The sequence below is a fragment of the Psittacula echo genome (assembly GCF_963264785.1).
Source record: "Psittacula echo genome assembly, chromosome: 12".
Lineage (NCBI taxonomy): Eukaryota > Metazoa > Chordata > Aves > Psittaciformes > Psittacidae > Psittacula > Psittacula echo.
The window spans coordinates 7395975-7458030 of record NC_137747.1 but is presented as its reverse complement, the minus strand read 5'-3'; the positions used below and the strand labels follow the sequence as shown (position 1 = coordinate 7458030).

Below are 62056 nucleotides of genomic sequence, written 5' to 3'. Positions count from 1 at the left end.
GCATCATGACTTTGTAAACCTGATTTCACACGCTGCCAAATGGATGGCCCTATCAAAAATACTGTGAAGAGAAACGAAGCCTCAAAATAGCATTTGAAAGAGGTCGTTTGATAGACTCTCTTCAGATGGGAATTTCTCAGGATCCATCTGGCAGCACTTCACATCTGTGGGTTCAACAGATACTTTATAAAGTGGGAACAAACATTTCAAAACACTTACAGGAAATTTGCATAGATTAACAGCGTGCTGCTCCAACACTCACCTCTGCCCCAGACAAGACAGGAATGCAAAGGATGGGAGTATGCATTTTGTCTAATGGCAAAAGCCACTTATACTCTTAGGTTTAAAGCTAAACCTTGTTGGGTTTGTAGTTCAACTGCTGTTTAAAGACATGGAAAAAACTATTTTTCTAGCATATACTGGGCAGTTTATACTATTTCCTTCTCTATGGTATCATGCTTTCCTTTACAAAACCATGGCATCTTGCAGTGAGTTATCCTCTCTTTTTTGAGCTCAAGGGAACTAAATATCTCAATTGAACACGGCAAAACTAGGTGAGGAGGGAGGGGAGGACGAAATCAGCTGTAACTTACACTTCTCAGCTCAAGGTAGCTAGATTTGGCCAGTGAAAGAGGTAGCTTTGAGCCTCAATCTCAGATTAAGGCCATAGATTTAGGTCTGCTTTCATGTTAAATTGCAGGAACAGAGCTGTAGAAGCCTGCAAACTGCTTGGATAAATCCCCCCGAATAGTCCTCTTTTCAGGACTCGAGTGGCCCAACAAACACTGTGTAAAGAGTTTATAAGTTCATTTTTACTCCAGCTTGTTCCCATTTTCATGTCAAACCAGAAATAAACCCACCAGTTTCTCTGAGCTGCGATCAAATATTCTGTATTCTGCCTGTGTAGCTCAGTAATGAAAACCTGATACAAGCATCTTATGTGAAAAACCAAGTTTTTGAACAGTGTTTTCTAAGATAACATTTCAGCAGGTTGGTTGGTGTTGAAGGAGTATATTAATAATGTTTAACCTTTCAAAAGCAACTGAGACACGCAGGATGCTAAATCCCAAGGGAAGTCAAAGCAACACTTACAGCTTCTGTGGGAGGTTTCCAAAACCACCTCCCAGCTGCTGGCTCATTTTAGAGGTGAAGTTAAAACACGTGGATCCTCTCCAGAAACACTGGAAGTGCCAATGTTGTGTGTGACATTAAGACTCCTCTTCTCTTGCTCATTGTACAAGGCAGTATGTATCAGTATTCTAGAGCTTTCTCCAGCCTGCCTAAGCTATTTCTAACAGTCAGACGGATGACATTTGCTGATTTCTCAGATTTCCTTTCAAAGAGACCAGTCTCCTTTTTGCTTTTTTCTTTCTTTATTCTTTTGTGTGTGCCATTACCTGTTTTTCTTGCCAAGGAAGAGTCAACTGCGTATGAGCAACTAAAGTGCTTTGTCAGCTATAATCTCTGCCCCCTGTTTGGTACAACCAGGGCAAGAAATTAGAAGGCATGACAGAAGAGAGCTTGCAGTTTGGCTGAATCAGAAGAAACTGAAACTGAAGCCTCACTGACTTCTATTTGGAGCCCTTTCTTTTGGCGTGGTTCTGTACTAAGGGTTAAAATAATCTCCAATCCCTGGTGTGGTTGGGGGTCACGGCTGATGGTAGTCAGGTCTATGATGGTAGCTAAGTCTTTACAATTGCCAGGTTATATATTCTTCAGAAGCAGATGGCTTTCTCTAATGACTCACAGCAAATGCCCCACAATTGTTTTCTCTATGTCCTAAGCCCAATAAGACTTAAACCCCTAGTCCAGGATGTTGGGCTCGATGATTCTTACAAGTCCCTTCCAACCTGATATAAGATAGCACATCTATAGCAGGAGAACTCACTGGTACCCAGTGGATCAGTAAGTGGTCTCCATCGTTATGTGAGTTCACTGGGACTAGATCCACATCTTCATCATTGAGAACTTCTGCTAAGTACCAAGGATGCTTGTTAGCTGAAGAGTGGAACAGAACCAGAAAGCAGAATTAAGCCAAGTGACTCTTCTCATTTGTCATCATAAAGAGGCAAGCCCAGCTCTCCTAACGAAGTGTGGTGTGAAAGGGGACGCAAGATCGCCACCAATGAAATCACAGCAGAGGTTGCAGAGGATGATGGATTGGTTCCAGGTTCATGCAGGTCACCATCTGGTGATGTGACAGCAGGGAAAGCCCTTTAGCTTGTCCCAGAAGCCTGTGCCAAAGACTGAAGCAGTTTGCTATATTGCACAGTGGGCTGTTAGAAGAGGAACCACATGGGGGAAAAGCTCATGCTACCTATCCTGACCAACTGAGAAATGCCAAGGAGAATTTTCAGGTCTTGTTTCTATTCCTTTTGCCTGTTAAAAGAAAGTTATTTTAGAACTAAGACTCCCCAGTTTAGACCTTCTTGAGTCCTCCATTTGCAATATCTGAAGACTCTTTTGTGCAGATCAGGGTGATGACAGGTCTGGTAGCAAAAAGAAATAATAGGCAGAACAAGAGGCCCTGCTGCTTACAACTGATGTGACCTCTGAGCCATCAGCTTTGTGAAAATGGTAAGGAAGCAAGTAAAATTGGAAAAAGAATGGGAAAAATCTGAAGGTCCACACAGCTTGACACTTTTTAATCTCTTAATGCAGGCCAGCCAACTGTTCTCCCAGGTTTAAAATAGGATTTGGCTATATGGAAAGGGGAGGATTTTCCATTTCTGTTCATTTTCTGTGTTCCAGCTGAGCACGGTTTCTGCATTCTTGACTTTGCCAGAAACTGTGTTATTTATTGGTGTTGCAGTACCAATACCAGCGGGAGAGGGGATTCACTGTGCCAGGCACTATAGATGCCCTAAAGTGAAAGGTGACCCTCATTCCCTCAGGCCACCCCAACCTAGGTAAGGCATCATATGTTGTTATTTCATTCCAAGGAGCCAGATTGGCTCTTTTGAGCACCTAGGTCATATTATTCATAAAGTAGATATATTCCTAAAGTAACCACCTGGCTCCCTGAGTTTTCACTCCTCGTCCATTGAACATCCCATAGAACAGCATGTCGATTCTCCAAAAACACCCCTTTCTGTTCAAAACTGCTTTCTCCTTATCAGACTCTCTGCTCGGTGCCACCGAAAGACGGGATCTCAAACCCTTGGATGCAAACATGGCATTTCTGCATTGAGACAAGGACGAATGCAGTATGATTTTTGCCTAAGTATAACATATTTTGGCTTCCCAGTTAACACTGCATCTTGATTTATGCCAGACTGAAGTTACAAAACGTGTAGACATTACTCACAAGAGGCAAGGCCAATGCTTTAAAATAACCTCAAAGTTACTGGCAGAACGAAGCCTATTTTTCCAACAAAAATGACTTTGCTAAACACGTTTGTGTTATGTGAATTTGGAGACCATGCATGAAAGTCACAGAGGCCTCTCTCAAGTTTTGACTCCACGATGAAATGCATTTCCCTTCATCCTTTGGCTTCAGTATGTAGTTTCCCTTGTGACCTGGCTGGAAAATGTGTGGTTGCTGGAGATGCTGTTGGATTTCCTGGTGAAGGCCAGTCGTTTCTTCTTCTTCCTCCACGGCAGGCACAGGAGCGTGAGTGTAGAGAGGAAGATCTGTCGGAAGTTTGCAGACACCAGGTTGTAGAGGATGGGATTGATCGCCGAACTGATGTAGAAGAGGACGTTTGTCAGCATGTAGAAGTAGTGGTAGAAGTTGAAAAGGGAGCTGGAAGAACACATGAAAGAGAAAAATCTAAGCAGAGTGTGGATAACTCATTTCAAAGTCACAAGGGTGAGAAAAGCATGAGCTGTTTTTTTCAGCTAATCCTTCCTGGCTGGGGACATGAACTTACCAATGGTGCATGAGCCACTAGGAAAACATCTATGTTTTCCACTTGGACTGGCCAAATGTAAGTCAAATGCCTCTATGAGAGTCTTACCCCAATCACTTAGCAGTTAGAAACTTACTTATGCTCTGGGTCCGGACGCAGTATTTACCTTGTGCATTCATTTTGAATTCAAAGATAGATTCTGGAAACTAAGAAGCCAGCTGGAAATCTGTTTCTGTGTCATGCATATACATTAGCTTGACTTTTCGGGCTGCAGTTTTGGTGTACAGAGCCTACAGAAGAGCCAAGATCCAGTAACAGATGCAGCTGTCTCCTCCCAGCAGCGAGAGCTGCATCAGCTCATTCAGTGGTTCCCTGGGTTGGGATCTGCATGCAATCTGGGATAGCATTTTCTATTCTGGGGGCAAGCTGATGGTAGCATGCGTTTGAAACATACCCTGACCATTGCAATATAATGTTTTCAATTAGAGTTGGTTGAAAATGCATTGCTATTTTTCTTTTCTTTTGGAAATACCTCTCCTTGGGCCAACTGAGATCAACAGCTCGGAGCTGAAACAGTTATAAACAACATGGGTCTCATTTGCAGGAAGATGTTGCCCAGGATCATTCACCTCAGTGGAAATTGCAGACCTTTTTGTTAGCTGAGCGCTGCCTAAGGAAAGATAAATAGATGTGTGCTGGAGTATATCACCAATCCCTCCACACCCCTTCAGCACTGCCAAGTACTGCATGACCCATCCAGTTCTTCCAAGCAGTTTTTCTATGAAGATGGGAAGAATTAATATAGCAAAAATCTATCATCTTCATGGGCAGAATGCATTTATAAATGGACACATCAAGACGCTGCAAGCTCTTGATTAGGTACCATACTGATACTTCACCATTCCTAATATGCCTGTAAATTCAATGTTTTCCTAGGATCGCTCACGGCTTTTAAAAGCAGAAACAAATAATATGGGAATGCAACCACAGTGCATAAATCCACACTAACTGCAGACAGACTTCTCCACCCCTCTTGCTCAAAGCAAAGGCAGTCATCACATAATTGATTGCTGCTTTAAGTGCTTTTCCTATAGGAAAGAAACCAAGAAAAAGCAGTTTGTCCCAGTGTGTGCCTAGAGCTCTGTTTTCATGATTGAAGATAGGTTTGTGGGTTTTACTACAGATGGATGTGCAATTCCATTCAATAGACTGCTGTATTGTAAATTACTTTTTTATGTTTGCAGTTGATGAAATTTTAATGTCTCAGAGTTCCTCTGCTTTTTGGTATTGTGGGTTCTTTTCTTTTCCTGTTCGCTATCTGTTCCCTGTTCATTGCAGGGAACAGACCTGGTCCCAGGGAGAACAGGGACGTAACACCGTGGGAGGATAGTGCGCCTCGTGCTGTCTCAGGTTACCTGGGTATGTACGCCCAGACAGCATTAGCACTTAATTGCATATTTAAAGTGAATAATCAGTTCTGTGGTTGCTTTGCTGAGAAACCTGGCCTGACACAGCAGAAAGGCTGCATGGAGCTGCTTGTGTGCCCTTGCACATCTGTGATCAATGCACGTGCATTCAGCATAAGTGTGCAGTTATCCCTAAATTCTCTGAGAATCTGCACATCTTCTAATCAGTGCAACTGCTAGTGTTTAATTTTGATCCACTCCCTGCAAGACCCAGTGAATACCGTGCCCCACACTCAGTGAGAAGTGCAGTTATTTCCCCACCTATGTCATAATCTCTCCTGTCACTAAGGAAATATGGCATCATGGAGCTAAATCGTGCGTTGACAGGAGCTGCTCCATTTCAGGACTGATGATCAATGCCTCTGCCACAGAGACAGCAATCCACTTTGGATGTATAAAACCCCCCTTTCCAAATGTCATTTCATCAAGGCCTGTCAGAGGTGGCTATCCATTGCTGTTGTTAACGGTGGCGAGGCTGCGGTCGCAGTCACAGAAGGAGAGTCCGATGATGCATTTTGGTTCGGACTAATGCTTCCTTCACCCACATTTAGATAATAAAACTCTTAATTTGGCTGGCAAACATGGTAAGAAATCCAAAAGAATAAACCAAACCAACAATTAGGAGGTTGAGGCTTTAACCCCTTATGTAGAGAAAGCTTGCAAATCCCCACCTCCATCCCCAAGTCTGCTGGTACCGTGGCAGCCCCATCCCTAAACCGCATCCCAGCATGGTGGGAGCTTGTCCCCTGTGTTGTTACTCACTCTGTCCAGTGGCTGGAGGGGACATAGCAAAACATGAGACGCCGTATGTGATAAGGGAGCCAACAGACCACGAAGGCAATCACCACAGCACCTGCAAGGTATGAAAAAACCCATTACTTTTTGTTAGCAATTCTTTGTCGGGATGAAAAAGAGACCTGTACGTGTGCTGCTTATTGCTGTAAACTGTTTTATCTAAAGCCCCACTATTGCAAAGAATTAATAACCCTGAGGGACAACCAGCCTGCAAATGTCTCTAAAAACAAGCATAACAGAGATAACAGAAAATAACAATAAGCACAGGGGAAATGACGTGATGATGGAAGAAGTTACAAGTAAAGGACTGCTGATGCCTAGTTCAGACTTTGGATTATGAAACTGTATTTGCATCTGTCCTTGTGTTTCATGCCCTTGTGGCACTGCGTATTTTGTCCAAACTACTTGAGAGACGTTAGTGTATGTTTTTCATCCAGGTAGACAGGGAGCCAGGGACACTGTAATCCCATTAGTTTGTTATGTGGAGCCACTGGTCTCAGTCCCTATGGTGCTAGGGATCATTAAACAGCCTCAGGAGCTGCTTTCTGGTGTCAGGGCTCATCCTTTTGTTCCACGTTTGTGCAATTCCTGAGACACTGATTACAAGATGTTTGGCTCTAGACATTGCCATAATAAAAATGAAAAATTAAAGGGTAACCAGAGAAAGATGATATGCTTTTTTCCTTTGGGATTCTAGCCAAGGGACATCAAATGGTGGAAAATAAAATGCAACAGCTCTGAAGGATGAAAGTGCTGTTGGATAGAGTGCGTTTGTCAATCTAGATTAAAGACTAGACAGATCAGGCAATCAAGAGAAAGATTTGTTTCCTTTCGTAATATGCATTTCAACCTCTGCATGAGATGACAGGATCCTGGCAGAATCCTAGCAGGAAATAAAGAAATCTCAGTTAAAACATAACACAATAAAAGATAAGAAGAAAATCAAGGCTAAATGAAATAATTATGCTAATTCTTCATCCCAAATTTGCTGTACAGAGAATAAGAGCCACATCACTCTTGTCCTCTATGTGACCTGTAAGGGGCTAGGAAGCAGCAGAGCTCTCTTTCAGAGCTACGCACCACCAGTGCAATGCGGGTTTGGCACGTGGAGGCAAAGGCTGCTTTTCCTTCTGCCTTGGGATTGAAAATGTTTATGTGGATATGTCTCAAACCCAGACACTGTCATCCCGCAGGGACTATGCCATCGCTCATAGAGGAGACATGCAGAAAGATGTGTTTCCCTTTAAAAACACAGTCCAGGAGGAGCAAGTCTGGCTGTGGTTGCATCTCCCCATCACCATTACTCAGACAAGAGGCACAGGGGAGGCTTCAGTAGTGGAATGGGGAGGGAAGGATCTGTTCATTTCTGTGGCTGTCATCACTAACAAAGCCACTGCCTAATTTGCACAGAAATTAAGTAATTCCTGGTGTCCAGCTCAGTACTTACAGCCTTATTTCAACTCCATGTGCTGTATCTCATAACTAACAAAGGAGATGGTTGTATTCTTTTAGCATCAGCCTGCATGAACATCTTCCAGGAATGCTGCAAAAGCCATTTATTCAATAAAGTTTTAGGCAACTGAAGGGACATGTTTTGGAAAGAAGGCCAGAGAGTCTGGTTTTATTCTCTTTTCCAAGTGAATTCATTATTTCAATCTGAATATTTCTGGCTGCTATCTGGTCACTGTGATCACAAATGTAATTCATCACTAGACAGCCTGCAGCTTTTCAGATGCTGTCAGGAGAATGAAGTTGACCTGCATCTGATCCTGCCCTGAGGAACGTTGATGGGACATTGATGGGGACAGCCCCTAGATGACACATTATGCGGGAGAAGTGGGGATATCCACTGGGAAGCTCAGAGGGAACGCTGGGTGCCTGCCTTGCTCTTCCATGTTTCTGAGCACCTGCTTTTGAGCATCTCCAGGAATGAAGTTCTTTGTTGGATGGTCCTTTGGTTTGCCCAGGATGGAGCAGTCCACTCATGACCCCCCAGGAGAGCCCTGCCAGGGGCCGCAGGAGAAGTGATGCTGTCCAGCCTCTTCCCCTCCAACAGGAATGGGCCAGCATCACAGCTCCAGTCCACCTGCTTTCCCAGGACCTGTACAGGATTAGCTGGATTTTCAGGCTGCGAAAGCAGCTTCCCAAAGGGCTCCCAACACAAGTTCATTTGCGCACATCATAATTTTTGCAGAAACCTACATCCACTAGGACTTCCCAGCTGCTGCCCCGCCTGTAGCTCTTTAGGAACAGCAGGATTTGGATTCTTTCTATCGCCAATTTTAAGTCTCACACATCTGCCTGTTAAATGTACCAAGACATTAAATGAAAGCGGTTTTCTCCTGGTAAAGGATCTCTGTTTCTGTGGCTCAGGCAATGCTGTGCTAAATAATATGGAGGCAAGGATCTATAGCAGAAACAACACATATTGGGAGAAAGATCTGCTTAACCTCAGCAAACAAATAGTCAATTAAGTAATCTGTGGTAATTCTGTAATATCACATGCAATCACCCTGCAATTAAAACTCTATTAAACACACTGCTAAGTGCATCAGAGACACGGTCTGATTTGGCAATCCCAGCTGGGTAGCACGCTGTGCGGTTCTGTGCTGCCAGCCTCTGCTGCTCAGATTAGGAGACCCTGACCTGTATTTGTCACCCTTAATCTGTATGTTTCGATTTTATCATACAAGAGATCAAGAAGATTTAAGGTGGCAATCCTGCCCTGGTTTTTTTCCCTTCCCCAGGGATGGATAGGAAACACAGGAATGTGTTAGCTTCAGTCTAATTGAGCTGTATCTTCATTCCCCTTCTAAATCAAACTCCCACTGTAAATGTGTATTAAAACCTGAACTATTGCATCTTGTGGCCTTCTATTTTGTCCTATAATGGCCTTATTCTCTGCCTGTTTGAACCACATCCCAAGGAAGATGGGGAGAGGGGGAAGGAGGAGCAGCGGCGGATGAGCTCTTGTGTGTTTATTGCTCAGGAAGTCCTGCAGAAGGAAGCATAAATTTTGTGTGACATCCTTTTCATTGTGCAAAAGAAGATTTAAACCATGCCAGTCTTGATTTTCAGACTAAACTGGATGTGGAAGCAATTCTGGAAGTTAAATTGTATTAGATTGCACCGAGTATTTCATTTTACCTTGTGTGTATCCTGTGGCTGAGGCTGGGAGACAGCCCTTCTCCAGGGCCAGCATCTCAAAAAACTCATGTTGGGTTAACATGAGCACAGAGCAATATATCATGTGTAAAAATACCATGCTAAGTGCTCAGAGGCTGGTTTGACTGAGCACAGGAGCCACGCTTGGGAGGGATTTTCAGCCCTGGTCCCTCTTCTGGGGCCATCTGAGGCTTGGTGTGACTCAAGCACCGGGACAGTGATGGGTAATGTGCTGCTGCTGCTGAGTCATGCAGGACCCCAGGGATCTGCTGCAGTACAAAGCACTTGGCTGGTGTTTTCCTCCTCACTTTAGCTCTTCTGTCCCCTCCAGGGTCATGCTGAGTCACAACGCCATGGTTTAGGGTGGCCCTTGGCAAGGACATCCCTCCATCTCTCCTCCTTTCTGTCCAGGAGAGGAAGAAGAGAGATGCTGCTCCCTCTTTTAACCACTTCTGCTATTGATGGGTCATTAAGAGAAGCTCAGATCTATGACAGTTTCATTCAAATAATTTTGGCCAATTTGTTTCATTTTCTGTGCATTTCAAGGGCAGCTATAACACATACAGCTGGGAAACAGCGTGTTGTAGTCTCTGAGCAGAAGCAGGAGCTGTTTGGGTACATACGGACCCATCTGAACAACATCTCTCAGCCTTTTCTGCATTTCAGCTCATCAGTAGCCGTGTGTCTCCAATGCTGCCCAAGGAATGCATGCTCCAGCTGGTACTGCTAACATATATGACAGTTTTATGGGGTTCATATCAGGGATTTGCATTAATGTCGATTTTTGGAAAAACGATTTTGTGTATTCAGAGCTCCTGGGTTTAATTTGCTTATTTAGTTGATGCTATTACAAGAGAATCTCTTCCAAAGTGGAGCAAGAGTCACTGTGCCATTTGATATGAGAGATGGCAAAAGCTGGGCCAAGTGTAGATGTAGCTGGCACCGCCTAGTTAAACCTCCAGGCGCTGTTTATATTAACATGATGCACTACCTGACAGGTCATAGGCAATGTTTATTCCAGCAGGCCCCAAAGTAGGGATTATGGGAGCTACAAGGGTGGGTATGAGCCTAGTAAAATTAAAACTGCTTATGCTGCTATTTGGGTCACAAGGCTGCAGAAGAAAGGATTTCCATAAAAGTCAATAATAACCAGATTGAGGAGCTATATGCACCAGTAGTACTCAGGAGAGCAAAGAAGGAGAAACTGGGAATAACAATGGGCCTGGGGAGCCCTCAGCTCCTTTAGACACCCATGAAAACACAGAGCATTTGCTGGATACAATCCCCCTTTGCTCTTGCTTGTCTTACTGAGCAGTGTAAACATCAGATTTGACTCCTTATTTTCCATTCCCAGCAGCCAGAGATCTGCTTTTTATCTTCATTTTCCTTCTTTTTATTCCTATTGCGGGAGGATTGTCTCTTTCTTGCATGAAGAGGTAGAGGATGCTATCTCTCCTGAAAGGAGCCATGTTCTCCTAAACACTTTGTTAACGGCAGTGAGACAGCAAAGTGAATAGACAAACCTGCTAGCATGCAAAACCAGCATATTTTACTCAGACTATATTCTCCAGCCCTGATTTTCAATGGCTTTAGCTGATAGCTTTGAAAGTGGATGTGAATTCCTGCTGCTGCTCATGTTGGTGATTACAACATCCACTGGTTTCATCTGTAAGGTGTAAGGCAGAAAATGAAGATTAAAGCTAGCCCAGGAAAAGGGTCTGATGAGCAGTGCATCACTGCTGACCCACTGCAAACTGGGGTCTCATCCTCTGTTCCCTTCTAAAGTAATTATTTATTTTGGAAATTACACAAAAAGTTGCTTGATTCCATTTAAACTTCATTCCTGCCATTTCTCCTGGGGATATCCGGGTGTTTGGAGGAGAAGGAAGAAGAAAGAAAGCAAATTTCCCCTTTGAAGGATAGATAAGTGGTCCTGCCTTCTCCTCACCAGCTTCAAGGCTCTTTCTATTCTTATCAATTATTCTCTTATCAATTCTACTAGCATTCTCTGCACCTCCTTTCTTCTTTTCTCTCCAGTTCTGGGTTTCAAGCGTCCTTTGGTCCTCCAAGAAGTTTCCCTCCAAGAAGGAAGTTTTCCAGAGCAACCCTGGAGCTGTATTTACTGCGTGCTTCTGCAACGACTAGGGCCCTCACCAGACTTCATGTTTAAAAGCACATCAGTTAGCTTTTTAAATGCTCACATTGACAGGGTTTTACACCTGGAAAATCCGCTTGCCGGGCATGACAAGCCTTAGAGTTGTCTTCAGAGATGCAGCCGTGGGAACCTGAATCCCAGCTGAATCCACTGCAGCCAGAGCTGCAGTGCCAGAGAAAGGACACGGCTTAGGAGAGGAGAACAAAGAGTACCCCTGTCCCGAGAGGTACATCCATCACCCCTTCCTGCTCCTCAGAGGGTGTTTATTGAGCGCTCTGATACTGCTTTCTTGATGTCACTTGGCAGGCTCTAAAGTAAACCTACATGCACAAACATCTCAGGGAAATATATACAACTGTTCTATAGCTAATTTATCCTCCCGAATTTCAATGTGACACTGGAGCTGTTAAACCCAGCTTCCACTCACCCTTAATATCACAGGGCTTTTGCTGAACTCCACTTGGAGCTGCTCAGGCTTTTTATTCGGGATACAAACTGCCATGAATTTAGTTCCTTTCTTCCAAAAGAAATGATTCCTGGACAAATCTGATTTCCTTAGTATATAGGAATTATGAACTATATCTGCCTAAGGAGCACATTTGCAGACTGGTGCTCTTCTGTGTATTGTGGTTGCCAAGTATTAGCTATTTGTTATTCCTGTTTGTGAGATGATTACACTAAATCTCATAGCAATATTCTCCTGAAACAGATAGCTCAGACTTGGAACATCAGAGAGGAGAAATGAATGAACTCTTCAAAACATTCCTGCAGAAAGGGAATTTTTAATGCACAAGTTAATGAAATGCAGGCTGCAAGGATGCTTCATTAATGCTTGGCCTTTGTCTAGTGTTACTTGAAGAAATACAGACCCCAAAAATCATAATTTACAAATTCTCGGATTTTCAGTAAAAGAATATAGTCTGACTTCAGCTCCTAAGAAGCACCTTAAGGAGGCATCACCCAGCCAGCTGTGGGAGACCAAATGATATTCTTTTAATTGGTTAAATCTAAGTCCTTTCTAATTGCTTTCACTAAGCAGCTTCTCTAGTGGAGCAAACGCTACCTGGAACTGATTGCATTTTAATAGGCTTAGCCAATGTCCACCCAGGGACATGCAAAGCCTCCTCTTGATACCCGTCGGTTTGTCTCAGTGTTGTCAGAGCTGAGCTGTGCCATCCAGTAACGCCTTCCTTCCATCCATGTCCAGAACCGATCTGACAGGCAGTCAGGGAGGTATTGAGGGGTGTTCAGTGAAAAACGGGCTGCAGGCTGGGGTATTGATGGGACATTTAATCCTTGTCACAAAACTGTCCCGTTTTGAGAAGACATTTTGCCCAAACTCTGCTTTCAGCCTGAACCAAGCTCAAATATCACCTGATTTTTCAGTGTTGCTTGGAAATGTGAGACAGATAGGGAAGATTTATGTTGTCTTTCTATGTCTGGATACAGCATGCAGTAGTGCGCATAGCATACATGAGGTTTTACCTACTGAAGGCTGCTTATTGGAAGGGTACATGTGTGCACAGCTCTCTTCAAGGTTTATTTAGGATGTTATCAACCCATCAGGCAATCAGAGGATACTCACGCTTCCATGAAGCAACACACATCGCCCAAGCAATCAGCTCTCACCACTGCAGTATAGCCAAGGAGTAATAACAAAGATTGGAGGTGGTTTGCAATTGGAAAAATGGAATATTGGGTGGATGAAGGAAGGTGCAAAATCTCGTGGTGGGAGGTATTTAGCAGCAGCGCTGATGCTGACTTTCTCTGTCACCCTCACTAAAGAGCTGGGAAGCTGCCAGTGCATTGAGCTGCCTGAATCTGGATCCTCACACCTGGTGAATGCTGACAGCAGAGAGGGAATTACAATCAGGAATCACATGGTTACTGAATTAATGAGGTGGCTCCCAGGCAGCCGGGCTGATGCATTCCTTGATCCCAATCTCCCTAATTCTTTTGTACATGACCAAAGTCAGACAGAGCCAAGAAATACATAAACGCTACCAAATGATGTTGTGCATGTTTTGAATGAAGCTGTTAATCTGACCCATTTAGCTCCTACTTCAATGTCAATAAAAACATCATCTCAGCAGACCTGGAGGAAAGAAGGAAGGTGTTTGCTGCTCTGATCTCATCCAACAGCTCTGCACACCATGAACTGCAAAAAAAGGTCTTTTTTGGGCACCAGTTCTGAAGCATTTCAACCTTAAAAAAGTGTATCAAGCTATTTGTACTTCAAGCCAAAGTTCACTTTTGGAAATGGAAAGTAACTTGACCCCTATGAAGCTCTGATTTTGTGCCAACAGTTCTATTAGTGTAGACAAGTGTCGTTTTTCTTTTCCCATCCTCTTCCATATATGAGCCTAGATTGCATACGTGGTTTTGGCTGCCATGGGTCCCAGGTTAAATACTTTTTGTCCTTGTGTATTTTGCTACTTTTCAGACAGCTCAAAGGCCTGATTTATTGAAAGAAAAAAGAGTTATAAGGAATAGGTGACAAAAGGAAATGTGAACCAAGCACATCCAGTAATCAAGTGCATCTGAAAAATGAAACGTAACAGGATTTCACTCACTCTTGGTAGATAAAAAAAGCCTTTCTGCATCATGTGGTGAATCACAGACAAAACTGATGATGAATTTCTTATTTGCTGGGTCTTCCTCAGTGCAGAGAAGGGGGAAGCAGCTGCTCTTTCATTGCTTTCCCAGCAAGGGAGGGAGTTCAGCCCTGTTGCTGGGGTGACACTGCGGAGATGCTTTAACATCTGTGCATCACTGCTGTAAGGCCCCACGATGCCACATCTGACCCACTTCTGCACCATTTCAGGCTACATATTGAAAAGCCCTCACTTCTGCTAACTTTTCTCAGCTTTTGCAGTACGTAAAGAAAGCAAAAGTTTGCCTGGGGAAGGAGAAGAAGAAAATTAAACTCATTGGACCTGTTGGTGAGTGATGCTCTTCCACCACCACCGAGCAATGCCAGAGAATGGCAGGTGTAAATTCTGGTCTCGCACTTATTATTCATGAAAAGCTCTCTCTTCTTGATGTTTAAAGAGTATACAACACTAAAAGGACAGAGAAAGGTGTGAGATGTTTGTAGCACAAGTGAGAAAAGGCAACTTCTCACTTAATGGCAGCAGGAGGAAGCGTTAGGAAACAGAAAAAGTAAGCAAGGAACCAGGTGGCTTGCACAGCCCCATCCTTGCAGGCTCAGCCCTAAAGCAAGGCTCACACTTTATCCCCCTGTGAATAAATGATGCAGAAACAGTAAATATCCCAGTCCAACAAGATACTTATGGAGAATTCCATGTCTTCTGGTGTTTTTTCTTCTTTTTCTCGGTAGGCATTTCCCAGCATAGTATTTGGAGCTGTGATGCACATGATGTGGGAATAGTGTACTCCATAGGACACATCCCATGTGAAAAACAGCTGGAAAAATCTTGTGGAGATTCTTGGTGCCTTCTTGAGGGATTTATTCCCTTGCTGAAAGTGTGGCCTTGGCCAAAGCACTTCAGCTACCAAGAGCTTTGCCATGAAAAGCACCAGTCAGAAAGCTCCCTGCTAAGTAACCCTCACCATCTTATGTGACTCTCACAGCTAAAAGTCTGTGAATAACAAACAGTCACAGTTTGTCAGTTATTCTGGGGTACTGCTTTTGAACAACTTTTGCTTTATTATCTGTCTGTTTAAGCTATCAGACACTTTGGTCTTTTCCTCAGCTTATTTAGTTAAGCCGGCCAGCATTTTGCAGTACAGCTCAGTTCCTCGATGCAGGACCTTTTATTTAACCTTTTTCTGGACCAAAGCTCTGCAGTAAAAGAATAAAGAGGTAATACGCAAGGCTCAAGTTGCTGCTGACTAAATCATTAAAATGCTGGGCTAGTTTTGCTTTTTCAGAGAGTCTCTGTGATCAGGTCTGTTCTTTAGCTCTACGTATCAACAGACAAAGGCAAAAGAGAAGGTTTCTTTGTGATTACCTTAAATGTGGCTATTTGGAAGACTAAAAAACCCTAAATTGAATGTCTTTCTGTTCACAGTTCTGTCTAGCTTCTCCATGAAGTTATGAATACCCACCTAAGCAGGTCACAAATGGCCACTTATGTTCCCAGTTATAAATGTTGTTTGAGACACAAAACAACAAGTGAACCCGCTATTGTATGTGAAACAGAGGTAAAGCTATTTTCAACAACAATGCTCGGGAATTTGGCTGAAAGATGTTTCAATAACCAGCCCTCAAAGGGCTGCAAGATTTAGTTAAAAATCATGTAAGAAGCAGCATTTTTTAAATATAAATAAATAAGGGTTTTGATAAATCTTAAACACAGCCATACTGATTTGGCTTGGGGCAAAAAATGTCTTTTTGGGTATTGTGGCTGCAAATAGTCTGCAAAACACTGGGTGCCCAATAGCTGGTGGGAGAAGGTAAAGTGCAACTCTTCAAACAAAGTAAGTTTGGGTCTAAAACTACATCAGTCCCCTGGTCACACTCAAAGCCTAAATCCAGCACCAGCTGAAAGAGGTAGAGGGCTCAGGGTAGAGCTGGCCAGAAACAGAAGAAGGAACAGGAAAACTTGATATTATCAGGTTGTTTCTGTTTCACAGAACATGAAATATATTTAAATGTTGGGGTTTTTTTCCAAGCACAGTCAACTAAATAATACTTAAAGCTCTATGATTTTTTTTTAAAGTCCTTTAAAGGGAGGTTAGAACTCAGAAAAGTGACACTAGGAAAAAAAGAAAATAGTGGAAAATAGAGGATAAAATTCCCTAGAAAACTCTTGGTGACTCAGCAAGAAAAAGATGGAGAAGGAAAGAGAGCAAGGGGACAAACTAAATTTCAGAAGTTTGGGGCTATGATACAAGAATGGGACAACGTTGGAAAATATCAAAGTGTTTGGGGGCAATTTGGATTTCCAAAAAGAGCTAATTTTCATTTAAAATAGGTTTAGGATGAAAGTGTTTATCAATTTCAATCTATTACTCTTCAAACTGTATTTACTTTGACACCTGTAGCCAGTTCCATGCCAAAATATGACAGTACTTACGTAGGACCCTCACGCCGTGCTTCAAGGCTTGCACGCGGTTGGGCTCCATGGACATGCTGAGCATCGTCTGCTGCCCACCGATGGTGCAGACCTGGTTTTCCTGGGCAGCCTGCTTGAACATGACCATGAGCTGGTTGGCGATGATGGTGTTGAGCACAGAAATGACGACCATTGGGAACACAAAGGAGATGAAAGTGTTGACCTGTAGAGGAGAGATGTGGTACGGTTAAGGCACGAGCAGGATCAGTGGAGCAGGAGATTGGGTTTTATTTCTCAAAGCAAGAGAGAAACAGCCTGCAGTGGAAATCTTTTCGCTCCTCTTACTCTGCTGGGTTTGACTTTTGAAGGCTTATTGCACAAACGCCACTGATACGTGTTCATTAACATGGGTTGATACTCAAAAAAACCTAATTCATTCACATTCATTTATGTTGCTTCACTCTTTCAGTGCAGTTCATTGCCAGAAATGTCTCAACTGAAACATGTCATTGATCTTTTCATCTCAGGAACAGCAGGATGCTTCTTAGCATTCATTGTGCTTAGGGTGATTCCTAAATAACAGCATGTTACCGTATTTTTTCCTTATTACGAGCAATCCTTGGGATCTTTTTTACTTCCTTTCTTTTTTTTTCATGGTCTCTCCTTTCCTTGTGTATTTAATGACAGCGCTTTTTTATCTCATAACCAAATTACCCAATAAACCTTGTGCCTTAAAGGATTAAAATTGACCAGAATAAACAAGTGGAAGTTGTAATGTTTTTAGTACAAATTATTTGATTACTACAGTTTTGATAAAATTAAATGGAGGATCAAATTAAGCAGTGATTGAATCAAGTGCAAGTCGCTGTTCATTTCAAATAAGACTTTGTGAGTCAGGCCTTATGGGCTGTCTAGAAACCCTGCTGGAGCTGAGCTTAACAAACGGCAGGCCAGAGAAATAGAGGCATGTGTGGGATTTGCCTGTATGTCTGTGGTGAGGCAGCCACGATGGGACGGTGAGCTGCTGTGGTGGGATGGTGAGCTGTCTCTATACAGCTTTGTGCTCAGAACTCAATGTGTTTAGCAAAAGTACCAGCTGGGTTTCGTCTCTCGCAACCCACATGGTGAGAAGAACATCATCTCTCGTTTATGCTGGTGATAATAATAGAGCTGCTCTTTGGACTGAGGAAGTTCCTAGATACACCCCACCATTACGCACTGTTAATGGCTTCTTTTGTTATATATAGAGAGGTTTTCTAAGCTTTTAAGATATCTCAGAGGCCTCCTCCGTATAAAAAAGAGTAATCTTTCGGAGTCACCTTGAGAGGTTAAGAAAGATCAATAAGTAGTAAGGATCAAGTTCTCAGCTGGTACAAAATGACATGGTTTAACTGAGAAAGTAATTTGTGCTTGTAAAGGACCTATTTCATCTATTCAAGATGAAGTTGGGCTGAGCTGGCGCACACTGGGGTGGGAATGATTTGCTCAAACTTACCGGGTCAGACTAAGAAAGGAACCCTGTAGGTCCCCATTCCTATTTCTATGGGTTTAGCACCTGAATTTCCTTCTTTCCTACTGCAGAACGATGTTTGCACATCAGTAAAAGGAAACAACTCTCAGAAAGCTTCACTCTGCCACTTGCGCTTCAGAGTTTATTTGCTTTCATTCAAAACCTTTGCCCTAGCTATAAAATTAGTCTTGCCTAATGTAATAGCACAGAACTCAAAAAGTCTTTTCTGACCTTTCTTTAAAGCCTTGATTCATTCCATAATTCTATTGTGAAGCCTTTAAAGAGCTTGGCCAATTGTCTAGAACAGCACTGACTTTCCTTTTTATGAATTGTTATGCTAAGAGTGAAAGCTTTCTGCTGTATTAAAGATTTTTTCCCCATGGCTTGATTTGTACCAAAACTTTCATATAGTTAAAAAAAAAATCAGTGTTTTCCCCAGAAGCAGAAGGTTTTAATTTGTGGAAGGAATTATCTGCAAACACAAACTCCTGAGGACTAGAAAGGCTGGAAAAGCTGATCCCCCTCCTGCAAACTCGCTGTACTCAGTGCTTTTTCTAGGAAGCTGCCTGCTGGGTTGTGTGAGTTTGGACCCCAGTACTGAAACTCGTGACATCAGTGGGACTAAAGTGTGAGTGAGCAACTGTGAGAGCCTTTGGGTCCTTTTGTACCTTTACAGATCACTTTGGCCCTGGAAAGGAGGATTCAGACAGTGTCCAGGCTCATTTTTGAGCTTAAAGTCTCAGGTGTTACGTTGGCTCATCATGGAAAGGACAGCTTGTGCAATGCTGAATCCAAACTAATTCTGTACTCAGGGCTGTTTGGATGCGCAAAAAGAGTGGTCTGATTCTATGATCTCTGCTATCACCAAGCATGGTTCAGTCTGATTCTCCTCTCCATTAAAATTCATGTGTTTGTATCAGTGTAAACCCACCAGGTCCGAGGTTTCTACTCAGCACCATGATGGACATGCAGAATGAGCACAGCGCTGAAGCATAAAGCTGTGCATGGAAAGGCTCAGCACTGGCTGCTCTCTAGTGTAAAAAAGACCTGCACCTCAAACCCTGTAACTCTGTGCTAAATCCTCCTAAAAAAAAAGAGAAAATCCAATCCTACAATGTTTGCCACTGGCAGGAGAGAATGAAACACTAGCCCACTTCCATGCTGCTGTCACTCCGGTAATCAGTTCAATCCTTAAAGTCTGGCAGCATCTGTAGGATAGGATTAGTTCTCAGGACCAAATAGTGTTCTGTCTCATACAAAACAACCACCTTCCCTTCCAGCACCACCTAAACAGTAACACTCAGAGACCTGAATCACCCTCCTCTTCCTTTGAAACAGAAATGTGGAGAGTCTTGGAGGGGGGGGACACCAGAAACATCAAGTGACACAGAAGCAGAAGCCAATTCTCGGCTTTGTGACTCTTCCTATATCTTTTGTACAGAAAACAGCTCCCCGGCTCCGCTGACCTTCACGTTGATGTGATTTGCTTTTGCCAAGTTGTCCCTCAAATTACCTGATTGCTGCGGTTTCCCTGGGTTACCACTAAAAGCAGGCATCCACTTATAACAGTGATGGAGAAGATGAGTTTATAACTTTACTCAGGGATTCCCCACGGAGGCTTCAATGAGTCCTCTAAACCTGAAGTTTGATGAAGGTTTATTCTTTTGTGCTCCAAGGCAGCTTCTGTAGGAATAGAAACTTAGAAACCACTACAAGAAGATGGTTTTTCCATCCCTCCTACAAGCCCAGGCTTTTGTTATATATGTATCTGAAGGAAAGGAGGGGAAATACTACATCAGTTACAGGCATGCACAGCAAAACTCAATTGTTTCAGCTGATTGTTCCCTTGGTCCATCGGCACGTGGCTGTGAAAGGGTATGGAACTGTTAATGAGTTTTTGAGGAGGTTTTACAAGGTCTTGGAGCCCTTGAGTGGCTGAAAGTAAAAAATTAGGCTAAAGGTCTTTCCTGGAGTTACAGCAGCAAGTTAAACACTTCCACTGCAAGTATTTATAACGACAAACAGCCGCGAATCAGAACTACTCATAATATTTTCTTTGAGAGGGTTTTGCTGAGAAAATGTTCCATTACTGAGACCGTAAAATATTCCTAAATATGTGTCTTGTGTGCTCCCTCAGGCTTTTTCTTTCCCAAATAAGTAAATAAAGTCCCACAAAGCAAATGAAGAGTGAAATGCTGGTTGCAGCAGCAGCAGCGCGGCATGGAGCATCCCATGAAGCAGCAGCTGGGATCCCCTGCCAGCAGGAGCGGATGTGGGGAACAACTAATATTTAGGGATAATTTTAGCCCTGGGTTATGGCAGTGGTTTTGTGGCAGAGACCAGAGATGTTCCCTTGTTGCTTGATACATGAGGTGACAGCAGAGCCAAGTCCTTGCTCTCTGTCAGTGTCACACCTCTGGAGACATGGCCCCTTCCAGCAGTGAGCTGGGATGCTCAGAGCAGCTTTTCCCCCTTCCTCTTCAGGGGTGTGAGAAGGACAATCAAAATGGAGAGAAGAGTGGATGATGGCGAGATGGTAAAACCTCACCAGGATGATTAAGCTTCTCTCATACTTCATTTCCCTGCTGCACACCTGCTTTCCGACTGGGTAACGGTATGAACTGGCTGTCAGCCTTTCTGCTTTCCACTGAGGAGGATTCTCAGTGCAGAGCTCTCCTCCAGTCCAGCCACCCCTTAAGCACAAGCCTTGGGAAATGGTTGAGAAACCCAAAAAGGACCTGAAAACTACCTCAGGAGGAAATCTGCTTTTGCTGGTCTCTTGGAAGTGATGCTGGAGAGGACCGAGGATGCAGAGCATCATTCGAGTTGTGGTTTTGAGCAAATCCCACATAGCTGGGATTTAACAAGCTACCGCGTTCTGGTTCACCTCATTTCCAATGGAAATGAAAAGTAAATTATCCTCCCCCTGATTGTGGAGGCAGTATTGTTAGCATATGTCAATCAGAAAAGCACATTCTGCTACATCAACATTTGGCTGCCAAAAAATCTTATTTGACTAAGAGTACTTTACAAAATTACCAGCTATTTCCCTCATTGGCCGGAATTAGCAGGTTTTTAACCACCCAGTGGATAATTTCAGACTTTAATAAGCGCAGTACCACATTCCTGGATACACAATTTGCGCAAGATAAAGCAGGAAGGGGAAAGGCACACGGCGCTGGTAAGCTAAAAGGAGCATTTGGTCATGGCACTCGTGTTTAATGTTCACAGGATGCATCTGATGCAAAATCCAAAGGGTTTTTTTCCCCCTCAGTAAATGAATCACCATCTAATTAAACCTCGTCTCTGCATAGCTTGCCAGATTTCCATGCCAAGTATCTCACAGTTATCAGGTAAATGCCATTCCTTAGATACAACAGGGCAGGAGAGATCTGCATTTGTGAGTGATGGAAGCAAATAAGAACTGCTTTTGTAGCCAGTGCCTGTTACAGGGAAGAATGTGGAAGCTAAAAACTGTAGCTAAGGGAAGGGATTCAACTCTTCGGGAATATTTTTGAGGAGTTTTATTAATTTCAGGGAATATTAACACTAGATTTTAGTAGAAAATCTTTCCAAAGTTTTGTTTCTCTGGTCATTCATATAATAAATAATGCAGATTCGAGGAGGGAGCTTAAAATAGTGTGGATGTGAGAGAATAAACTAAGGAATTTGAAAGTCCTTATCTTGGATAACTGCAGCCTCCCGTGGGAACACAGATCCTGGATAAATAGGAATAGGGACCAGTGCTGAAACCTGTGTAAATCTGGAGCTCTAGCAGTGCACTCGAGCAGGAGCTCCATCTTTATCCACTGCCAGTTTTAAGTCAGGCACATTTGCCTGTCACATTTTATTTCTGGTGGCTGCTATCTCAAGCAACCCTGACAGCACGATATGATGTGACACAGCCGTCACCCTTGGATGGAGGGTGACAGTGACGTGGATGGGTTGTATTAGGTGCCCGTGCCCAGAAGGACTTCATCAGCTCCATGAAATAACCCTCCCCATGCCTCAAAACCAGGAACAGAATGCATATATCTGATATAGATCCAGGTGATGGGACATTATATCCCATCATTAGCTTAATGGGTAATCAAAGATAAGATGCCAAACCCCAACAAATATTGTATTGGGTCTGCGTGACAGTGGGGGAAATACAGGGGTGGCTTCTGTGGGAAGCTGCTAGAAGCTGTGAGGCTCTAGCAGAGTCAGCTCTCTCCTCGATGTATGGGCTGATCCTGACTCTTCCCATCCCACACCAATCCACGTGTGAAATCCTGGAGAACAATGGAGTATCTGTAAAACACTTTGAAACACAAATTGGCCACCAGAGACACCCACTCCAGCAGCAGCAGGGGTTGGAGCATCTCACCTCTCACAGAACACGATCATGTGAATTGCTCTTATCTCATCCCAGAGAGCTCCCCTGTTCATCTCTGGGAGCTGTTAAGCAGGGAGGTTGAGAAGCACCTTTGTTCTGCCCCTGCAAGCCCTTTTCAGAGGTGTTAAATACCAAACCCAGACATTTCAAGTAAAGGTTACGGTGATGTGAAACATTCCTCACAGGAACAAGTATCTGATGTCAAAATGTTTTGATGAGCTACGAACTACAGAGGCAAACCTTGAAGCTGGGACACAGCTGCACAGGGACAGGTGGATGGATGACAGGCACAAGCAGTTAAACCTCTGGGATCTGGGGCAGTGATGTGGTGTGGGCATGATCTAAATACGGAGATGAGCAGGACATCAAATGTGTCATTGAAGGGACAAGAAAAGCCTCAGGCGCAGGCGCGTCCTGTTCAATCTGATGGAATAACGCAGCAAGTTTTGCTGATCTCAGCCAGAATCGACCATAGAGCTTGAGATGGGCAAATCTGTGCATTTCAGGCCTCTGCAGGAGTCCCAGTTTTCCTGTTGTTTTGGATGGGGTCTGGGAGTAGGGGACTGCAGGTGCTGTTGAGGAGAAATAGAGCAGACAGGTCTGAAGATAAACTATCAGACGGAGATGATGGATGCTCCCAAGTGACCGGATGAGGTCCTGTCCTCATGATACTCCTGCCTTGCAGCCATTAATATCAATGAGATTAGTAATTAATTGCATGGCAAGCATTTGGTACTGACACATCCATTTGCTGGCCTTATTCACTTAAGGAAACCCCCTCAAAAGACAGCTAAGGGGACAATGCAAAAGGCTTGTGAATGAGCTCTGGCTTCTTGCTTCTATTTAGATGTTTTAGGGTTTGTATTTGTAGATGCATCAGAAGAAAATACAAGTTACTGCAGGGCTTACAGCGACAGCCCTGTTTGTGGTCTGTGCTGCACTTTGAGATCTACAAGGTACAAGTACCTACAACCTACTGCAAAACAGGACTTGTTCAGTACAACATGGTGATGCAGGGGAACCATGCACAGATTCTAGAGGTCCTCCCTCTCTCTGTGCTGGCTGAAAGCCTCTGGTGCTGTCTCCAACAGGCTAACACCAGGCATGAACTCTTCCAAAGGGCTTAATTTAGCTCTAGCACTGAGATCAGGAGGATCTGCTTAAACTCTCTTTTCATTAGCATTTTGCGTTTGCTTCAGAGCAGTGATGTTTTCCTGGTAACAAGCCTTTTTTCTTTAGATCCATGGCTATCATGAGAGAATAACCAGTTAGTGTGGATCGAGATATTAAGAATAACCAACATGTAACATTCTCAAGCCTGTGTGTGGTCCCACACTGAAGAACTATAATGGGAATGCAGAGCAGCTAATGATCTCGAGAAGTTAAGTTAATCACATACTCTGCAGGAGTTAATCAGATTCAGAACAGATGGAAATAAACTGCATACTGACAAAGAAAATCCATCATATCTCTATGGCAAAAACATTCCACCAGCTTTCCCATTCATAAATCTCCCTCCATGCAGAAAGCTTTTGTTCATAAAAAACAACATCTGATGCAGAACAACTTAAATGGGTCTCTTGTTCATGATGGGTTGGCAAAGATGGATAATGGTGGCATTCCTGAGCTTGACTGGGTACCCGAAGAGATCATTTAGCCCCATTTCTATGCATAATTACAATCCTGTGGCCTAAAGTGTTTTCAGATTTATCATAAGTAATAGCAAAAAGGTATGATTCATTCATAAGTGCTTGATATAAAGCTTATTACTGCTAATAGCACACAAGGGTAATACCTAAGTAACTCCCTAGGGACCCCAGAGCTCTTCACTTCCTTGTTAAATGCCAGAGAACTTTCTTCATAGTAACTATTTATGAGAGCAAATTTCCTCTTTTCCTGATCTTTGGACAGCAGACTCACACCTGAAGGGTTCTTCTGATTCAAGCTTCCAAAGTGACATAAAAGCTGTGAAATTGTGAAATTGAGGAAATACTGGAAATAATGGACCAGCGAATGGGCTAAAAGGAAGGTTTTAAGGTTTACCACTGTGTGTTCCTGAATGCCTTGCTGTACACGATGGATATTCAGCTTCACCACTTGATAAAACTGAAGCATGAAAGAATGTTTATTTAGAAAGATGAAGAGTAAAGCAGTTATCGTCACAAGGATTACGCTTGATGAAGATGCAGGATTTTGGGGTCTTGTACATCTCACTTCAGTTAATCTAGAGCATCCTGCTACTGATTTAAGAGGGATATGAGGAAGCTAAAATAGAAAGGGTTTTGCCCAGGGTAGTTGCTGCCTCTCTGTATCTGGCGAGAGGAGGAAGAAGTGACAGCACCAGTGATGATCTTCCATCACATCATCATTAAATGAAAAGCTTCAAATCTTCCCCTCTTCCTCCTTCAGGAAACCTTCCTTCTTAGTTTCCTGTGATTTGGTACCTTGAGCTACAAGAAAAATTAATTTAATTTACCCAAGTTTTGCTTGCAAACAAGAATAAAATCAATTTGTTCACTGGCCTCAGCTTTGCTCCTCAGCTCTAGTTATCCATAGCCCTATTTAGAGCAATATTTTTGATTGAACAAAAACTCAGTGAATAATGGCTTCAGTTTTCCCTTTGAACATCCAGGTCTATGTTACTATTTCTCCCTCACCCTCACCAGCAGCTATATTCTACTGAAGGGGAAATAATACTTCATCTTCAAATGACAGGTTGGAAATACACTTTAAATAATTTACCAGTGCAGTTGGATTTCAGGTTTCGCTGTCTGTTGGTATTTTGGTTCTTCCTTCTTTTCACCAAAGGTATATCCCCATCACCTATCACAATATATTTAGTTTTCTCCAGTTTTCTTTATCGGCTTGTCAGCCCTCTAAATATTTAACAAATGTTCATACAGTGCCTAATGCTCCTGGCATCTGAGTAATCCTAATCCAGGTTGTGCAGTGATTTTGTGCCTATCCTCTTGCCTATCTTTTTTCCCACTAGGCATCACACAACCTATGGGGGCTCAATCCAAAGAAAGGGCTTCCATGGCTGGTGTTTCCCCTGGCACAGCTGATGCTGTCTGTTGAGGGTAGGTAATGATGTCCTTGTCAAAACGAAGAAAATCATCCTCTTTCCTATGCTGTTAGCTGTGAGTGCAAGAGCTCAGCACACCCAATGCTCCTGCTGTGCAGGTTTTGCAGCCTGGGATGGGCACAGGGATGGCAGCCACCACAGCCTTAGTGAGAGCACAGAGTACACATGTTTCTTAGGGCTGTATCCCCGTGTAAATAAATCACAGCAGCTGATTTTGTGAGCTGATGCCTGGATCCTTGCTTCTCTTGTCATTCCATACTTCTTTGGTTCATGCTTGGGATAGTTGTTGCAATGAAGGAGATTTTTACTTGGATATTGTTGCACAGATGATGTCAAATAAAGAATCAAACCATGGTGACAGTCAATTATCCTCCAACTCTTCTTGTTCTGGTAATACTGAGTCATTTCATCTCTGCTAATTGAAATAGATGGCTTTTGCCTACATGGGTATGAAGTCATTTACAGGGAGCAAGCCAGCGTGGGGATTTCTAGTCAGTGGTTAGGAGTAAAATGAAGCAAAAGGCACAAGCATGGGAGTATAATAAGCAAAGATTTCTAACTGTAAAGAGCTGCAAACAGTTAAAGAAAGTGGTGCTTGCTTGCTTTCTTCCCACACTCTCTTGGTAGATGGATCTTGACAGAGAGGAATGTGAGTCTGATCTGCTCACGTGGTGCCTATCAAACTTCAGTTTTACACCCAGCATATGCAATGCTGCAGCCAAGCAGAAACTGGGTGCTGGGCTCCAAGCTGGGTCCAGGTGTGTGGAGTCCCAGTCCCACAGTGGAGCTGGAGCATGGGCGTGCAAAGATGCAGTGACCCTGCTCTCCGCATCTCATGGGGATGGATGACAGGAAAGCACACATTCATGGGAGCGAGAGTGAGGGGTAATTAAACCAGCTCCATCCCCTGGAATAATACTGGAGATTTAAGGTAAAGACTTTTCTATAAACCAAGCCAGCCACTAAACCTTCAGCCTGATGCATGAAGCACACACATCACAGAGGAATTCAGAGGAAAATTCACTTAAAAAATCAAAAAAAGCAACAAATAGGAAGAACAAATTGTTCTTCTATTGAAAACCACATTGGATCTCATTCTGGTTTTGCACGTTCTGCAGGTGAGGTGGAGGCAGATGGGGGTAAGAGGTGATATTGGTGCCTGAGAGGCAAGTGGGATCATGGCAAAGAATGATTTATCTGTTGAATTATGTTTCAGGATGAAATTTTCTGAAGCTATTTGCAATGTTTCACAGATGCTGAAAAATCACATTATTATAGCTGGTAAAATAACAGCTTGTCTGCTTTAAATAATTAGTAGTTGACAATTGGGTTGAATTCTAAACCCATGAGGAGCTTTGGTTAGTGCTAATAAACGCTGATTAAGGTAGCAATTAAAATCTAACAATCTCTCTGGGGGTCTGAACTTTAAAGCTGAAGTTTTGAACACTCCTCAATTTACAGAGAAAATGCTCAGCTTCCTCCCCACCCAAGTTGCATTATTAAGCTGTGGCCATGCAGATCTTCTGTCTTTATAGTTTTCCAGTTTACACAAATATATTGCAGCCCAAAGCAGTGCCCCAAGGCAGTGCCAGCAACCAGCACCTACCCTGGTCTAACATCTGATCGACATGAGAACCTCAGTACAGCAGTGACATTAAACAATGTGAGGTTTTGGCTTAATGTTAAAGCTGTAAGACCCTCTTGAGGTCCCTATTTCCATGGCAGAGATCTCTATCTCTCCTTTGAGATGTTCTGTTTGGAAATGTAGCTGACCTCTTGAAAACAAACAAGGTCAAGTAGCCCTGAATGTGCGTTCATCTGTCCCGAATCCCTCTCCTGCTGCTCTGAAGGACCCAACTATGCATCATTTAATCAGAGTGATTGGATGAGCCACCAAAAAGAAGTGTTGACTAGGTAGCGCCTTGAGAAAGACCAGGATGATCTCCCTCTGTTGTGCTTGAGCAATGTGACCAAGGCAAATCAACCACACTTTTGTTTATAGTCTTGTTTTACTGATTTATCACCATGGGACTACTCACAATGGTCTCAGGTTCTTTATGATCTTACCAAACCTGAGAAATTTCCGTCACTTCCGTGCAGTTTTCTATTTTCAAAGGAGAAAATGCATTTGTATTTCATGGAGCACCTCGGTGATGCTGGCCAGATCATTTTGTTTTTTCACTCTTGCTGTAGGCAACACATAAATCTAACACAAAACCAGATTTGTCTTTTCTTCCTTTATCAGATGCTTGCTGTGTGTCCTGCATTAATTACATTGCGTTCCCCAGTTCATAAACTGAATGCCAGTGGGAAAAAAATAGGAATAAAGTAAAGTATGAATTGGGAGTGACTTGGTCCTCTTGTGTTCCCAGAATGAATGGGAGTGCATCAGCCCTGCCCTTGTCAGGCAGCTTCAATCGCCAGATGTATCATTTTGTTGTTATATTACAGTCTGCTTTCCCAGGTCTGTTTCTGAGGCCTTTCCTAGCCCAGCCTATGTGATCTGAGTGTGGATGCTGTTTTCTCCACAGCACTGCATGTTCCTTAGTACATTTGCTAAGTCCATCCATTGTGAAGGATATTTACAGCATCAGAGAAATGGAGAGGTAAGGATGAGAAGAGCTGGAGGAGGGAAGGGAACAAATCTGTCCAGAAGGTAGAAAAAAAAGCCCATTCACTCCCAGTGGATGCACGTACCACTTCTTTTTCCTTTTCCATGTTGTAGGGATGAAATACAAATGATTCAGATAAATGTGGAAAGGGACAACAATGAAAGCACCATAGCTAGGGATGCTCAGAGCTGGTTCTTTTTCAAAAGGAGGCTTGAGAACTGGGCATAATGATGTATTTGCTTTTGAGTGAGCAATTCCATGCCTTAAACTTTGAGATAGGTCACCCACAGTGCACGATGGACCCAAGGGTTGGCCCATCTGGGAGCTGGAGCCGCAGCAGGCCATCAGAGACCATCAGTGAGCACTGGCTTGGCAGCCACACTGCTAGTGGGGCCTTCAGGGGAAACAGCAACTGGTGCAGGAGGTGGGTATAGTCATCTTGGACATCTCCATCCACAACCAATACCACCTTCCACAAGTAGGGGTACTAAAACTGGCTGAGATGGGTGCTGTGATGGGCATTCATGGTTGCTGTGGAGACATCAACTTGGTTCTTTAATTGTTGTTGTAGAGCAAACCATGAGCTCCCAAAGAGAAAGCAGAGTGATAATTCATGCAGACTTCCAGACTACTTAAAAAGACCTATTTAATATTTTTACAGTAATACTATGCACTCTGCTGCTCTTACTGCAGAATTACAGGTGTCAGTCTGAGGAGGTGTGTGTGTGGGGACATGATCTGGGAGAAAAGCCATTTTGCCAGGAGGATGAGATAAACAGAGAGGGTGCAAAGAGACCTGGCACCTCCAAGGAGCTCAGAGGATCCACTGGTTTCAGGCTGCTGACCTGTTGCTGCAGAAAACCATGAAGGTAAATCAACAGGTCAATACACATATAGTATGGACTGTATGGAAGTACACATTGGCTTGAGTGATGAGCAGAGTGAGAAATCCTAAATCTAGCATACATAAAGGGAGAAGCAGATAGATAGCAATACCTCCCTGGTGACAATGTCTCTGTTGGCTAATTAAAACCCACTACATTGAATAGGTCAAGTCCAAATGAGCTGCATGTCCAAAGCCTAACTGGTCAGCTGGAAGGTCACTGTAACCCCAAACCTGCATAGGCTTTCATAAAATGATTCCAAGGCAAAACCTATCAAGAGGTCATGGCTCTTTCCTGCAAACCATAGCAAAGACAAGTACTGATTGCGTTTCCATTACTCAAAATGTATTTTCTTTGGGTTTTTTTTAAAGTGCAAAATGAACATGTGGAACCTAATGCTATGGGATAAGACTGCTAATGAGACTAGTAGGCCAAATGTCAGATTTGTTTCTGGTGTAGCTGCTGAGGAGGTCATTACTGAATACAGTATTTATGTAACCTACTTTGCTTTAAGGCATAATCCACCACCAGATGACTGCTATAAGGAAGGTATTTTGTTTGGGGGGTGGCTTCTTTCTGTAATAAATTTCTTTGGACCTTACCCCAATGCATCTGCCTGTAGCCAGCATTTGAAATTGGCTTAAAATCTGACGGATGAGGCAAGTCTGAGGTTAATTATATACCTCAGATTCCATACGGAGCCGTGACTGCCTGCAAAGATCGAAATCGCTATTCCTTATATTAAGATTCTGCTTGCAAGTTTAGGAACATCAAGTTTATTTCCCCCTGGCAGTCCGAACTCCTGTAAAGCAGTTTACAGCCTGTTAACACTAGGGCTGTTTTTCAGATTTACCTTTCTCAAACCCCACAAGGGTCCGTGGAGGAATGGCTGGAAACACTGACCTGGAAGCTGGAGGAGGAATCGGATTCCAACACCCTGCCTTCTGCAATGCAAGAATCAGGAGCTAAATCTCTGCAGGTATGCAGGAGCTCATGGTTCTGCTCAAGGATCTGAGTGTGGCTGCTGATAACATCATCCTCTGCTCACAGGGGCATCGCAGCCGATGTTGCTGGCACTTGCTTACGCTGCCCTTTGCTATGCATTAACTGAAAGAGTTTTCTAAGCACAAGAGTTTCAGTACAAAAAATGCTGCTTTTCATTCCTAAGGCAAGTGCTGCTTTTATCCCTAAGGCAGGCTTCCCAGCCACAAGGCTCAGGCTCAGGTAGAAACCGTTCCTTTCCAAACCGCTATGGAGGCAGCGTCCTTGCAGAAGAGGAGGTTGATTTACCAAGATGAAATAATCACAGTGTCATGAATGCAACCAGGGTTTCCCTGTTAATTAACGAACTGCTTAATTAGGGGGCTATTTTTTTATTAAAATTAATTCTTATCTCTGTAACATACATGACTTAAACTGGGGATGTACAGAAGTGTTTATCACTGATGCCCTAAGATGCTAATTTCCCAATGTTATGACTTGTAATCAAGATTAATTTTCTCTGACTTATCCTACAAAGGAAAGACTTTACACCAGTTTTGACATTTAAATTACCTTAGATTTGCAAGTCCAATATTGTCATAAATATTCATAGCCAAGAACTGACTATTTAGTCTTTAATTTTTTTAATTTTTAATTCACCACTCAAAACTGGTTTCAGAGCAAGCACAGAGAAATGAAGCACCTTTTATTTGGAGCACGGGGAACATCTGGCTTTGCTACCCCAGCAGTGAACTGACACACTACGTTTCTCTTTGATGCTGCTGCTGAACAAAATTGCATGGCAAAATTATCCTTTGATCCTTCTCCTTATGCCTATTTGCAAGGAGCCACTTTTATGTAGAAGTTATTGGGCAGCTCTGCCATTGTTTTAGCATGTACCATATCCATTACTGCATGAAACAAGGAAAGGTCAGTACAAACCACAAAAGCAACTCCCCAGGCAGCTTCTGGCACAAACCTCTGCCACGTGTCACAGTCAGCATCTCTGTGTCTGGTCTCTCCTTTCAGGTAGGCAGAGCATTTATGCTTTCACAATTATACAAACAGAAGGCTCTTTGCTTGCCCTGAATGCCATCCCAGTGAGCACAACAGCTTGGATTGGGCGAGCTGCCTGCTGGATTTGTGGAAAAGCACCTTTTTCATGCTTCTTGGCTTTTACCTTGTGAGCTCTCCCATATGTACAGACCCTTCCCTTCCCATTGTTAGCCTAAGCACAGTGCTCACAAACATCCCAGTTAAACCCGGCAGGCTGCAGGCTAAGGGAGCATCCCTGTACCCTCTGGCTGGAATGGCAAGGTGTGCTCCTGCAGCTCTTTTCAGCCACCCCATTCATTCAGCCTCTTTGGCATCATTTCAGTGACAAAGCTGAGCTGCTTCACGTGGGGGCTGGCAGCTTCCCAAGGGTGATGTGCCAAACCCCATTCATCTTCCCTCTGCAGAGGTTCAGATGCTGGCAGAAACCCAGATGAGAAGCAGGAGAGATGAGATGCTCCAGCCCCTGCCCTTGCTGGTGTGGATCTCACTGGTGACAGATTTCTGATCTCTGTTTTAAAGATACTACATTTTTCTCCAGAATTTTACTAGAACATGGGTTGATGTGGGGTGGGAAGAGGGTCAGGAGCAACCCATACATTGGAGAGGGCTGGCTCTGCTCAGAGCCTCACAGCCAAAAGCTGATTAATACAGCAAGCTAGTACCTGTACATATCAGTCAAATAAGGGCAAATTGGCTTCCTAATGAGATATTCTTCTCCTTTCAGTGACTGATGGCTTCTCCAATTTTTTTATATCTGATCCCTTTCAAATGCAATTAATCTCGCCAGTCTTTTTTCTCCCTTCAACAGTAGGGAAGGGACAGACAACCAGCAGTGTTACTATTCACTTCTCAAAATCTTTCTATTTGAAAAAGGCTAATAAACCACCAAGATTCATACTGACCCTTCCTACCCTTAAACCAAGGCATGTATTTTAAGCATGAGCACCTACTTCTGAGACAAGCTACTACCAATGTTTCAACAAATAGAGAATTGATTTTCTGATACCTAACTGCGGTGTCTGCTCCTGCCTGATATCAAAGACAGACCTGCTTGCCCAGGAGCTCACCAAGATCTTTTGTTTCCTTGATTATTTTCCAGTTCAGTTCATTATTTTAATAAAAGATACAAAATGATGCCTTGCAATGGATGACAGACACACTTCTGACATTATTTACTTCTTCCAGTTGAAAAGAATCTGCTTGAATCAAAGCCTCAAAGTGTTAGAGGGGTGACCTATTCAGTTAGGATGAAAGTATGGTCTTAGAAAATGAATGCTCCAAGCTTTGAAGATGTGAGAAGGGGCATAAAAGGTCTGAGAAGCAAAGCTCAGGTCTGCTTCTGCCATAAAAAAATGAAAAATGTAATTATTTGGTGGGGTTCTCTATGGTCAACACCTAGGACTACATCTATATTATATATGTGTATATATGTGTGTGCGTATATATATTGCCAGGACAATAAACTGAATTCCTTCCAGATTCGCTTCCCATGAAGAACCAGTCATGAGAAGGATGAGCATCTAAACTGCTGAAGATGAAGCTCTTCAGCTCTGAACTGGTTTGAGAGACTCCACTTGAACCACAGCGATTAGAGAAGAGACATAAGAAATCTTGGACTCAGTTCTCCCAAAGAACTCATTGCAATGTAGGAAGAGCAGCTCCCGTGTCACTCACTCTGGTAGGAAAAAAATATGACAAGATCTTAGAACTTCTTGATTTCTGCCTTAGTAAAACCTGAGAGTTCTTTAAGTGACAAGTTCTCATAAATAATTCCGTCTAATGGAAGATACCTCAGTAATTGCGATATTTTAATTTCAGCCCTTTAAGTGCAGAGAATTCTCATTAGCTCTCAGTATTCGGGTACTGCAATGAATTTTCATGGAGAGAGAAGAGCATACACAGCGCTGAAATGGTGGAAGTATGTTGGATTCATTCAGCATTTTATGGACAAAGAGATTCATTAAGTAAAACTTTCCACTTCCTTCAGGATACAAGTTTGTTTTTATTATTCCTGTTCTACAGGTAAATAAACTGAGGCAGAAAATGGATAATCTGATCTAAATCTCTTCTTCACAAGCATTGTCATAATTATTTCCTCTGTTTTCTAGCAAGGTTTATTTTTAAATGAAGCTTTCAAGAGGCCCTGGGAAGCCTGATTTTCCATACCTCTGTCTAACTCCTGCGTAATACTGCTTTGACTGAAGGCAATAAAAACATCCACAGGGGAGCTGGACTGCCAGGCTGGCAGATTGAGTACTCAGATATTGCAAATGAATTAAGCAAGATTTAGATTTCAAGAAGAAATCATGCTTTTTGCACCAATGCAGAGGGGATTTGGCTGGATAGTGATGTCCATGGTTGTTTAAAGGAATTTGTGTCTCTTGGAGAAACGACTCTTCTAATTTCCATATGTTACCAACTCTGAAACCAAATCATGGAAATTAAAGCATCCACGTCCTCAGTTATTCCACTGACACTGAAAGTGATGAAGGAGGAGGAGCAATATTAAAGCAGGATGTCAAGAAGGAAAATGAGTGCTTGTTTTGCACTGAATTATGATCTCCCTCATGAAGCAATGGGTCATAATCTCCATCCCTGGCAGTGTTCAAGGCCAGGTTGGATGTGGCTTGAAGCAAGCTGCTCTAGTGGAAGGTGTCCCTGCCCATGGCAGGGGATTGGAACTGAATGAGCTTCAAGGCCCCTTCCAACCCAACCCAGTCTGGGATTCTATTCTATGATTCTATGATTAATTTATATAGCAACTTTCCATCCCCAGCCCCAATCACACTGCAATCCCGCCCATGAGGTTACCCAGCTTGTTTTTGAAAACAGCTCTCTTCTCATTACTTACAGCTCATATTCATTTTACCTTCTATTTCCTGCAGTGCTTCATTTGGAAAAGCATAGCTACAACAACAGGATTTCCCAACTTTGACCACTTTATCAGGTTTACAGCTTATACACACCCCAAACCCTTGGGCATCCAGGTTCATCCAGTTCTCTATAGCTGCAGTTGATACAAGCAGCTGAGGCTGTTGGCTCTGCAAAAGCTCTGTCCGGGTAATTGTGAAACCACCTTCTCTGAGTTTTAATCCTTCTGCATGAAGAAATGGGCTTCTGTATAGATGCATGTGATACCAGGACCAGCTTTAATCCTGAAGGTAGGGTTCAAACCCAATTAGAATGTGTCAAAATGTCTCACAGGCAAGGACCTGTCTGGGGCTTGTCAAAAAGGCATTCAGATGCTCTGCTCTGCTGCACAGCTGTTGGTGAAGCAGGTATCCTATACATGAAAAAAAGGGATTTGTCTGATCTTTAATGATACAGTCAGTCTCACAACCTGAGAACAAAAATGAAGAGCCTGAACCAAACATAAAGAGGGAGAGGCACCAGCCAGTTGAGTGGTATTTGATTATATTTGGAGCCCATTAGGGACCTTACGAAATACTCTTACTCCACAATGTCCCTGGCATATACCTGGCACAGACAAGGGAAAATATTTGATCTTTAGCAGTGAAGGAGTAAGAGCAAACTGAAAAAGAAAGACAGATACTTTCAACAAAATGAATCAAGAGAGAAAGCCGAGAACTAACTTTTAAGGAACAATTTATGTGTAGTTTTACTTATTCGTTATGCATCAAATTAAAGGCTTAAAAGAAGTGGAACCTGGCTCGGGGTTTCATGAAACCTGGCTCGTGCTTTGACTCATCTGAGTGCAAGCTGTATGGAACATATAACCAGAAAGATCTGTTTGGAGAATTCAAAAGCTTTGCGCACTTAAGGATATATTACACGCTCTTGTGAGGTAAGGAAAAGTACAGGGCTTGAGTAGATGCGAGAATACAAGGTAAAATAACAACTGAGAAATGTCTTTGTCCTTTAAGGAGTTTCTAATAATTGAAGCATGATTAAGCAAAAGAGCAAACTTTGTGCCCTCTGAAGCCTGTTACACCTGTGAGTAGCTGCTATATGCACCTTCACTGCAAAAGCTGTGTCTTTAAGGACTCCTCTTACAGAATGAAGCCTCTACAACCTTCTACAGAACGAAGCTTTCTATGAGCCCTCTAAGCCTCTAAAGCAAGTGGTAACATGCTGTGTTCTTCCTTCTGGAGGTCCCTGGTTCAAGCTTCAGGTCACCAAGGTGAACGCTGACACAAAAGGATGGGGAGTTACAAGCCTGGAGGTCCAAGATTCTGCCCTTGCTTAAGCATACAGCAGCTTGAGGCAGCTCGTCTTCTGACAATGGTGAATTTGATGAAAACAATTCTTTTTGGAAGGACACCAAAAGCTACTTGAAGATTTGTGTTACAATTCAATAAACAGTATTGACAGAGAAAAGGGGGCAAATGTTGAGCTGTTTCGGTGTTTTCAAACACTTATGTTCCTCTGGAAACACCAACACATTTCATTTCAAATATTAAACAAGAAAACCCTGCTGAACTTCTGTTTTATTTCACAATTGTCCTCAGCTAAAAACTAAAGAAGAAGAAGATGGTTTATAAGCCAACGATGAAGCAAGGCAATTCACCTCAGCTCGAACTAGGTGTTTCATTTGCAAACCAAGTGCTGTAGGTCAACCCCAAATTAATTGCTTTGTTTATCTGATCCCTGATAGATTTCTTCACTCATTCTTCTCGGTTTGACTCAAACATACTTTTTTCCTTTGAAAATGAATTATTTCCCTACAAAACCACAAACCCCATTGTTCTCTCAAGTGCAGGAGGAACGTTTCCTGTGGAAAGAGAGGATGAAGGACAAAGAGCGGCTCCAGCCCACGCGCACTGGAAGCAGCAGTGTAGCTCTTGCTATGAGCAGAGGCATCTCCAGTCTTCAACACCAGTTTTCCTAATACCAGCACTGAAGAATGAATAAGAACATTAGGGAGGATCAACATCTGTTGCTGCTGCAGCTCAGAAAGACCACACCAGCATCTGGGGAAAGGTAGGGCAGGGCTGTATCACCCTTCTCTGCACCCCAGGGCTATCTCTGTCTTCTACAGCAATGCTCTGCTGGGCAATTTCATTTGAATTAGGCAGAAACCTCTCCAGAAGCACATCTGTGCAAGTGACAGCTGACTCCTTGGTAATAACGGCTTTGGAGATGATTATGACAGGCAATTGTTTAACAAGAACTGGCATTTTTCATGAAAATAATTATATTGATGAAGCACAAGGACATCTTATCTTCGAGTCTCTGGCTTTTCAGCCAAGCCTATCTTGATGATTGACAGTCCTCACTAGCGTACCCTGACTAACCAGCTCTGGACTGTTCATTCTTATGGCAAGCACTGTTTGATGTACCATCAAAATCTAATCCATGAAATCAGTCTGGCATTCCCATAAACACAGATAGAGTGCCCACTTCAGGCAGAAACCTCACCATCGGACTTCAGAGCCTCATTGGACTTTGTGGGTGAATGTTAGAAGTCTTCATGGCCCCGTACATTCACTCCACTGAACTGGGGCATTTTCCAGCAGCAGATTAAGCTTCTCCTACTGGGCACAAAGTGTTTGAATGTTGCCTTGCAAGATTTAATGGATTGTTCGAAGTTCACTGTGTGCTCAAGCTCCTTTACTCCTGCAAAGAAGAGGTCTTGGTGCAGCTCAGAAGGGACGGAATGGAAACTAACTGCAAATTGCTGGTGTTGGTGAGATGCTGCCAGTCCCTCTCCGTAGATGGAAGATGGAGCTAGATCCAACAGGAGAAAGTCAATGGATGTGAGCATGGCGTTAACACACAAAGGCTCACACAGCAACTGGGAATTGCTGGGATAAAGGGTTTATCTAGCAGTCTTCATGCTTTGTAATGTCCTCCGCCTCCTTTTTGCCATAGCAGTGATCACTGTTTGTTGAAAGAGTGGGTTAGTTTGGAAAGAATGAGAAAAAATAAATATCTGGAAACATTTCCATTTCTCTCTTGCTTGACTTGCTTTAAGGTTTTATTAAAGACACAGAATTGTTGACAGTAAAATTATTTCTCTGTGCTGGCCGAGGTAGAGCTGACTGTTACACACAGAGAGAAGGGAGCTGACTGCTCTCATAAATAAGTCAATGTGTTAGTCCTGCTAGACTGGAAGCGGAGTGACAGCTCTTCCAGATGCTGATGCTCTACTTCTCTGTGACCCTCGGTAAACTGCGGCTTGCTAAAAATACCCTACAAAAGCACACGTGCTTCAGGGCTACAGAAACACTTGGGGCAGAGAAGCTTTTAAAGGATCAGGCTCCAGCTCCCCACTTCAAAACCCAGCTGTGCTGAGTATTGCACCTCTGCTCCCATTTAACATGCCTGGATCTCCACTGTCCATCTCTGCTGTGGCTTCATGCTGAGGGAGGGGCGAAGGATGCTGTGGTTCTATGATTCTATGATGGGATCTGAGGCTGCTGAGGCTCTGAGGGTGGTGTGGATGTGGGCTTGCTGCAAGCCAGCCATTCTGGGAGCAAATCATGGCTTTGAGGGGCTGCTGAACCACATTATTTATGGTGAAGACTATTTCAGATAATGTTTCTAATAAGGATGCTTGCATACACATCCAGCCTTGCTCTCTTCCCTCTCCTCCTTCACACACCAAAGGGGCAGACACATGGCAGTGACAAAACATAACCAAAATGAAAGGCAACAGAAGATGGAAGCCCTTTAAATTCTAAAGGAGAGCTTTGTTTCAGGATGAAAGTTTCCTCATCCCTCAAAATGCAGCACATGTGTAGCCAGCAGCCAGCAGGAACATGTCCCCATCCCTCCCTGAGACCCAGCAGAGGAAGCAAATTAAGTGCCATAGAGACCTAGACTCTTTCTCCCTTTCTCTTGCAATCTGATGTCTATGTAAGGGAGTGATTAATGCTTTTCTTTACCCATGCAGAAAAGAAGTTACCAATCAGCTCCTCTGTCCCTATCTGCTTGTTTAAAATGCAAACTAACATAACTGAAACAATAATGTTTTAATTAGATGGAAATAGAAAAGCTACTGGAGAATGATATTGTTGCAGCAGGCTGAGGTTCCCAAGCCACTAACACTCTAAAGGGAGAGTTAAGCAGCAGTTTCCACAACGCTTTTTGCACTGCTCCGTCTCTTCTCACTTTAGAGTGATAGAAACCAGGGACAACCAGGGTGGGAAATGACTTTCCTTAAGTTCAACAGACATCCTTCTGGGAGCGGAACCATCTCACACCCCAACCCTTCCTGCCACGTTACCTGCCTTGTATTAAAAAGGAAGGATAAAAAGCCCTGCAGCTCCAAATTGGAGGATGCCCACAAAGTGATTAACAGGGGGACAGCACATGGAGCTGCAGTGATGAAAAGAGGAGCTGGGTCATATTGCCAGTGTGGTTTGTGTCCTTGGCCAGGGAATGGGGAGGAAGAGAGAAAGCAGCAGTGGGTACCCATAGCTTGGAGAGGATCTTCCTCATCACTAAGTGGGGGCTAAGCAATGAAGTTATAGGATGAATAAAAATAATAAATAAATAAAAATAAAAATTAGAAATAAATTAATAAACTAAGGGAAAAACTGGAAGTGACCCCTGAAACTTTTCACAAGTATAAGGATGTACTCTAACTGCAAAAGGTAATGAAAGACTGCTACTAGGGTGGTCCAGGGACCAATCCTTTTGGAGCTGGTTCCCCCAGGGTCACTGCAGCTGCAGTCCCAACTCTTAGAGAGGCACAGTGTTAGAGAGGCACAGTGTGGACCACACTGGTGTATGGAGGCTTTTGAGATGGGGCCTGTTTGCCAGCACAAAGTGTGTCACAGTGAATCATCTGCTTACCAGTTTCAAAGTGAAAACTGATCCTGAATGATGGTAAAAAGCACAAAAGTTCTGCTCTGAAAAAGGAAATTCACTGACTCCTTTTTGAGCCAGAAAAAGGGGAAAGGTTATGTAATTCATTTACTTTGAATAATAAGCATATCAAAGTTATCTAAACAGCGCTAATAACAGGGAAATCTCTGTTTATTTAATCTGTCTGGTTTTGCTCTGGGATAGATGCTGGTGCTCCAGGCAAGCTTGTCTCATTTACCTTAAACCAATTTAAACCCAAAACTTTACCCAAAAGCTGGGAGAGGATGGCAGGGCAGCAGCCTTGCTCCATATCTACATTACTGCCTTAACCATGTGCTCCTAAAAACCATCCTATATTTGTTGAATGCTACACAGAGCTGAATGTGAGCAGAAGGAGAAGCTGGAAGTATTTTATGAGTCTTGGAACAAGCTGGTTTCTTAAGGGTGACCAGTGCTCATTTAATTGCTGATTTGCCCCATTTCCAGCCCCATCTGCTTGGCTGGAGTCAGATTTTTGACAAGTTGCTGCTAGAATCCCAAATAAAAAAGCCATGCTTATTTTCAGCTGAATTTTCTTCTCTCCCTGGATAATAATTCTGCTTTCCTCAGCAGTCTTTGCAATTCATTCTTTGTGACTGGACACAAAAGCCTTGTTTTCTATGAGATCCCTTATCTCCAGCAAAGCTTCATTGGAATATTGACTGAAGGGATGAAAACTCTATGAAACCCCTGTCCCAGCCTGGAGAGTCATTTTTCATGGCCTCTTCCTTGGTGTTTGCTGATAATAATTTTCATCAGCTTCATTACCAGAAGGGATTAGGTGATTTTCTCCCCATCATGGGACACTGGACACTCTCCTTCACCACCAGTGAAGAGGTCTTTGATTGCCATCTCCATCCCTGTGGGATTCCTAGGAGTTTCCATGCCTATTAACTGTACGTCTGTGATTTATGCCAATAGATAGGTTGGTGTAACACATGTGCACAAGAAAAGCAGCTTAGCAAGCTGATACAGGGTTGATGCTGGAATTACTGTGCTCGGCCAGCTCCAAGGAAGGAAACAAGCTTCGCGCTGCTGTAACACCAACCCTGCGTTTGGGACTGGCGTGTGTTTATAAGTGGAGGCAACCAAGCAGAAAGACTCATTCTCCACCTGAGTGGTTTCCGTGCTGCCAAGACACTGACCTGAAAGGCCCAAGGCACAGGTTAACTCTTGGCAGAAGAGCACCACAGCTAAAGGGATGCTGGGTCTGAAGAGGAGCAGCCAGTAGATCAATGCAATGGCTCCATGCGGCACAAGCAGGTTTTGCAAATGTGCTTGTGTGAGATTTGTAGGACTATTCCCTCTATTGTAGAAATAGAGGGAAACTAGATGATCTTAAGGTCCTTTCCAACACTAACTATTCCATGATTCTATGATTCTATTAAGGTTTTCCTTTAATGTAAGGCGTTGTGTGTGGACCAGCATCCCAGAGAAGAAGCCCATTGCTGAAAAGTAATTAATGCCTAGAAGATTTTCATCTGTGATTCACTTTTGTATCAAGTGTTTTATATCAATTATTATGACCACCAGTCAAAATAACCTCTACAGCTGGATCAATACCCATGGCCTTAAACCCAAGCTACTCTCTGTTGTCACGAGGGCGGCTCAGGAAAGGTGACAGTGCAGATCCACATGGAAAATGAGGAATTGCACCTTGCCAGACACAGCCCCTGCAAAAGCCATCTGACACAGCCACACTGGTCCAGCCCTGTAAAACAGGGAATAGGCAAAGTCATGCAAATGACCCAAACCAGCTCCTCCTGGAAAATCACCGGAGCTGTTTGTGTTCTTTCTTCCTGAATTTGAAGGAACAGCTCTGATTTACACCACCAAGAGAGAGCAGCCCCTCTCTCTTCTGTGAAGAGCTGAATTCAGCTCAGAGACAGGAGCACGGGCTAAGCAGATGCGAGGAAGTCGGTCTGTTCGCAGGCATACGGCTTCTGTGCAGAGCTACAGCTGCAGTTGTAGAGCCTGAGTCAATAGTTGCTTTAACAGAAAACCAGTTTTGTTTTGCAGGCACAAAGGCCTCTTCTATCACTGCCCAGCAGGAGGTATAGAAAACTGTCATTTCTTGCCCTGTTTCTGCCCTTGTCTCTCTGCTTCCTCTCATAACAGGCTGCCAGTGGTTTTTTATTGCTTTAGGTTTTTTGTTTTAATTGAAACTGAGTAAATGATTTTTTTTTCCTAAATAGCTTATGAGTTTAACAAAGTTTTCCATTATTTCACAGGGAAGGAACCAGCAACCTTCAGAGCAGAAAGCAGAAACATTATCTGAACTTGTTTTGTGCAAGAGCAAGGAGACATAACCTCACAATGAGGGAGACAGCCCCTGAGAGATGTTAATAGCAACTTCTGCCTGGGCAGTATTTAAAGGATGTAATTTAGCATAGCACTACATGATACGCGAAAACCTCTTTAGAATATGCCCTGCAATCTTCCCCTTCCCCAAATACACTTGTTTCGACACAAGCCAGCTTTATTTCTGCTGTAGAATCACTATATATGTGGTAGTTTTTCCTGGAACATCTCCATTGATAAAAGGGAGAGAAGAGCGAAAAAAAAGCATTAATGAAAGTGGAAGACCTTTTGCATCACCTCCCTGTGATACAGCCATTCCCTGCCGATCACATCTCTAACACTTCTTAGAGGAACTCAGGCTAAGCAGGGAGTGACTGGGGTGGGAGACCTCATTTGCTGGAAGAGAAAGAGCTGGCAAGCAATAATAGAATTGGCATCTCATTCTCAAAATAGATAGCTCCTGCCATGCTTCATCTTCCTTCTCTTTTCCTAGAGAACCCCTAGCATTAATATCACTAGGGAGCTAGATGCCTGTTCTTTCTGATAAAGGAGCAGAGTAGCTCCCTCTGACACTGCTCAGCTATTCTATCCTAAAGCCCTATGAGTGCTTGTAACCTGAAATACTCCTCTTGCTTCCAACATCTCCTTTAGCCCCCAGCCTTCCCCTGATGCAGGGCATTTAAAGAGTAGGCTGCTAAGGGATTGCACCAAGCTGAAAGCTCGGTAAAACAAGGCAAGACTGTGGGAAACACTAATAGGACCTAATGGGGTTTAGGAGAAGCAGGGAAGGTGCAGGTGGATGGGGTAGATTTGTGGCTGAGAGCTGAGCCTGAGCAGCTGGGTGCTGGGCACCACAGCCGCTTGGTGTTTCATTGTCTTTTCCACCTTTAAAAGTCCATTTCTTTGCATGACAGTAGTTTTGTTTTCACTGCCCTGAGACGTGTCAGTGAGACCCGTGCGCCTGTCCTGGTAGTGAGCTGGGGGAAAATGCATCCATAATGGAGCTCTTGTTGGAAATCCTCCGAGCTTTTTGCTGCTCCCAAGCAGAGTGTGTTCAGCAATGAGCTTGAACGTCTAATGGGCTTCTGCCATTTTCTTTGACTCACTGAAAAATGGTTATTGTAGCTGCAGTGCTCTGTCTTCAAATGAAACTCCTTTCTCACTAGACACTAAAGAGTAAATGATGGTTACTTGGCTCCAGGATGTTCTTGGAAAACAAGATCAGATCAGTCAGCCTTTCTGGCTATGCTGCCATTGTGTTGACCTGTCTCCCATTAAAGCTGGGCTGGTTGTTCCCTTCCAATAGCTCAATGCTGTTCTCGAGCAGTAGCTGCCCTTATTAGGAGGTCTTAGCACTGCATCACTCTATCTTAGAGAAAAAGGGGGAGAGGTTTCCCTTCCCCTTTGCAACAAGAGGCAATCTCTTAATGAGCAACAAGTACTCCAGTTACAGAGCCAGTATCTATACAGTGCCATGGGGAATAAGTGACAGCACTCTGGTGATTATTTAGACTCTGAGCTCTTTGACACTGTGAATCATAGAATCAATTAGGTTGGAAAAGACCTTAAAGATCATTGAGTCCAACCATTAACCTCACACTGCCAAGTCCACCACTAAACCACGTCCCTAAACACCACATCTACACATCTTTTAAACACCTCCATGCATCATCCTTTAATGTTCTTTATGCAAGATGGGGCTCGGTGTCCCAGTATACACAGCTGTGGCTGTCTCACTGTGATAGCCAAGGAGCAGGTTAGACCCTGAGTTTTGTGTCTTTCTGTTATGCACCTCAGAACTGCATCTCGATGGCAGCCTGCAGAGCAGACTGCAAAACAAATCTCAACAAAAGTCACTGAGCCAATGTCCTGCAAAATGTGCATTGCAGTATTCAGTGTGCAGAGCTGGAGTACGAGCCTGGTCCATGGTAAGAATCAAACCAAAACTGGTTCTTGCCCTGGCAACTATTGAGTTTGGCTACATTTCTCAATGTGACATTGGTCACATTTCTCCTTCATGAAAGGTGAACTCAGGCAGTGACCTGGGCAGGGTGTTCAGTGCTTTAGAGGGTAGGAGGGACAGAGAGGAGCCCAGACAGAGGATAAGACACAAACCTATTAATAAAGTCCATAATGAGATGCTGAGCCCATGGCATTACACCTGACAAAGCCATTACATGAGGATAAAAAGGAGTAAAATAGCTCCAGATAATTGCAGAGCATGAGAATATGTTCAGTGCCATCTTAAACTTGGTGAGATTAATTTTCTCAACGCTTGTTTTAAAAGGAAGTAGGCTACATAATTAGGAGAAATAAAACAGATGGCTTATTGCATGCGCAGGGATTATCTTCCAAGGTTCTTGCCTACCTGGATGCCAGCATTTCCCGGCGGTTTTTATGCCTCCAGCTCTTTCCTTTGGCCATGGAGCCACAAACAGGCTTTCAGACACTGACTTTTACAAAATGGCATTTTTAGATGCAGATTTCTTGATTCAAATATTCTTAACACTTGCCTATAACGTGCCAAGCACAAATCAGTACCATATAAACCGGAGTAATAGAAGAGACAGGCTGTTAATCTTCATAATGTGCCTCTCAGTGGGGATTTCACTTGGATGTTATTTGCATTAAATATGATACCGAGTGCTGGATATGGAGTCATAAATAAATTAAAGGCCATATTTAAGTCCAACACTGTCCCACTGTTGACTGAAGGCTCAAGTGTGAGAGCTGTTAACAGTCGACTGTACAGACTTGGGTGGCTGCCTGACTTGCTGAAGGGAATGGTAGTGGCAATTTCCATCATTAGTGCCCTACGAAACTCATCTGGGGGACGATTAACACCCTGAGTAGGGTCTGTAGTGTCAGTCCAACCTCTGGTAGTGCTGGCTGTGTTGTGGGCACTTTGGCTTGGGCAGATGTTCAGCAAAATACCTTAAGAGCATCATTTCTTTCACTTCATATATAAACATCTTAATTATAGCACCACAGTCAGCCTTGCTCTTCTGGCAGGAAGGAAAAAGAAGTTTGTACTAAACTTCACTGAGATGAATTCATCACGTATTTTAGGCAAATAAGTGAAGCAAACTGCTCCTGGCCTCAGAGCACATGAAGTAATAGATGGGTTCAGCTGCATAGCAGTGAAAGAACTGAAGCTTTGGATGATGAAAACTAAAATCCCTGGAATAAACACAGGTTGTTCCAGCAGCAGGACCATGACCCCTGCAGCACAAGCCCTTTGGCACTGCTGCCAGCAGTGTTATTTTTACAGAGCCAGACAGTTTGAAGATCGTTAAGAAATGGGGAATGGAGAACTACTGAGAAACGAGAAACTATTAAGAAATGCTGCTGGTCCCTTTGCTCCGTGGTGCAGGAGGACATCACCTGATTTGGACCCTTAGCTGAAGGAGGAGAAGGTGGGAATGACTGTCTTGAGCCGAGCACAGGAGAGAAGGGTTTGGAGTTGTTCTGGTTTGCTTCAGACCTAGTAACAGCCACCAGCAAGAGTTGTACCCTTGGCAGAAAGCAGTGTTCTCTGGCAGCACAGACGTGGAATGCCTCCACCCCAGGACACAAATTAGACCACAGATATTCAGAGGAAGGTACATGATCAATGAATCATCACCCAGCATTTCTGTCCCCTTCTGGTGCTGCCCAACCCACTAATCTCTCTCTAACCCTTTAGCAGCTTTCAGTCCCTGCTAGCTTATTTTTACCTGCTACAAAACTACAAACCCCCATCCCTTTGCTTTCCTTTCCCCCTCCCCACACTCTACTTAAGGATTTTCTCCACAACAGCTATGCAGGTGTGAGGCTTTGCCTGTATTTCTTGCATCGCTGAGAACAGGAGCAAGGAAAAAGGTATAACAAGGTTTGTTTCCTGGCATGGCTTGGTCCCAGCTGGAGCAGGACTGCCAGGCTGGATGTATGCTCTGGGCTGTTGCACTGTGGTATGCCTTCTGACCAAATTCCTGCATGGTTTTTTACCCTTCCAAAGGATATTTCCATCCTGCAGCTCTTTTGCACTGGTCTGAACCTGTATTTCCCCTCCCTCCTACAGTGCTTTATCACACTGCACACACCTGGAGTTAAGGAACAAGTATGACAGTGTCATAAGCTCATGACTGTCAGGGATGAAAAATGAAATGTGGGCTTTGGGGAGAGAAAGCCAATCCTGTGAGTTTCTCTTTTGAATGAAATGAGTATATTAAAATGTATAAATTGTGCCTATGAGGATAAAACGTAGCTGGTGAGACCGCATCTGGAATATTGTGTCCAGTTCTGGGCCCCTCAGTTCAAGAAGGACAGGGACCTGCTGGAGAGAGTCCAGCGCAGGGCAACTAAGATGATTAAGGGAGTGGAGCATCTCCCTTATGAGGAAAGGCTGAGGGAGCTGGGTCTCTATAGTTTGGAGAAGAGGAGACTGCGGGGGGACCTTATTAGTGTATATAAATATATAAAGGGGGAGTGTCATGAGGATGGAGCCAGGCTCTTCTCAATGGCAAACTATGATAAGACAAGGGGTAATGGGTATAAACTGGAACACAAGAGGTTCCACTTAAACTTGAGAAGAAACTTCTTCTCAGTGAGGGTGACAGAACACTGGAACAGGCTGCCCAGGGAGGTTGTGGAGTCTCCTTCTCTGGAGACATTCAAAACCCGCCTGGACACATTCCTGTGTAACCTTATCTAGGTGTTCCTGCTCTGGCAGGGGGATTGGACTAGATGATCTCTTGAGGTCCCTTCCAATCTCTAACATACTGTGACACTGTGATACTGTGAAAACGTAAGGCTGTTGCAGGAGGAATCAATAGTGATGCAAGCAAGGAGCTAAACTTTCCCAGTGGCTGTGTGAGTTGCATATTTATAAGATGGTTTTGAAAAAACCCATGGAATATGAGGGGAAAGAAGGTTAATCTTGTATTGAACATACCTGCATAGTTATTGACTTATTAAACAACTTCTCTGAGAGAACAAGATGATACAACAGTCCTAGCAGGTACCGAGACCACATTTATTTGATTCAGCACTGCAGATCCGCATTGTTCTTGGTTATGTTACAATTAATAGGATGTGGCATTGCAGTGACTGTATTAATTAGCTCCTTGGAGTCCTGATCGCAAAAAGAGGTCTGCTGAGCTAAATGCCATGCTGCATCAAAGAGTTCATAGCTGATACGCAGCAGGTCTTGTTTCCTCAGGTCTGGGTGAAGCTGGTAAGTTGGTAGACCCCTTTCTACAGGGTGAAAGGAGGAAGAAAATCAGTCAACTAAGGAATGAGATTGCTTCTCCTACTCTAGTTACCTGGAAAAGCTTGGGGCAGTAGAGCCAAGGCAGCCGAGTCTGAGCATCCATCAGGATGCACCTGCAAGGGCTGAAGAGGATCCATCAGCAGGGCTGAGTTGCCAGGCAAAGAAGACAACCAGCACATCCACTGCATGGCAGAAACCTGAGCAGACAGACTGTAACTTTGTCCTGAAGTCCTGCTGCCTGCTCAGAAAATAGAGGTCCATGCATTAGCTCTGTAAGCCAGTGTCTATCAGAGATTAGCCTTGTGTTAGCCCTTCCTCTTGCAATGGGAACCATCCTGCAGGCTCCAAAAGTCAGGCAAGCAACCCAGGAAAAAGGGACAGCAGTTTTTCATTGGCCACAAAGAAACTGTGTGGACAACTTGTGATACTTTAACATATGAGAGTTCCCAACACATGTGGTGCTGGCAGGAGGAAAGGCTTATTGGCACATCCGAAGCCTGAAGTATTACCTCTCCCTGGGTCATTCAGCAAAAGGGAAGTCATAGAAAGATTAAACCAGATCGACCCTGAATCTCTGAAATGAAGATGCTCAAACAGCTTCCAGGATCCCTGGAGTCTCTTGATGGGCATACCACATGCTAAGGGAGTACTTGCTAATCTCCTTTGTTTCCTCTGGAGGAGGAATAGATCTCTTGAAGCAAGGTAAACCATTCACTTCAAGAGTGCAAGTTGGCTGCAGCAGCAGTGGCCCTAAATTTATTCTTTATTATGTAGAGGGAGTAATATTTGGCAGGAAGGTATTTTCAAAGAGAAGGGCAAACACTGAAATCAGGCTCTATACCCAGTCCTGTCTAAGCTGTATATTCCTCTTCTGTATATTTAGGCATTCACTTGGCAAAGGGACACCTGGAAGGTTTTATAAGGAGAGATTTACTGCAGAGGGTTCAGCATGTGGGGAGATGTACATCATGGGCTGGGTGTAAATCACGGAGACTGCCTATGAGGACAGCAAGTGGCTGCTCCAATAGAGCCTGCAACCATGGGCACCAACCCCAGGCCACGTCCTCCAGCTCGGCTGTCACTCCAACAGCTCTAATTTACTGATACTAAATATGCTTTGTGCTCTGTGAGTAGCTTTATAGTTCAGAGGCACTCCCAGCTTTTTTGTGAGCAATTTGAATAAAAGAGATGCCCTTTTCCCTCCTTTCACATAGTGAAGACTTTGTGAAAGTTTACTTTTTTCCTTTATATCTTCTTTTCCTGTTTCCACTAGGAAAATCTCACCTCTTGGATCTGTCTCCAACTGACAATTGTTTCTAGTCCCTGAGAACTTAAAAGCTGCAAAGAAACCTCAGTGAACTTTCTCTTAAAGAAAAGAAGTTCTGTTAAAAAGACCTTGCTCGTTCTATTATCTTTAGTTCCTTGAGAGAAAAAGAACCACTGTGAAGCCATGCCCGGCAGTGCCCTCTCTGCACTGAGTATTATTGACATGGAAAAGCCACAGGAGACCAAAAGCAAATCTCACATGCTTGAACCACCTGCAGATAACCAGCTCCTCCTGCCCGCCAGACATACCTGCTCCAAAGGATGAGGACAAGAGCAGCGCTTCCTGGTAAGGAACAGCCCTGTCCCAGAGCATCCTCTGCCCTGATGGGAGAGGGGTGATGACAGGCTTCTGGTACCCCAGGGAGGCAGGAGGAGGATGGACCTCATAGACAGATGGACCAGAAAGGCACTTTGGTATCAGGATATAGAATTGTTTCACTGCTATTTCCCTCCTATCCATGGAAAATTTAACAATTACTAGTTTGAATGCAGGAAAAATACCAGGAATGAACCAGCAGCTTAGAAATTTCTGCTATCCAGTACTCCATCACCACTACCTTTTCTAAACCAACCCCAAGCACTTGTTTTCTGAATAACTCATCAGCTCAACTGATTTATCATCAGCTTTAAGGTGTGGGATATAAAACTGAAATTGGATGGAAGAAATGTCATCCATGGGAGGCAAAATGTGGGGGCTGATGTTACTGGAGCATGATGAGTTAGCTGGCCCTCTCCCTTGAGACTTGTATTTAAGGGAGGAAAACTCCAAACCTTTCCATAAGATCACACCTTCACATGAAATTACAGAAGGGAATTATTCAGCAGGGCTCACGCAAGTTGGTGATTCTATTCCTCATCCTCCAAGGCACATCCAGCCTTGCAGGATCCACTCTTAATTCACTGCTGAAGAGCAGCCCCTGCCCTTGGTGCCATCTCCCCCTGGAAAGTGATGTGGAAGCGATGCCAAGCCATGTTTGAGGAGCTCTATGTTTCCTCCGCTGTGGGAGGGGAGCTGCTGAACCCCATCGTGCCAGACCAGCATTAATTATGATGCAAAATGCTCCTTGCTTGCATTTCAAAGAAGTCTGGGACTAGCAAGGACACTTTGCTGTGTTTTGTAAGGGAATTTAAAAATACCCATTCAAATTCCATAATAAAAGCAGCAAAATCTACCACTTGGAGAAAGGCAGCTCTTCATGAAGCCAGGAGACCAGCGTGGTCAGGTCCCTGTCCAGATGTGTCTGTACAGAGGGTGATGGGGACCCGCAGCTGAGACTGGATGCTCTCAGATCATCACACCACACAAGTGACTGCGGGGAGCTTGTGTGTCTCCAGAACTAGGGAAAAGGCTGGGAAAGCTCTGAATTTGAAGTCAGTTTTTCTCTGCCATACCAGACTGAAAGTGCTGACCCCTGTGAGAGGAACATGGGGTATGGAGATACAGCAAGGGTGGGCATTGGAAGCATCTCCAGTTTCACATAGCACAAGCCGCTTATACCGGAGAGCAACCAGACAGATTGGAAATGTCATAACCCAGCTTCATCTGCTTAATGAAAGGAGAAGGAGGGACGTCAGCACTGGGACTGCTGGTTTTGGCATCTGATGTTACCTGCATTAGGGCTAGATGGCCACAACGCTCAGACTTTCCCACCATGGATCCCACCACACTCCCCAGCCTCTCCACATCCCTTTGCTCACCCACTGCCCTGTGCCCCTCAGCAAGGGATAACTTCAGAGTAGGGAAAACACAATGGTGACACTGTGGAAGCCTCTGTCCCTTGCCCAGGTACCCACGTGTCCCATGGTGGGATGCTGCCCATCGCATGTGCCTTGGGCAGGACACAGAAGTGTTTCTAAACATCGGGAAGCAAAAGTGCCATCTGTGAGTTTCAAGCAGATGCTGCACAGAGACGATAGCAAAAGCCTGTAAGGGAAAGGAGGGGGGGAAGTAGGGAGAAGATAATTAAATAGCTGTTTTAAATGATCTGCAAGAAGATTAGAGGCAGCTGCAGGTTTTGTGGGTTGTGTTTTACTCGAAGAAGAGGAGCCACTAGATTACCTTGGTTTCTTCTGCCTTTGCAAACTGCTGTTAAGAGGAAAACCCAAGAGCTAAATTGATTTGCCACATTTCCCTGTTCTTTTATTATCCCTCTGGCTGACATCTCGGGAAAGGGGAGGGAAAAAGAATCAAGTAAATTAAAATCAATTGGGGGGAATAAAAAAAAGAGAAGAAATTATGTAAGAACTGGCAAACCACAGCAGGCCAAGTGGTTATGTAAAGCAATGAACACAAGAGCTTATTTAATTTAGATCTAGCTGTAAGACAGACCACAGTGTAAACGGGCTGGGATTAGACAGGCTACACTGATGTGCATGCACTGAATTAAAGCCCTGCGTTCCCTGTGTCCATTGGAAAAAGGCAGCTTTTTAGGGATGTTCACACCACCACAGATGGGCATCCCCACTGGGGTAGGGGGTCTCTCTCCGGAGGTCCTGTGTGTGTGTAGCCAAACAAGCTTTATCAGCCAGGGCCGTGGGTGGGATTATCACTGCATGGAGCTGTAGTGACTGATTTAAAGCAGTACCGTTATTAAAAGCCATAGTAGGAATTTGGCTGTGACCTGAGGAAAAGAAAGCAATTCCTCTAGTCAACATCAGTATAAACACAGGATTCCTGAACTGAAGCCATTGACTAATCCTGGATATGAGTTGCCAACAAACCTGGAGAGAATTCAGCCATTTGGCTTTATGGGTTGCTATTTTCATGTACTACAGAGAGATGCTTGTCGTGTTTATTTACACAGCACCACAGATCTGCCAGTGGGCAGAGCCCTGCCAACCACAGCACCAACCATGTGCATTGTGGCAGAAGGCTCATCACAGCCCTGCCAAGGTGCTCCTCACCACAGGGAAGTGTAAGGGAGCATTTGCAACATCATGCATGGAATTAATAACTTTGTGGGCCTCTCAGGCAAATGGGAATTGTATATATGTCCTTAGAAGAGTGTGTAAAAAGCTCAGTTAATGGATGCTGCGAGGTCAAGCTGAACCAGCTCCAACACCTGCTCCTTTCTTCTTCTTCATTCCTGGGGCTCTTTGGCACATTCCTTCAAAGGCATCACAAGAAGAAACATAGGAAGAAATAAAGCAGAGGACGTCCTTGGCCAAGCAGTTGTTTCATGTGCGGAGTTATTTACTCTACAAATCACCTGAACTATGAGCAGGCTTCATAAAACTTATTAAATATGTGGAGGGATAAGGGGGCTCCAGCCACATGTGGGTTGGCTGATGCAGAGCAGAACTGCAGCAGAAGAGCTGCCCACCCAAACCTGTTTGAGGTATAGAGAAGTTCCAAATGCACTTCCCAAGAAGTTTCCCTGTCAAATGAGCAGCTTGGAGCTGATGGAGCTGTGACAGTTTATGGAGGCTCAGGGCCTGCTGCCATGTGTTTTAATAAATGGGTTCACACCAGATGTCCATGTGAATCCAACATTAGCATGTGTGAAGCGTCACCTACCTAAGCACTTGCCATAACTTAGGGGACATTTTGCAGCATGCCAGTGGGAAAAGACATTCCCCTTTGTCCTGTGAATTATGGGGTGCCAGAGAGCTGCCCGTACCCAGGCTCTCCTCGTCTATGTGCCAAGTCCAAGCTCAGCTAAAAATCCTGGGTTTTTAGGTCAAGATGTAGCCTGACTGCGCTGGGACTGATGGTGCACCAGGTATTTCTTTCAACTTCCCCTCTTTCCCCAGGTCCACTAAGGACCAATCCAGAAAGGAGGGTATGAAGGTAAGAAAGAAGCAACAAAGGAAAATTGACTTGCAGAGCCATCTGGCCATTAAAATGCAGAGCTTCTGGAAAGCGGTGTTGAGTGTGTGATGCTGCATGTGGTGAAGTGGAACACTTGGCAGGCTCCAGGGTCAGCAGACCTGGCCCTAGAGCCAACAGCAAGGCTGGGATGTAGCCAAACCCACAGGTACTGACCTGCAAGTGAACAGAGGAAGCATTTCATGCTGCCTTGGAGCTCTCTAATCTCTTGCTGCCACAATGAGCAGCTTTAAAACCTCCTCCAGCTGAAGTGGCATGAAAACATGAATTCACTTGTATGGGGATGGCTTGAAGAGGTGTTCAATTTGTGTGGAAAAAAATCCCCAGCCTAAAATTGGCTGCAGAGTATTCTAGAGGATGCCTGCCAGTCAAAGTGTCAACTAGACCTAAATAATGTGGCTATAATGGACTTATTCCTTCTACCAGATCCCACGCTGATGCCGATATTCAAACCAGACAGCCCCGACTGACAGAAGTAACAGGCGAGTTGGCGATGAAGACTATATAATAAACCAGACTCACAGGCTGCTTTAAACAGCTTCAAGGATAGTGATAAAGCTGGGAAATGGTACTGCTCTAAAGAATTAAGCATCAGAGGTCACACAGAGCTTGATGGCATGAGGTGAGATGTGCCATGCTCAGAGGTACCGATCTCAGTGACACACAGTGACACCCTGCAGAGCATCCCACCTATTGCTTATCACTATGTGCTGCTCTGAGCAATCTGTAATTGCTTCAATATCAGTAATTACTTCTTAGAGGTGTTGTGAAGGTTAAGTGGTGCAAGTTAAGGAATATGGGCAAGAATCAAATGTGTGAAGTGTTGTTTGAGAAGTTACTTTTTTTCTTATAGGGAAACCTGGTTGTTCACGCAAAGTCTAGGAATGCCCATTAAAGCTTCAATATTCAAAGCAAATACAGAGGAAATGTTTCAACATCAGAAATGTTAAATGAATACACTCAAATATCCATCCCAGAAAGCTTGTTCCAGTGCAGGGAGGAGCATTTTCCTGCGATGATCCCACCAGAACTATAGCTCACACTGGGCTCTGAGGCTATAAATGGTTACAATTGCACTGTTCTGGGACTGGCTTTCAATCAGCCAACAAATAAAACCTCTTAGAGAACTAATGGCTTCCAAAAAAACAACCACCCCGATTTGCTTTAGACAGTTTGCCAAACAGGAAGAGGAGTGAAATACATTGAGTGATTTATTACAAGTGATTTGCCAGCTCAAGCAAGTGCATCATTGCTCTGCTTAATCTAAAGGCAGAAAATGAACGTGAAGAGATGCAAAGACCTCTAAAGCAGCTTGAGTCCACTGTGAGAGACCAGGGCTCCAGATTTCCAACCAGCGAGCCCTCTGCCTTTCCCCTCCATGCTGCCGCTGCCCTTTCCTTCACAGCTCTTCCATTATTTGCCTTTTTCTAAACCCCTGCACAGCTTCCAACGTGCGAACGCCCGCTCACACGCTGCGCAGTGCTTTCCATTAACGGGCTTCAAACCTGACTTGCAGCTGCTTTGCTTATTCACCCTGGAGCCTTCCCCAGCCCAGGGCCCTGCATCACATTGTGTGCTGCTTCCCTGCACGCAGAGGAATGGAGCGAAGCCATTAAACAACCTTCCTATCTTAGCAAATCTACTTCTGTAGCCAGATCCCCTGAGAAGGAGCAGTATGCAAGGGTTTGGCTTTCTTTCTTCCCCAACAGCTGCCTCTTCTTTTTTACTTTTGAATTTATTCACAAGAGAAATAATAATCAAGAAGTAAAGTAGATGAGGAAAAGCCCACAGGTGAGCTTCACTTACTGTGCATTCATATCTGCCTGCTTGGCTAACAGGATAAGGTATAGCCTGAATAATAGCCAGACTGTAAAATATGTTAAGAATTTCTTAAACTGTAATCTCCAAGGACATGGCTAGGAAATAACCCTCTGATTTTAGCCCTACCATGGTAACAATGAACATCAGTTTAATCTGAGGGGAAGATGACTGGAAATAATGCATTTCAGCCACATTGTTCTCAAATCAGATGGCTCATATCTCCTCAGAGAGCAGATGATTTAGGTTAAGTACACTGGGCTGCCACTGGCAACATCTACAAAGCACCTACAGGAGAAATACAGCCCCCAGCATGTAAAGATGAAAGTTTGGTATCAATACAAGGCACAGAGGGAACCCAGGGCTTCTATGAGGGCTGGATTTTGGGTTATAGAAGTGGTACAAGGAGAAACTTGGAGAGACATCTCTGAACATCCACAGGCTCTGGGCTTAAATCTAACCATGTGTGCACTCAGCTGCTTTTTAGTGGGAGAAATTGTCCTGATTAGTCTCCATTTAAGTTCCCTTCCTTTAATCATAGAATCCTTAAGGTTGGAAGGGACCTTAAAGACCACCTAGTAAACTGTGGGAACACCTTAAAGGCTTTAGTGCACCTGCAGCTTTAAATTCTAGCTGGCCGCTGTTTAAACCCAGCTGAAATTCATGTTCAGGATGAAAGATTGAGAAGCTATCACATGCCAGCCTGGCAGCAAAGGGACTGTGGACGTTGGTGTCTTGCTCTTTCTGTCTCTCTCATTCCATGTCTCTTGCATTTTTCAAGCCTAATGCTCCAATAAACAAATGCCTCAACCCCTCAGAGCACTGAAGCACAGCAAGTGTTGATGCTGAAACCCTTCCCATGCATGGGTGTGTTAGGTGCAGCAGTGTGTGGAGACCAGAAAAGCCTTTTTGAAGTCAGGAGGGATCTGCTAGTTAAACCAGCAAAAATACCAGCCTCTGGCTTTGAAGATGCAGTTCCTTTTCGGATGCTTATGCTACATCTTGTTCCCAAAACTTTCTGAAGTGGGGATCTGTCGCTAGACAGAGGAAACGGGCTCAACACAGGAAACTGGGATAACGGGAGAGATGGTTTTATTACCCTTGATCTTGCTGGCCACTTTCCAGGTGAAGGAAAGGAGATGCAGAGAAAGGGTGGAGATTTATGGGTTTTTCTGGCTCTGAACTGCCACTTTTGGGGAAGACCGGAGCGTTCGCACTCCGAGACAGCGGCCACGGGGCAGAGACACACCCGGCTGCTTCGGGCTCCGGCGGGGCTGCACCGGCCCGGGTCCGGATTAACCTCAGGGCAGGATTGACCCTGGTGCAGGATCTCAGCTCAGCGCTGTTTTGCCGGAGGGGGTGTGGGAGGAGGCGCAGCCAAAGGAGCCGAAATCCTCCTCCCTCTTCCCCCAGATCCCGCCTGCCCGTACCCCGCGCCGGTCCCTCCCTTCGGGGCTGCCCGGGATACCCTCATTCCCGACCCGGTTCCCCCTTCCAGGCCTCCCCCTCCCGGCCCGCCCGTCTCCGCAAAGTTTGGCCACCCGAGCCCGGGAAGGAGGTGACTGCCCGGCCCCGCTGCTCGAGGGGGACCCCGGCCCCTCACCTGAATGACCGTCTTCAGCGTGGAAGCGTCCACGATGGTGGTGCAGATGAGGGAGTCGGGATTCTGGTCCTTGCCGTAGATCTCCCCCATGGTAAAGATCATGGGGATGGCGAGGAGAAAGGAGGCGATCCAGATGCAGCTGATGAACTTCTTGGTGCGGCTACGGGACATGATGCTCTTGGCTTTGAAAGGGTGGCAGATGGCCATGTAGCGCTCCACGCTGAGGCTGGCGATGTTGAGCGCCGTGGCGTAGGTGCAGGCGTCCCGGAGGAAGTAGTAGCCCTTGCAGACGGCCCCCCCAAAAGCCCAGGGGTGATGGACCCAGATGAAGTTGTAGAGCTCGATGGGCATGCAGAGGAGGAAGATGAGGAGGTCGGAGAAGGCGAGGCTGGCCAGGTGGTAGTGCACGGTGCTCTGCAGGTTCTGCAGCGACTTCTTGCGCACCAGCGTGTACGCCGTGATAGAGTTACCCACCGTGCCCACCAGGAAAAGAGCCAAGTAGATGACGGTCACCATCACTTTGGAGTAGATGTCGGTGTTAACGTCCAGGTCCTCCTCGTCGGGCACTTTGGGGAGCAGGTCGGAGCGGTTGGAGGCATTGGCGTAGCTGATGGGGTGCAGGTGGAGGGGGCCGCCGGTCACGGCCGGAGGAGCCGTGGCGTTCAGGTGCATCCTGGGGCCGGTCCGGTCCCAGCGGGGCTGCAGCACCGGACCCTACCCGGCGCCGCGCTCCGACGTGCCGCTGCCCGCGGCGTGGAAACTTGGCTCGTTTTAATGCGGCGGGGAGGAGGCGCCTGCGGTCCCGGGCTGCCGCGCGTGTGCGTGTGCGAGACACACACCCCGCACCACCACCACCAGCCCCCTCCCCTTCCCCGCCTGGAGCCAGCCTTGGATGTGAGCAGCTCCGGCTCAATCCTCCCTGCAGCTCCCGGCTCACAGATGCGCCCTGGAAGCGCAGGAACCTCCCTGCACACATCCACACACAAACACTCCCCCTGCCACCCTTAAACACACACATATACTCACACCCGATCGCATCCCCTCCGCATGCCTCGCACAGCCGCACCGGGAGTCGCCGCACCGCTGCTGACGGCGCTGTACCCGAGGCCACTGGCAGCCCCCGGCCCCGGGGGTCCCTCGGCTCGGCCCCCTCCTCGCCGCCGAGGTGGCTTTTGCAGCACCAGCTCGGTCTCCAGAGTGGAGATCGGGGTGTCCATCCCTTGCACAGGCAGACTCAAGGGCATGGTTGATGGGTAAAGGGGCTGGTGGGGGGTCCAAGCACAGACACCCCCTCCACCGGGGAGAGGAGAGGCACCAGGGATGCTCCGTCACACTTGGACATCCATATATCCCCCTAGTCCCTAAATAGGCACTCACACCTGCCGCTTCTGCTAGGAGAAATGCATTTAAAGGAGGGGAAAAAACACCTACAAATATCTACCCCTGAAAGATGAGCACCTTGTGGTGGGGTTGCCCTTTCAGGCCTGGGGCATGGAGCCAGCACCTTGTGTGGCTCCAATGAGCTGTTTGTCCACTCAGTTGTCTTCCTGATAAAATCTTTACAAATGCACAGAGGATATGTAGGAAAATCCCATTCAGAGAATCACTGATTTAACCAAAGACAGCCATAATTTGTCCCTCTCATCAGCAGATGTTGAGTACCTGGTCCCCAGCAGGCAGTAGGCTCTATGTTCACAGGTCCTGCTGACTGCCTGTCTACTTGATGCAGGATGTCTAATCCTGCAGTCAATCACATCATGTCTGTGTGCAAATAGTGAGCTTTCCACCAAGAGTCAGTATTCCCCCAAACTTTCCTCCTCTTAAATCCATCCTATAGGATCACCATGAAAAACTATCCAAAATCTGATTTATTTTGTCATATTATTCCTACAAGTCTGGAGATTAATGTATCCGGTACTCATCCCACACTGGTTTAAAGAATGACTAATAATCCCTTAACACCAATGTTCCTCTCATTTAAAAGCTTCTGTTATGAATTTTCTATTAGCTGGGAGAAGTTTATCAGGGTTGGCCTTCCCAGCTGATCTCACCCATTGTTCCTGGTCCTTGGATGGGTTCTAGGGATGGATCAAGAATATTTATCCTGAGGAAGGAAAGTGGAAGATGAAATAAGTGGTGGCTTGTACTGATGTCTGAAGGAGATACTCAACTGGGAGGCAAAGTCCAGTGTCCCTATTCCAAACCTCCAAACTGGGGGGAGCTTGTAGCTACATGTTCCAAGCACAAGCCCATGCTCCTGAACTAAAGCACTTTTCCCACAGTGGCAGCAAGTTATTTCCTTTGGGATCTTTGTTTATAATGAAGAGTTATTGTCCCTTTGTGGTCCTATAACTTAATTTTGGCCCTGTAGAAAGCAATTGCTATCCCCACAAGCAAGATACCTACCTGCTGGTCTAATTTCACAGTGTGGATGTGCACGTTCATATCAACAGCTGTCTCTAGGCATGCTCTGGTTTGGATTCTGTTGCCTCTTATTTCTGCACAATGAAGGCAATGCACAAACACGTTGCTAACAAGGAGGGTGTTGCGCATCTCTGCTCTGTCCCAGCAGCTCTTCCCAAGTGCACCACGTGCTGCCTCCTCCACTTTCCTTCTATGCCAAGCACTGGAAGAAATATCAACAGATATAGCGTAATTCTAATTACACACTGAAATACCACGTACCTGGAAATAGAGTGGCTGTTGATTTACAATCAACATTTCAACAGGCTGGTGCAGCTTGTACCGATCACATCTCTCCTTTCCTAGAAGTGCGTTGGAAGGGTACCACCACCCAGCAAATGGGCTGGGTGCTCCCATCTGTAAAGTCCTCAGCAGCATGTTTCTAGGAGCTAAATAATGAATTCCAGTAATTCCTTGGCAAGCCTGTCTCAGCCACACGTGGAGCATCCTCACTGTCACAGGCAGATAGCTCTGCTCTGTTCTGTTTCTCATAGAACAAATTTGAGTAGAGTTCATCTGGAATGCAGCCTCACAGAAGGATGCAGCCACATGCAGAAGTGTGGGTCACCACTTGTAAAGAAGAAAGGAAAAGAAAGTCTTGCCTCTCTCTGTAAGGAAAGGGGCCAACCTCTCCTCTCTTTTTAGAGAGCTTTTTACTCCAGCAGGTTCTACCTTCTGTTCTCACATCACATTTACAGAGCTGGACACCTACTACTGGTCCACCCTCCGCAAACCCTGGCTTGGGAGCAGGTAGAGGTTTATCCTCCCAAAGGACAACATCAACCCCAGTCCTGCCTCACCATGTAGCACCTCTGTCCAGCACCTCTTTACCCACTGCTGCTAGTGTGTGGCCTGAGGATGTGTGAAGTCCCTTTCCTGGTGTGGGATAATAAAATGAATGACAGAAGGATCTCTTCTTGCTTTTACTTCTTCTCCTTGGAAGGTTTTAATCCATATTCCCCTTCAAGCAAAAACAGCACTGGAGATTCATCACTTGCTTCTTGTGCACCAAAGCCTCCAACCTAAATCCCTGCTGTTTGTTTCTGAACTAGCCGACCTTTCAGCTAAGCTGAGCTCGTTTTAATGTATTTTGTATGTGTGTGTCTGTGGCTTAAAAAGGAAAAGAATCATGGAAACCAAGAGACGCCTGATCTCAAATGTTACCAAAAGGCATTTACTTAAAATCTTGCAGGAAAATGTCACCCAAAGACCTCATGTATTAAAACTGCCTGGACTTTGAACTGAGGGTCCCACAGTGCCCAAGATGCGTGGCCAACAGGTTGCTTCACTTCCTGGTATATTGACCCAAGTGCTTTTCATCTTTGCTTTTTCCAGACGCAGTTGGGAACTACTAGGAATTTTTCATATTAATCCTGTTCCCATCTGATTTCACCAGGTGGGATTTTTCTTAAGGGCACCGAAAGAGAGAAAGCTCTACAAGAGGCGGATGCTAAGAGACAGCATTAACCATTTTCCCATTGGGGTCCCAACACACAGCCCCAAATATCTGTTAGAACAGGCTCCCACTGAATCAAGCATTTAAAATGTCTGTAAATGATGGTCCCTGTGGACTCGCTATAGACAAGCTCTCCCTAAAAGTCAGGAGTTCCTAAGATGGGTTAGGAAGGTAAAATCCCAGGGTGTACAGGGCTTTTTTAAGGATGCTGTGCTTGAAAAACAAGGAGGTGAGGGAGAAAGGGATGATAGAAAAAGGGACATACATCAGCTTTGTTGATGACAGTATTGACTTTATCATTACTTACAGGCACAGAAGTACATCCCTCCCTCAACTCAACATATTGCAGAATGAAGTATTGTTAGTTCGGATGAGCAATAAAAGATTCCCAACAGCTCCATGTTATTTACTGCCTTTGGCTGAACTAATTTCAGGAGAGTATTTTAAATAAAACCAGTTGATACACGGTTATTGCCTCTGATTTTCATAGCAGGGGAACCTGCTGAGGTTGTGTATGGAGAGCACATTGGTGTGTGGGCTGGACCATACCCAGAGCAGAGCAACGCTCACAAGCCCCCAGCATTTGTGTCTCTGGGGCAGGTTTCAACACAAAAATGAGCAACCCAAAAAGCAGAACACACCAAGATGTGTTTGATGATATTGGTAAGAGAATTACCCTGAAGAAGGATCCATCTCTGGGAAGGGACAGCTGGGAAATGAGGTGTGCAGACACCTTTTACAGGTCCTATCTTCTGCTCAGTCTTTACTAGGGTAAAACTTCACTAAAGTTAATGGTGATAGACACTAATACTTGTCTCAGAGACTGGTAATTTAAGCGGACACACAGAGGAGACATCAACCACTTTAGTTCAGATATAAAGCTGGTTTTGGGTCCCCTGAGCTGTTATTGCAACAAGCCCAAATGAGATTCCTCATGGCAATAAATGCATTTTATCTTCATACAGGAATACAAGTGTTCAACACACAGGCAGCCGTACTCACACTGCGCACAGGGCCTCCCTTCAGAAATCCTGCTTTATTCCAGGAACACATTTAAAGATCAGGAGCAGAGGAATCCAAAGGGAGCGTCTGCACTCGCTGCAGCCGGGATACTCTCCCACAGCCCCACGCACGGCGCTGGCATCCTCAGTGCTCATGCAGACGGGCAGTGCTTGTGCTCTCCGGAGCTGCAACAGCTCCAGCAGCGATGCTTCCAACAGCTCCGCTCAGCGGTGCCAGCTCGGAGCACAGCCCTGCCTGCTGGGACCGCTCCAGCTCAGGCTCAGCACCGTCCCTTCTCCCTGCATCTCTCCCCTCCAGCATTACCCCTCCAGCATCTCTCCGTAAGTCTCAGGGGCACAGATTATCTTCATTTTCTTACCTCCCCATCCCCAAAATTCCATTGTTTTTCAAAATTTCAGTGCAATTTTAAAAGGTAAATGGGAAAGCAGCACAGGAAACTGGCCAAGCACCCTTTACTGCCTTTTCCCAGTGACCCTCCCTTACGTTTGAAATGCTCCCAAATCCTTATTAAATGCCTTGGATTTCAGGAAATACACAAAGCACCAGGCGTGCTTTGTGCTCTTTCCTAGGGTGAGTCTCCTTTATTAAATGCTGGAAATGCCACGGGCTGGTAGGGCTTTCTCCTTGGCCGTATGGAACCAAACAAGATGACATTTGTTCAGACACCCCTCTCTGCCTTCATCCCTTACACCTATAAAGGCCCTTTCGTTACACCATGGAGAGCAGGGCTTCAGGATGCAGCACCAGGGAGATTCCCAGTGGAAATTTTCCTGAAACACCCTACACTGGGTTCAAGTCTCGCTGTACCCCTTCAGCAGATTTGAAAACTTGGTGCTTTGTGTCTTCCAAAGCACATTGTGACCTCCTGTAAATACATATTATTTGTACTGTGCAGCCTGGCTCGTTCCTGCTATTCTTCCCATTTAAGAGCTCACATCCTCCCATTTTTTCACGGCACTGGCACTCCGGATTTGCCTGAGCCTGGGCTGCTCTGAAGCCTGTGCTGGCATCCCTTTCTCTGTGCAAGGAGAGCTTGCTAACACTGGTCTGCAGCCTGTGAGAGTGGTGAGAAGGACCTTCCTGGTTATTCCCAGGAGGAAGAAATGAGAGGCTTGAACACTGCCAGGAATGGGACAGCCACAGCTTCTCTGCGCATCCTGTGCCAGTGCCTCAGCATCCTCACAGGGAAAAGCTTCTGCTTAAAATTCTCCTAAAACTCTTAAAATTCTCCTAAAATACTTCAAATTCTCCTAAAATTGTGAAAATTCTCCTTAAATTCCTTCCTAAGGAAGGGCTATTTGCACCCCTGTGGCCAGGGAACTATTGGGAACACTTCTCCACGGGCTTTCCTGGTTATATTTCTTTCCCAAGGCACTCACTAGCAGATCTGCAGAGGCAGAGGCTCACAGCCATGTGCATGCTGGCCCAGCCTCACATCACTGATCTGCAGTCCCACACCTAAGGCTTTACTGATTTTCTTCCCCCTCTTGACCAGACCTACCTGAATGATTTCTCAGTTCAAGCATCTCAACCCAGCCAATAAAAATAGCTTTGAACCTGTTAGAATGGGCAGAGTGTCCTTGGAGAGGGATTTTCTTTGCCTTCTCCTGTTATGTCTCAGTAGTGGTTGCAGCCACCCCAAAGGGAAAGAGCTGCCACGCTCAGGTAATAGCCCCAGGCTGTAATGTAGAGCAGCCCTGGAACTACTCTGAATTAAATTGTAAGAAAACAGCCAAAGGAGGCAGGAGGTGAAAAATACCTATAAAATACAGTCCGAGACCATTCAGTTCAGCCTGTGCTAGAGAGGGAGCTCATCCAGTGCCGGTCCACATGATAACGGGGTTTGTTTGTAGTCGTTTTTAGTACGTAAGAGTGTTTGGTAAATCTGATCAGAGCAGTCTGGGGAGCTGCAGGTGCTGGAGAATTTAAACAAGCAAGCAAACAAATACAAAGCCAGCTTGTGTGAAATAAATCTGTGGTTGATTTAGCGGAAAGATGTTTGCCAGGAAGGAAAGCTCCCTGGACAATGGCTTTCTCTCTATCTTAAATCCTGAACTGTTCTGACTCCAAGGATAACTCTTTCCAACTGTTTCATTGCTAAAAATAAGTGAGGTTTTTGCCTCGTACAGAAAACAATGTCTGCTCTTGCAGCATGCTCTCATTTATAGCGCCTAGAGAGTTCCCATCTCTGCTTCTTGTCCTGTCTAAGCTGAGA

The 62056-nt window shown here is 44.7% G+C and overlaps 1 protein-coding gene across 1 annotated transcript; it reads right to left on the bottom strand.

Annotated features, from left to right (window-relative positions):
* Window positions 1-3495: 3495 nt before the first annotated feature.
* On the bottom strand, window positions 3496-55571 carry NTSR1 (neurotensin receptor 1; the record flags this gene model as incomplete). Its single annotated transcript, XM_080628108.1, has 4 exons — window positions 3496-3745; window positions 6080-6170; window positions 16475-16676; window positions 54900-55571. The coding sequence occupies 4 exons, from the start codon at window positions 55569-55571 to the stop codon at window positions 3496-3498; spliced, it is 1215 nt and encodes a 404-aa protein (XP_080484234.1).
* Window positions 55572-62056: the final 6485 nt, after the last annotated feature.